Raw genomic sequence first — 72,089 nt, 5'->3', positions numbered from 1 at the left:
AGAACTAGCAAAAGAAAACTTATCCAGATCCTTGCAAACCCCTGTGTTTCAATGTAAATGCACCATTTCCACTGGAAATTTAGGCTAAACAGACCAAATGATGCCAGGACATCACTAAGGGCATGCAGTGCTTCCTTCAAACCCTGCTGAAGGGGAAGAGCCTTTGACAGTGCACAGGGCAAGAACAGCTGCGGCAAACTTCTGCAGCTTAAGGACTGCAAGCTATGTCATCTGGGGCTGCAAACTAGCATCAATAAGAATTCTTAATTTGCTTCTAAGCACATACAAAGGTATCTCAGCTCAGTAAATCAAGATTACAGACTCATGCACTAGCTTACTCCTTTTTGCGTATGGTTGGTTTTTGTTTTTTTTGAGGGAGGGAAGGCTGGGGGAAATGTTCAAGATTTCCCACAGGCTATTAATACTATTAATATACTTAGGCATTAATTTTTCTTCACTGGTTGAAAAGGTAACAAAAAAAAAAAAAAAAGTATTTTCCCTACTTAAAACCCAAAAACATGAAGACAGACCTATGCAGCCCGTAGCATATTATTCACACCGTACAATCAGGGAATTTTTCCACCACCAATGTTTATCAAGAGTGCTATATAAAAAGTTTGATTAGCACAGCTCAGAGCTGTCAGGGTTCCTGCACCAAGGGCAGATTTCCTTGGACTGGAAATCACAGCACTAAACACCCCCACTAAGGGAGTGGAGGGGGGCCCATGTAATTGCACTTCTTGCCAGTCAGCAGAAACAACAGCCATCAGCCTCTCCTGCCCAAATACAAAACCTGGCAGAAGGGCACTAGACATTCACACTCATCAGCTGGCCTTCTGTTTCAAATGGCACATGCTTGTAAACAAACAAAAATTGTACATTTGAGTTTTCAGATTGTGCCAAGAAGAAAAAGGAGACTTTTTAATGTGTTGGCTAAAATCTTAACATGCAAGCCTTTGGTCAAACTTTAATTGCTCAAATTACTAAAATGCCTGGCAAAAAGTACAGCAAACACTATCTGATGGCTAACAGAAACTTTAGACTGCAAATTAAAAATGACTTTGCTATAGCATTATCATAGGAGACCTGAGAAAAAAATGAAAAATTTGATAATTCCAAAGGGTAGACAGGAAAATGCATAGCTTTCTCACATTGCCTACATGTTCGCAATGAAAACCACACAAAATTTGCCTGAGTTCAGGTTTCATTACAAACATGAAACTTAGCTCAAGGGAAAAATTGCTAATGTTTGCATAACTATTCAGTCAACTGGGGCCCAGCCTAACGCAGAGCTTTGTGATCTAGAGAGCCACGAGAAATGCGCAGTTTCACATCAAAACCAGGTGAAATGGGGAAAAAAATCGACAGTTTCATTTTGAATTGTAAAGATATTTCAAATGAAACTTCAGTGAGAAATACCATAACAATGTAGATTGCACAAACACAAGTGGACTCCAAGGACAATGCGCTGTAAAATTATTCAATTTTAAATCCATTTAATCTTGTTCTGATTAGCATTGCCAGAGTAAAATCTGGTTCTCACCGTCATAGTACACCTGAAAGATGGGGGACACTCTTCGTTTAGTGTTATAGGTGGAAAAAAAGAGAGGCATGGGTGGGGTTACCCATGAGCAATAAAGCTTGACTATGAACTCAGTTTCCCCATCTCAACATCTTTCCTCTCACTCAGATTTGCTTCTGCATGCAAAGCCAGGCACACACGTGCCTGCTCCAAGTGGTCCATTAACTCCAAAGCCAACTGCAGTATTTCCAGTCTCACTTTCCTCATATTCTGATCATATCATTCGGACAGGCTCCAACTGCACTGACACGTTTGGATTTCCTTCCATCTTTCTATCAGTGTCTGGTGCCTTCTATTTTCATTCAGGACTGTCAAAAGCAGTTTGCATCCACATTCTGCTTCTCTCTTACTAAGCCATTTTATGCTTTCACTTCACTGCAGTTGAATTCAGCTTGCTGGGGATCTTCAGTGATGGAAATACTAACAGGCAGAGTGGCCTATGAAATACCTTGCAATCCCACAGCTGCCCAAAACATATATGGTACTGTTCTGAGCCTGTCCCTTTACATCACGTCACTAAGTGGCTGTTGGAAAACACCCTCCCACACCCTGCATGACCAGAGGCTCTCCCTTAAGTGAAGAGAATAATGATAATAGCAAAACTTTATTACATATATATTATGTCAAAATTGAATTTTACTTTGAGATAAGTAGCAAAAGTATGACTTATTTTATCTCAGTATGCATAATTACACTCAGATGCATAAACTGTCATCACTGCTGAGGAGGAGGAAAAAGAGGGGAAAAATAGGAGGGGATTTTGGGGTGTGCAAAGGGAAAGGATTGATTTTCTGTTTTCTTCTGGTTTTACAGTGGGCTAGATATCTCAAGATCAATATTCTGATGTGACCAAAAAAAAAAAGAAAAAAATCCCCATTTTACAGTGAAGAAATTGCTTCTACCCTCCACCATATGAAGGTATGGGTGAAAACATTAACTGATACCATCCTTTGAGAATAATTTATTCCTGGAGCAGAATAGCCTCTGCCAGCAAAATTACACTCAAAAGTAAACAACAGTAGAAAACCCCAGCAACACAGACTACAAATAAAAACGTACTTAGCTGTATAACTTGCTGACTCTGCTTGGGGCACTCAACCTTTTAACATGGTTTTAACTGGGGGACCAAACAGATAGATCACTTGGCCCAGATTATAAAATACACATGCATTGCTTCTGGTGGTATTGCAAGACCTGCACCATGGAGGAACAGGAACATTACTTTTCAGAAACATTTTGGAAAACCACAACGATAGTCACCTTCCAGCTCAGGAGGTACCACCGGCTCACACCAGGACCTCCACACTGCATAGAGTTAAATCCAAGCTGCATCTGCCAAGCAATTTAGCAGGTCCGGCATGACCAGCCAGAGCACCACACTACTCCAGCTTCACATTTACCATTTCCAACACCATCTCCACTAACTCAAGCATCTTCTCACAACCCTCTTCTGCATCTTGTAGATGTGCTTCACACTCAGAAGTAAAAATTTGTTCTGAAACAAGACAGATCCTGGAGCCACTTGGGCCTTGCAACTTTAAACAATGCCTAAATTCCATGTAAAATCAGAGCCAGGGTCACCGCCTGTCCTGATCCGTTCCTCTATTGTATCTCCCCCGCAACAGCTGGTAGATGTGCGCTGAGCAGCTCGGCTCTTGGCACCCTTGATGATTCTTTCCTTCTGCATAGAAGGCTAATTCAGCCTTCTTTATTCTGTGCTGGATATTAGGTGAGTCAAACCACCCAAACAACTGGGCCATTATTACTCATATAACAGAGATTCTGGTTCTGAAATTAAACCATATCTCAGAGAGACCTACAGTAATCCAATTTAGATCACACTCTGAATTAAAGGCACATGGTTTTGTCAATTGCTTTCAAGTAAAGGGGCACCATCAACTGCAATTGCTTTTCTAAACAGCTTCAAGAAGTCTGCAGAGTGTTTCCTTAAACTTCAAGCATCTCAAAAACCCTGCTTTCTTTTCTTTTTCTACATTTATAACATGTCAGAGAGACCGTCAAAAATAAATAAGTCTTCCTTGAGATGATGGATGCTTGGCAATGAAACCTGATGTTTCTCAAGGCTAACTGACGAACAAACTAACTTAGCAGACTGTTTGAGGGTTATAAGACAGAGGCAAATGTAAAGAGTCCAAAGGGAGCCAAAACCTCAACACAGAGCACATCTGAGCCTGGTCCCACCAGCAGAGGTGAGCAAGTGGGCAGCGTCTGCAGGTAACTGACCGGCCATTTCAAAAGGCTTCACCAAAGTCATCTTAGGAGAGCCTGGCTGTCTTTTTTCCTCTTTTATTTTTTTATTTTTAATAGGGAATAGGGAAGTAAATCACAAGTGCTATTGGCCAACCAGAGTCACATATGTTTTATGTATATAAAAGATCATAAGAAACAAAACACAGAGGGACATTTTGCATTATTGTAATTTCAGTTGATAGACTCCAGAAGTACAGGATGTATGATACGTCAAAAAAGAGATGAATAGGCAGGCTTAAAATATGCACTTGGTGTGATCTTCATAATATGTGCTCTCACTCTGAGCACTACAGGCCATCGGCCAAGATTTATACAACTCTTCTGGCAGCAAACAGATAAGAAAAAAAAAAAAAAAAAAAAAAAAAAAAAAAAGGCCACACTGAAATCCACCATCTTCTTTAAGGAATTCCTTCAAGGTACTTTGGAAACAGCTCTAAGTGACCTCCCTGCCACAGCTAAGTCACCGAGTTCACCTCATAAAACATCCTGCCTTTATCCTCTCCCTCCTTCCTTACCACAATATCAAGCAAATCTATTTTTAAAGCAGAGGGAAGTGTCAAGAGAGACTGTCAAGGGTGGCATGCCACAGAGCTGACCTACCACCATTTTGCATACATTTAATAAAACAATTATCTTCAAGGCCCTTTGTTTTCTCAAAATAGAAGACTGCAGCCAGCAAGAGATCATTAATAAGAAACAGGGCAATGAATAAAAGGGTGAAAATGCATAGTTATTGGTGAGAAAGCAGATCTTGCTGCTGTCAAAAGGGAAAAAGAATCCTTATGCTCAAAGTTGGGGGGCTTCTTTTTATTATTATTTACGTGAATTCTAAGTGAGAAATTAACGTTTGTTATTATTTTGAACAGCCCACTGGCAGCATTTCAAAGCTGCTGATAAATATATCAAAACCCATTTGAATAAAGTAATGCAGATTTAAATTTAGCCTTTTGTTGTTTTGATCCTGCCAATTTTTTTTGTTCTGTCTTTCCATGTAAGAGCACCATCATTCAGGTCTGCATCTGTGGCCCTACTCATTTATCTAGGGAACAAAAATTCCATTTTTGGAGAACAGGCAACAGAAAGCATTGCAGCACTGGTCTTTCAAAGACTCACACAGGCAACTCCATTGAAATAAAAAAAATCAGTACTGCATTGATTGTGTCCATGAGTAAAATGCAGAGGGACAGACTGTGACCTCACATTCAAGAACTGATTTGAAGGAAAAGTACAAGAAAGATCTTACCAAAGCAAGCCCTCTCCACACTGCTCTAACAGGGCAAGGGCCCAAATTATAGGAAGGTTCATAACCTGTCACAGTGGTGATTCCTTTCATTAGGATTCGCAGCAGAAAGCACAAGAACTGGTGTGAACCCCTGGTAGGGGTAGAAGTCAGGGTCATTCGGCCACCTGCCATTAAAGCAGTCCTGTACGCATCTGGGTGGCATCCATTTCAAAACCGGTTTCCACATGGCATTTTTATAACTGTAATTTTCACACCTTTTCTAAGTGCATACAATTCAGAAACACCCCACAAGTATTTTCCCACATATAGCCCACAGGTTATGTTAAAGAGCAAACTGCATTTCACAGAATCAAAATCATCTAGGTTGGAAAAGACCTTCCAGTCTTTATGAAGTCCAGCCATCAACATGACCTACTGAATCCCATCACTAAACCGTGTTCCTTAGCTTCACAACCACATATCTTAAATACCTACAGGCATGGGGGCTCGACCACTTACTTTGGCAGCCCATTCCAAACCTCAAACACTCTCTCCATGAAGAAATTCTTCCTAATGTCCAATCCAAACCTCCCCAGTGCAACTTGATACTATTTCCTCCTGCCTCAGTATTCTTGGTGTAAAGGTATTTGGGCAGAAGAAATCAGATGCAGGACTTGTTTGCAATTCTAAAGACCTGAGATTCAAAGGAGGTGTAAAAAGGCCACATTATGTTTTATATTATGTAAGAGCAAATTCAGTCCATGTTTAATTGGAGCAGCTGGGTAGCTGCAACCACACCACATGGCAAACACCACCACCACCTTCAGCTGTAACACAAGATGACAAATGCATTAAATCCGTACTTTCAAACAAAATTAATTATGGAGGAGGCAGAGATTTACCAAAATTATTTTAATACTGTCATATTATCAGCATACACCATGACATGGCATACCTTTTGCAACATAAAAATGACCGAGCACCATCATTATGGTACTTTCATGACCTAACACATGGTAGGAAATGTAGGCTTTCCACTCCAACAAAATATCTGAATATAAGCAGCTGTGCAGTTTCTTAATCTTTAGTTTAGCTTTGGGCAACATTTGGAAAAATAAAAGGATCACAGCTATAAACCTGAATGTCACAACAAATTGTTCATTATGTTCATGGTAAGCAGCAATCTGGCAAATCTGACAGACCAGCCTGATAACTACAGTAAAGCAAGAAATGAAATCTTCAAATTATTTGCAGAACTGACTGCATGAAACTTGTCTTGTACAATGTCTGTATACATTTATGTGCACGTGCATACATCATTATACATATATCTCACATCACTAATCTACAAGTTTATCAACTTTATTCTCAGCCACAAGAATCTAGCAAGTGGTGACGCATTTTAGAGAAACCACCAACAGTACAGAGAAAAGTAACTTAAGTTTATTTAAAGTGAAAATCTTGCTCAGGCTTTTCAATTATGTTTCTCCTAATTTGGAGATAATTATTCCCAGCAAGAGAGGTATTTATTTTTTGCACTCTCCCTTTAATAAACAGAAAAGTCTAGATGACAGATTGCACTGAATTATCTGTATGTATACTGATTTTTTTTTTCCATGCCCTGATCCTGCAGTGTGAACCATGCCTCAGAATTGTCCCAGCTTGCAGAATTCTGGGGTGAAATTTGCAGCACGGCTGTAGTGACACTGTGCTACCCTGTCCTACAACAAGAGTGGGGATGGCTTTGGTACTGGCCATGTCCTGCATAGCACCACAAGCAACATCCACTCACAACTGTTATTACTGAAAGATAACAAAACTGAAAAGCAAAAAAAAAAAAAAAAGAAAAAAAAAGGCAAACTTAAAAGTAACAGCTAAATCCTTCATCATGACAGGCACATAGATGTTAGTCACCTATATCTATATTATGAAAAGACTTTAAGGAATTTATGTTGGCCTATTTCTTCACGTCACATACTGCCTCTGTTCTTCTCTTTCTCCTGTAGCAATCAGAATAGCTTTCCAAACTACAAGTAGATAAACTGGTAAGTACTGGACCCAAAACAGATATGGATAAATCTAAGCATAGGAACAATCCCATCCCACAGAGGTCAATAGAACTACCTAGAATCCAGTTTGGCACAAACAAGATTTACCCATCTTCACAGCAACTAGAAGTTTCATAAGGTCTTGAGGGAAATGCTTCATTTTCACATAATATATCCCTAATTCTTTCCTTTTGTAAGAAGGGAGGAGGAAGGTTGAGACAGAGAGTGGGAGAAGGGCAGAGGGGAAGAGGGATTGTGTGTATGTGAAAAGATTTTTTTTTGCTTTGTTCCTCTAAATATCTATTTACTTCCATGATGCTCGGTTGAAGTTTAAGAGGTATCCATGATCTGGATTTGGTTTTGTGGTTGGTTTGTTTTTTTCAAAATAATTACTAATTACTCCTGATTATTGGCATCTACAGACAAGTAAATAAGTATAATAAATAAAATATTAATATAACCGTGCTTTATTAATAATGCTTTAGATACAAGCCCAATTCCTTACTTTGCAAGAAAATCTCATGCAACAAGACTTGCCAACTCTGATCTGCAACTTGGTAGCAGCTTTTGAAAACCACATTGTGCGTAAGCTATTTGCAGCAAGGTCAGGTACATCTTAAAATCTGCTGATCTCTATTTAGATTTCAAGAGCGTTTTGCATCAAATATACCTGCAGAACAGCTAGGATGCATATATTTTGAAAAAGTTACTACCCTTTTGCCCTTTTCCAATTCAATACTAGATGTGTATATCTGCTCTGGTATCATTAGTAATATGTTCCCAGCAATATTTCCCCATATCAAAGTGGGGTACACAAACTCACATAATTTCTGGTGCATCTGCCAAAGTCTCAGAATGACACAGATCTCTAAAGCAGAAAACGTGTGCTGTCTTTAAGAACTTGCTCAGCTGTATTTATTATTGCTGGATTTCACCCCCCTTTTGTGTTTCATTATGAAATACAAAATGCCCATATAGGTCTAATCATGCAGTCCATCAAGTAAGCAAGATTCAGAGGAAGGCAATAAAGGTTGATATTAGAAAATGACAATAGCATAAGAACCACAGGGAACTTCCCCCTGAGCTTCAGGGCCTTTTGGCAACTATACTAAGACTGAAGATGAAGAACTGGCTCACAAATATTTGAAGAGTAGAGTTTCACCAATCCTTACTCAGGCTTAACAGCCATAAGCTCTTCCACTCATTTCAGGAGCATCTATAAAACTCCACCATAAAACAATGCTGTTTGAAAAGAGGTGTCCGAGTCTCATTCACAGAGATTTCATCCACATGCTTGAGAAACATAAGATTTTTTACATGATGGAGGCAATAAGGAAAGGAGAAAAAAAAAAAAAAGGATTGGAAAGATCAACAGATCATGGGTCAATGGAAGAGGCAACTCACTGAAGCTTCAGCAAGCATGACAAAGGTGGCCACATCCTATGGAATTCAAGCGGGAACTCTGTGTAGGGGATATGTTGCATGACCAGTGGCAGGACCTTCCTGATGCAGCCAGCTTTAGGAGAGATGCAAGCAGAGCCATTACCACTCTGCCCATGCAAGGACTCCACTACAGCTGAGCACGCTCCACAGAAGCTTTGAGCCCTGTTATCTGCCACTTTCCAAACACTTCTGAGTCACTAGTGATGGTATAGATCTTACATCTTTCCTCATATAAGAAATTTGCTGCTCCCTGGGCCAGGTGCACGAGATCATCCCTGAGGCAGAGACACTTACTGTTCTCTATGAGAATTTTGTTCTATAGCAAATCTTACATCTATTCCAGAAAAAAGAAGCCTTATTACAAAGCCTAATTCTTCTGCAGGTTAAACTTTTAAAGTTGCTTATAATAACTAGAAGAATCTAACCCTTTGACATTCATCTCAGCATTAGTGGTCAGATGAATTAACTAATTAATCAAATCATCAGCTAATGACTTTGGTGGGGAGGAAGGTGCAGCACTGGTTTGCAACTACTTGCAAGGATCGTTTTACCTCACTAGTGTTACACACCATGTGCTTTTGCCCAGTGCCAGGTGGGAGACAACATGAGGTTTCAGACTGCATTGAGCACACAGCCTGTTTTATGGCACTAACAGTGCACTCTGAAACATACATTTGTGGGAAAAAATAAAAATAAAAAAAAAATCCCAATTTGCAACAGACAGGAGTAAACAGTCTCCAACTCAGTAGTCAAGAGACTATCTGAAGAGATGAGGAAAGCCACATCATGGTTTCCTGCAGCTGTCATTGCAAGAATAGACTAGCCTCATAAAGTCATGGTAATTCTCTTTTTCTTTTGAGGTTGAGTGATAGCAGCTTTCTCATATATTTTCAGACTCTTGCACCAGGGATATCAGGCATCTTTGCTATTTCAACAGCATCAACACAAAAAAATCCCTATGCAGCTCCTGTTCTGCCAGCTCTAAGAGATCTACTTGTTTGTTCATCCAAACTCATTGAACTAGCTAAATTTTGGCACTGCTTTAGAAAATGCCTTATAATTATTAAGCAGCTACAACATAAATGAGCAAAAGTTTTGCATAAGTCTACTTGCATTCTGGAAAAAAAAAAAAAAAAAAGAAAAAAAAAAAGAAAAAAATAAAGACTGAAATTCTGGTTTCTAGGGTGAGGCAAGGGAAGCCAGCAACACACAGCTTGTGAACTACAAATACATGCTCATCTGCCAGCTATTCTCTTGTGGTTCTGTACCATTTTCTTTTCCTAAAGGACCTCAAATATACGAAAGGGGGGAAGAGACAACATATCTGAAGAGTAAAATATCCTTCATTTTTCCAATAAATTTGCAGATGTTTGAAAGAGCTCAAAAATGAAAAGTTTGGTGTCTCTAAAAACAGTAAGGAAGAGTCCCTGAAGGAGCAACCATATTCCAGCAAACTGTTTCTTATATCGTATACACCACCACATTCACCATCTTTCAATACCGATCCTTTTCCTTCTGGCACTTAATCACCTCATGAGACAGACTATGGAGGAGAAGCATACTCACAATTTGGTATGGCAAATCTACCTTTATCCTGAATACAAAGCATTGCCCAAAAAGGCAATAGAAATTTACCGCAGGTGCCATAACTAGGGAACTTTACTCTGCATAAATGAAATATGTGGAAAATATAGCAGAACCTGGAGACATGCTTTGGTCTGTGACAGATTCAGATGCTTTACTTGAAATCCATTTGAATACATCATAGAGGATTCTCCATTTCTTCCCACCTTGATACTTTATGTCTTTTCATTTTAAGATGGGAACAGCACATACGCATGGTATTCTTCCATGCCTAACCAAACCATCACCTCCACACAGCTTTTTCTAGGAGAGTATTGCAGGGCCAATCAGCCTTAGCATCTCATACTCCAGATTCAAAAATAAATAACACACAACAGATTGCATCCCATTTTCATTCAGATCAGCGTCAGGCCTCCACATAGAGGTTATCCCATATGGCTGCCAAAAACATGTGTTTAGCAAGGATATAACGTATACAAAATGTAAGCACAATTCTTCAAATTGAATCACTCTGCCACTGTTCAAGAATCAAGTATTAGGGACAACTAGGAGCCTCACTATTTAACACTCTTCATCCCAAAGTTAAATACGATTACAGCTGGCTTGATATGTTATTAGCTTTATGAAGTGGTAACAAACAAAGTAAACAAGTATTTGAGAATACAGATTTTTTTTTTCCCTTAGGTTAACTCCAAAACTAATATATTTTTATAAGCAAATTTTGTAGTAATAAACTCATTTTTGCTCTACTTGGTCTTGAAAGAAAGCATTCTATTAACACTTTGCCTCTGTTTCTCTGTATGCAATGTCACTGCTCTTCTCAACTGAAAACAGTGTCAATAGGTATCACTTCTGGACACCTCCAGTGAATCAGCATATCTGAGAGGCATCAGCTGTAACTTGTGTAAAGTAGCAGCTTATATCTCAGTCAAAATGCACGTGAAGCAGTACTTTTCCAGGAGTTCAGCTGCACAATAACGTCACTCCTCAAACTTTGGGCAACTGTTACAGAATAATAGAAAAAGTGACCCATAAAAGTCTTCAAGTTTGGAAGTGTTTAAGGCCAGATTGGATAGGGGTTTGAGCAAGGTCTAGTGGGAGGTCCCTGCCCATGGCATGGGGTTAGAATTAGATGGCCGTTAAGGTCCCTTTCAATCCAAACCATTCTATGACTCTATGATTTAAAAGGTCATGCAGGTTACTCCACTGCCCCCAAGGCAAGTGGAGCTCTATCCATGCTTTTCCTGCTCAATGTTTGTCTAATCTGTTAGGATTTCTGTCACTGGAGGTCCTTTCCAGCTTCCCCTGGCAATTTGTACCAGTTCTTTATGATCATTCCATCTTTAACAGTAGAAAAACTGATCTGAGCTTTTCTTTTGCTAGCTCATACCCATTAACATCCTGTTCTAACAACCAGGGACATGGTTATCAGATTGATTCTTTCCTCTTCACAGCTGCTTGGTACGTACTTGAAAACTATGATTTCCTCTCTCATTCTTCTCTTATGTACGTAAAGAAAGCCTAATTATTTCAGTCTTTCCATGCAAGTTGTTGAGTTTGTTTTTTGTTTGCTTGCTTTTCATCCCCTTAAACCTCTATTTTAGTTCTTCTCCCCAGCAGACCCATTTCTGCATCCAGAACTGGAACCCAGGAGGAATGTGAAATCAGAATGCTCATTTTTTGCAGCTTGCAAAGCTATTTTACATCCCTCTATAGCATTTGCTTTTTTTCCTTCTTGCAATAACATGACACTATTGGTCCCTGTTCAGCCGCTGAGCCATGACAGCACCAGGCTCTTTTCTGCTGAACAGCTACCTACATCATTCTGTCCTGCGTCTGTACTGCTTCCTACCCAAATCCTCCCGTCTCTACACTTACTCCTACTGAACTGTATCCCATTTCTTCGAAGTATTTCTTTGATTAATCAAGATTTCTTCTCATTCTAGTCGTTCCTCAGCACATTCAATTTTGAGTGTTATCTACCAGCTTAAAGTTCATCATCCACTTTTTGTACGTTTTCAACAAAACCAAGCTCGAGAGGGACCCTGTGTGGGTCTCTCTGATGAGGACGATATTTTGACAAAATTATTTATAAGGTCCTCCTTTCAACTAGTTTGTCTCTGTCTGGAAGGATCCCATCTCTGTTTCCCTCACTTCCTGTAAGGACAACATCTAATCAAGAGTCATAATTCTAGCAAATTCAAGGTATGAATATCTTTAAGTTATATAGAGCCTTTGAACTGTATTTCCTTCTGATAGCCACCACACAAGGAAAGAGAAATACTTTTAAAAATGATTTTTTTCTCTCTCTCTTTTTTTTTTTTTTTTAAACACCAGAAGCAGCACAAAGTTGAGCTTGTGGTTACATCTTCAGCAACAATACAGCAAAAGTCATCTTAGGCCCTCTCAGCTCAGGGCTGCTTATTCACACCTTACTGCTTAGCACTAACAGCATGCACCACATTTGTGTGGCAAACAGGATCTGAAAACCAAACCACCCAGACACCTGCACAAACACAGGGTGGAGGTATGCATTATGGTTCCTGCTGCCAAAAAGTAATTCCTGAATTACACCAGTGTTTTAATACCAGCCTGAAAGTCAAAGCTAAACTTCTGAGACAGATTTCCTAGTGATCTAATTCTGTTGTGGATGTCAAACAGAAATCATGAGATGCTTAAGCTGTAGACAGGTATTCATTTTGTCAAGAGCTGAGAAAGCTAAAAATGGAAGCATCTTGCAGTGCTCAGCACCATCAGCATGCTGCCAGTTACTGACCTAAAGATATGCCAGCTTGAAAGACTCACATGAGCAGAGCTGCAAGCAAAGGCAGCCAACTTATTATCTGCCAGGGAAGAACTACACACAACACAGTTTCTAGGTGGTGGACCATGCTTAACTAGTAGGGACACTAGTGTCTTCACCCAACATACCTATATTCAGGAAAGGTCAACCTGTTTACAATCCTGACTTTTCATGTGTCTGGCCTCAAACCAATGTAAGATCTCCATATTTTTCTTCTATTTTAAAAGACCGTTTGAATCCAAAATTCACAAAGCACAAGGTCCTGTTCCTTGGGGTAATATGTGTTGGACCACTGCAAAGTGAGATCACTACGTTTGCTACATATGCTTCAGAACATATATGTCCTGCCACATATCTTATTTATAGTGTGGATTACCTGGGTGCACATAGGACCCAATCCAAAACGGCATCTTTACACACACTTAACATAAGCACATTCCCTTTCAAGCCACCAGACAACTCTCACACTTGAATTTTAAGTCAGCACATGAAAGAAGTTGATAGCACTTGTTTCTTGTTAAGATGGCTGTCTCCCTATCACTGGATTAAGTGGTAGATCTTTATCCTGTTGCATCTAACAGCAGTGACAGAAACAGTTATTTGTTTTCTGCTATTCTGGACATGACAGCAACTATTTTTTAATCAAGTTCCCATTCATAATCAGGCCTCCCAAGTAAGTTCAGTGTTCTATATTTGATTTTAATAGTCCCTTGTGTAAGCAAGCCAAGGCTATTATTACTTTTATTTGTGTGTGTGAAAAAGGCAAAGACTCATGGAACAGCTTACATTCCTAGAGCCTGCTGCCTTTGGGCAAGAGTGCTCCTGATCATTGACACTGGCAACAATAGACAGTACTGTATAAAAAGCATGTATGCACACAGCACAACAGACTAGCTAGCCATCTTAGGACAAGAAAAATGTAGCTCACTCTTATGACCTCAGCAATAGTTGCCTGTGCCAGTTTAAATCTCCAGCAGAGGAATTTAAATGAACGTTGATAACTGGCCAAATAGACTCTACCTTCAGTAATAGGAAGAATTCTTATTATTATTGCAGGTTCTGTCTATAATAAAGATGGAAGGTCATTTTAGTAAGATACAGAAAATCATTATAGCCTCAGTCCAAAAGTAATAGCCAATGGGCAGCATGCTGTTGACTCCTTTCACTTCGTTACTTCATCACTTCACTTCACCCATGACCTGGAGGAATAATTTCTCCAGCAACATAGCAGCAGTTTAGCTTTCATGCTCATTAATGTCTGGTGCCTCTTACAATTATAGTTCTCAGCTAATATAAAAGCCATAAAACATCTTAATGTCTGTGAAATTCTACGTCTACCATGACCATGTGGTACTGAATTCCCAATTTGTTAGATTTGCTAAATGAAATGATACAACACATTTGGCTTTGAAAACAAATTTATGAAGATACAATATTCCATTTCCATTAAAAATACAGAGGAAAAGCCATCCTGTATTGGCAGAAAATTACATGGACAATGCAATTAAAGAGCTCTTAACGTACAAAGTTCATACACAAACTTCCCAAAGCTCATCATGCTCACAGCTTCCATGAATTGGAGCCAGGTGCACAGCTTACACCTCCAATGAAATGTAAAGTTAGGGACCACCTGAATCTGCAGGGTCAAGTCAAAGACATAATTAGAACTAATAGGTCTTTCACACTTCTGGCTTTTAGGACTTTACCAGCTGTTAGACACACATTGTAGGAAATGAGGCTTAGACATGACCATCACCAAACTGTCCATTCCCCTCTGTGTACCCCTTCCCTGCCAGCTTTGAATTGACTGGTCAATTTCAAGTCTAAAAGCTGGACAGAAACCTCAAAAATCAAGTTTGAGGGGGTTAGTCTAAGGTTTTGCTGCCCTCCACTAAAGAAAAGTCAGGCAGAAACCTGCAGAAGCAGCAGTTCCACCTGTCATCTGGGCAGTCAATACAAACACCCTTCCAAACTACCATGGCACTGTAGTCCCTTGCTTAGCTGGGGTGTCTAGCAGTACCTAGGTAGGACAGAAGAGTAAAAGGTGTTGAAAGGTCACAAATAGCAAACATTGGTTCTTCTAACCCTACTGCTCACCAAACTATATTAGCAAGGTTATTTATATATTAGCAAGGTTATTTAAAAATATGATCAGAACCACCTTAAAAATGTTATGGACTGAATAACTCTCTAAAATTCAACAATTCAAAACACTTTTTTTTTTTTAAAAAAAAAAAAAAAAAAGGAAATCTCTACTTAAAATTAGGTCTGGAAGATTTTTGCCTTTATTGTATTTTGAAAGACTTCCCCTAGTTTCAAACAGAAATAATTCAAGGAAGTCTTACATAAGAGATCTGATTAGGTGATTCCAGCAGTCCTCTGTCTTCATAACCCATTAATCTGTTTCCAGACAGCAGAAATATCAAGAAATGGAGTCACAAGAATTTATTCAAGGATTCATATCAAAGAAAAACTATTTCTATGTGAGCCAAAGCACAGGCAGACAAATTGTGAATATTAACCAGTTGTGAGATCTAAAAAAAAAAAAAAAAAATCAGAGTGGACATGAATTTACATGCTAAGAGGATCGAAATATAGGCCTCTGAGTTTTTGGAAATTGTCTTGCTTACTTTTACTTCAAATCAGACTATTCCCTTATTCCAGTATACCTATCCCCTTCCATTGAATTTTATGTTCACTTACAGCCTGCTCTCCTGTGCAGGTACTAAGTGGATCCATGGTGATCTATATGCTAGTGTTCACACACCATCTGTTATTTCAAAGGAGGAATAAATACTTTCTTCCCCCATGAACTCCGAAGTCTGCCCAGAATCAGTAGTTAGATTTTAACTCTGTATGTCTATCGTTGCGTTTAGAGGCATAAAGGCAGAAGTAGTGTGTAGAACTTGCCACCCCTTCCTGATAATGATGCAATGATTCAGTATATCCACTGTCATGTTACATGGAAGGAAAAGACATTGCAAATGAGTACAGATGTTACTAGTGCATGGAAAAACATGAGACAGGGATAAACCTTGCCCTTAGCATACCTACTTGAGGAAAGAACAAAGGCTGCTCTGAATACAGAACTGAAGATAACATTTCAGCTGAAGGGGTAGAAATTCTTCTTGGCAGCAATTTCCTATATCCCTAATATAGATTCAAGGCTACAAACCTCAATTTTTTATCCCCTAAAAATTCTTCTTTGTCAAGCAATCTGACCACTTCAGAACAGAAAAGAGGCTAAAGAGCAGGATATTTTTAGTGTTCCTGAAGGAGCTTCTTCCAAGTGTCATTACCGAGCTACGTGAAATCATCTCTCTGGATGCTCATTCCAAAATCTAGGACAAAGTGAATGACTTCAGCCATAGCCCACCCCAGAGAAATACTGCATTCCCCACTCCAGCATAATGCTTTCAATTCAAAATAGTTTGTTCCTCAGCCAAGGGACACAGCAACATAATTTACTATTTCCCTTTTGAATATCCAGTACAGAATAAATCTGATCTGCTGGCGAAGTGTTTTGAAAGTCTAGCCTGAAAGCATATCATCTGTTTCCTGGAGCTTCCTTCCAAAGATTCAGCAGCTAATTTTACATCATTACACCCTTGAAGTCTTTCAAAAAGCAGGTGGGTGGGAGGGAATTAAATGGCATACAAAGCACGAACAAAAATAAATAAATAAATAAATAAATAAAATAAAGATTGAGTCAGTTATATTCATTACCCTTTGTTGCACAGCACCCAAAGGGGAGATAAGATTGCTAGGTTAAAAATATTACAATCATTCTTTTCTTATATTTATGTAACGTCTCACCTTAATTTCTCACAGCACTTTGTGTGTTTCAGACCAAATCTCTACTTATCAGTTTGAAGGAAACAAACTGAATAGTATTTTGTAGCAATAACATGACTCATCTTCTCCATCATCCTCTTCATTTCACTCAAGGGAGCAGTTTTTCTGCCTACCTGATATTTTACAGTCACTGCTACATGGCAAACTGCACACAAGTGCAAGTAATGTTTGGGTTAGTATTGCCTATCTGTGGTCTTCCTCAGCTCCTCCCAGCTGGAGACATAGATTACATGCACTAGCATCAAACAGAAAAGCAAGGTTTGGTGGTTTTTTTGTTTGTTTGCTTTTTTTCCAAATGCTGTGCATACAGCATAACTGGACAGCTTGCCCTATTGAGTGCTCTGTCATTACCAGTAATTTCCTTGAGACGGACACAGACAAATCCCTCCAGAATTAACAGCAACGGGAACTCACTGTGGGACTTGTATGCAATAGTAGGAGGTTGATCTACCTCTGAACCTCACTCCCTTCATCTTTGGATCCTAATGTGATGGTCATTGGTCCCCAAGACTTGGGACTCTGCAAGGGGGCAGGAAAGCGGCAGAACCCATTTAGCACTGCCCTCAGTTTCTCAGGATTATTCATGTATACGATAATGCCAACTCAGTCTTTACTGATGCTGCTTTTCCACAACAGGGCTCTGGTCTCCCAGTGAAATTTATACAAGTAGGATATTTAGTACACCTTTTCGGATGTGCATCTAAACTTTAGGTTTACCTGTAGTTTTCTGTACTGTGAATGTTTAAAATGGTTTACAGAAGGGGACTAACTTTCAAGACAATTAAGTGTGCAGACCTAGACAGGAATAGTAGTGCAAAGAAGGAAAGATCTCATATAAGTAACAAAAACAGCTGTGATGAGGGCACTCTAACAATGGCTGGTCAAATACACTTCCCTTTTATTCAGTATGACTCAGCTACCCATGTCTGACATTCACAGCAGAGAGGTCTCACGTCGCTAAAATTCAGACAGGAAAAGAGAACAAAAGCAAATATTCTATTCAGAGTCATACTGAAGATTTTGCCAGAAATCTGTATTTGACTACTTTTCTCCTATGAGGGAATGGGGAAGAGACAAGAGACTACCTACTGGCATAAACCAACAGAAGAGTGTGCAGTGCTTAACAAATCCCTTCATTTACTGTAAATGATGTATAAAATAATGTGAATCTTCTCATCCGTTCATTATATCCATCTCTAATATTACCCTCCCTTCCATTTCCATTTACCCTTTAAGCTCTCTGCAGTTTTCTATTTGTTCCTTATTTCCTTTAATTCTCTATTCCTCCTTGATTTCTTTTACTTCTCACATTTTAACAGGGTTGAGAAAGCAGTGACCCAGTTTCTTCCTTCTTGTGCTTTCAGTACATCCCATATATTTGATGACTAGTACAGGAACAAGGAAGCCTGAGCCAATATTACCTTCCACCTACAAAAATTACCTGAAGGTGCAATAAAATCAAGGAGCTAACATTTGCATTCTCCCCTGTTCCTCCACTTTTTTTTTAAACTATGCACCTGCTTTCAATAGTTTTTGCTTATAGAACACATGAGAGAGTCCTGGGTGGTGCACTACATTTACTGCAGTGCCGTTATTTTGTTATTCGTAATAAAACCTGGAATGTGCCCATGGGAGAAGGAAGGGGCCCTTCTCAGCCAAGTTAGTACAGCTCTTCACTGAATAATCCATACTTCATGTTCAGACAGTTTAACCTGAGGTCCTCTTTGTCCTGTAATTATCTGATCCTTTAAGTGGCAATAAAGCTGACACCTACTAAAAGGTCCTTTTCTATACATATATCACTGCTTGAGCAAAATATGCAGTACCAGCAAAAAAGACTTTTCAGCCACCATCTTTTACTCTCAGTTTACCCAACATAGTTCCTTTTTTTTTTTTTTTTTTATTGTTAGCTTCCATCAGTCCGTAGAGCACGTCGGAAGAAAATAGTGTCAAAGATGGCAATTCAGACAAAAGCAAGGCAGGAAATCACCAAAGTTAGCCAAGAGGAAGATGATATGTAAATTCAATTCACAGCCCTGGAACAGCTCCAGCTAGTAGGAAACTACACCTGCATTTTATCACAGACCAGAGCTGACCATACTATAACCACTGTCCAAAGATGGAGCTATCTTCATTCTACTACAAAGGGTTAGCAGTGGAAAATATGATCAAAACTGTTAAAATACTTAAAGGGGAGCAGGGATACCAGACAGAACTCTCTAAAATATTTAGACAAGATATCTTAATTCTAGTCAGCAGGGATGGATTGAGTTTTCCATAGGTAGCTTCAGCAACTCCAAGAGCCCAAAGGAGAGCAAACAGTGCAAACACATGAAAGTGAGAAATAAGAGAAGATCCAGGACTAGAAAAGTTCCTGGTGTTCTCCCATGCTGTTACTATGACCTGATTGTTATCCGTATTTCATGTAGGCGATCAAACAACTTGGATATCTAGTATGCTCATTTCCCAAGTTTTAATCTGAAAAGGTTTCCAGCAACCCTGAAAGTAGCATAATCCTACATGTCAGACCAGTTCCTAATGTTTTACTTTTGTGTGACTCAAATGTCTGCTCAGACCACCAGCAGGCACCATAAGCCTAAAAAGTGCAGTGAGGTAGTAAACATTGGTACAATTTTTCCAAAAAGGAACTAAGTAATATTAATCTAATTTCCTCTGGTGACAGAGACACATCTGTAAGAAGAGGACAGTGAATGTGTGTACACACACAGGCACTGGCTTTTGTCAAATATTACTTCAGACCATTAATATTCCCATAAACACATAAGGGAAACAATTATAAGACAGACACAAAGACTTTTGAAAGAAAACCACTAGTACTAGAAATGTGAATGAGACTAAGTTACAGAGGGAGAATGCTCACCCAAACCACTACCCATCCACCACCAATCAGCCCAGGATAACCCCACAGAAACAGTTGCCCTGTCATAGAATAAGCCATGCAGGTGTAGAACAGTATGTCCTGTATATGTTGTCAGAGCTTTATTCTCCCAATACCTCCAAGTAGAGTGGAAAGGTTGTGAGTTTCTACATTTGGGCGTTTGCAAGAAGCACAAGACAGGTTGTTCCAGTCCTGCCATATCCCTCTGCATGCTGAGCATTTGGCCAAAGCATCTCCTTGGGTGATGGTTTCTCCTAGGCTTATTTGTAGATTCTGTTTAAAAGTTTATTGGACTAAGGGCTATGTCAGTTGCACTTTTAAATGTCTAGGGTAACTTTTGTAATTGGATAAAAGCCTTGTTTTAAGAATAGTTACTCAACCCGTTTTATTGGTGCAAAAGTTATACTGCAGTCAGGTGCTCTTTTTACTTTATTTCAAAAAGCCACTAAAAGCTTGCACGGTCATTCCCGAATTGGCATTTTAAATCATGTTTTGCTGCTCCACATCCTCAAAATTACATATATCAGAAATAAGTCAAAAGAGAAAAGCTCTTTTTTAAACCAAAAATTATATTTAAGCTCCAGCTATCCTAGTAAAGCTGCAGATTTTGCTTGATTGCTATGCAGTATTGTGCGTTAGTTATTGTGGCAATTCATGATCTATGGATACACATTAGCACCTGTTACCTGTCAGAGCTTCTGCCGATCCCACTAAAATCCAGGACTATCTCCAGTTCCCTCAGCTTTGTAAGAGAGAAGAAAAATCTACGAGGAGCTGGGGAGCTGAGGAAGCTAGGACTTTTTAGCCTGGAGAATAGGAGGCTCAGGGGTGACCTTATTGCACTCTACAGGTACCTGAAGGGAGGCTGTAGCGAGGTGGGGGTTGGTCTATTCTCCCACATGCCTGGTGACAGGATGAGGGGGAATGGGCTAAAATTGCACCAGGGGATGTTTAGGTTGGGTATTAGGAAAAAATTCTTTACTGAAAGAGTTGTTAGTCACTGGAATAGGCTGTCCAGGGAAGTGGTTGAGTCACCATCCCTGAAGGTCTTTAAAAGACTTTTAGATGTAGAGCTTAGGGATATGGTTTAGTGGAGGACTTGATAGCATTAGGTCAGAGGTTGGACTCTTGGAGGTCTCTTCCAACCTAGACTATTCTGTGATTCTGTGGTCTTGTGTGTGCTGCGTGTAACAAAGTTCATGGCCAAGCCCAGCATTCATTAAACAGGAAATTCATATGGGCCAAATCTCAAAGCTGTTATTCAGCCCTATACTGTACCAAAAGTCTTTTTGATTTCAGCAATCTTATGAACTAAAACAAGAATCTTCTCTCACAAAATCCAAGGTTCAGCTCAATGACTTAAGATTACTTTTCTTCCTTAAGTGAGGGCTACTCCAGGATTTGACCTCTTATCATCAAGAATAGGATGTTTAGCTACTTGGGACTAGCATGCTCAACAAGAAAAAAAGTTAAAACACAATCTTTGGTCTTCTCTATTTCATGATAAAGTCTCAAGCAAATTGGTGCAGCACACCATTGAGTGCAAAACAGAGAACTACACTAGGAGAAAAAAAGATACATGTGACTAAGAATTTACCTTGGGGAAAAAAAAAAATACCCGCCTATGCTGCATAATTTATCATCAGCTTAAATAACTCATACATCAACTAATAACTCCGCTGTTCACTATTGCTCAGTCTGTTATGTCTAATACCTTCTCAAATAGTCACGTTTATATCAATTATACAGCTTACTCACCAGTCTGGATGTTAGAGGAGTAAGAGAAGTGATTTTCAAAGCAAACTTATCTGGAGGTAGATGGAAGCTTTCAGGCAAATTCTAGGTCCAACATTTTGCAATAGATTTAATACTCCTGACTTACTCTTCAAGCACCAATAGTGATCCATGAGATATTATAGTAGAGACATCACACTGATGGTACAACCAAATTCTTACTGAAGGGATATGAAAAACAAATTATTGTTTCCAAGTCACAGCAAATGTTTCAGACTTCAGAAAGAACATAGATGAGTCAACACTGACCACACTAAAATCCAAAATCCTAACTACATCAAAAACCTTGAATCAGTCTTGCAGATTCTTCACATCTCCAGAAATAAAGCCAATCATTAGACACTCATATTTACTATGCTTAGTAATCAAGGGACAGTGCCTTTTCTTTAATAAGTGGTTAGAGAAAAGCTCCTAGAGATTACAACTAGAGCTAGCCTCTGTTCTATTTTACACTGTACACAGTCCTCTGCAGACCATGGTCCTGCAAGGGGTGCAGTGCAGACAAGACATGCACAGGCACAGAAGAATCTAGAATAAGTTGTAATAAAGTAGTACTCAGAGATTGATCACTGAGCTTATAAAGAATATTATCAAAAATATTATCACTGACTCTCAATAGTCAATAGTGATTTTCCTTCTTTCCGCCTTCCTGGTTCGATACTACATAGAATTTAAAGAGCATTGATTGTTGTACAAGAACAAGCAGGCTTGTATTTAGCCATTAATCTCTGAAGATCTCCAAAGTATTAAGAGGAAACTGGATATTAGCAATTGCTTTCAGTGCAGCAGACCCAATCCCTGCTCAGTTCAGATACTTGCAGTGACGCCCAGGTTAAACATGCCCAGAGAGTAGGGTGGGGGTATAAGTAACAATCTGTTTAACCCTCCCACCCATCCCACCCCTCCCCAGAAAGGGAGAAATTGGGAAATCAAGTAACAATTACACACAGATGGAATTTTTACTCTGAGCTTTGAATGAATACAATGAACCAAGTGGATCTGGCCCAGCTGCTTGCTATGTGCACGTACTCATATAGCCCTTATCAACCACTTCCATTTGCAGGTAGTAGGAGCAGGAGCACAGACACCCAGAGGTGTGAACACAGTACACAAACTGGAAAAAAGGTACTGACGTCCATCATTCAGGAAAGATGAAAGAGTACTTCTGAGGTTTTGTTTTTCTGCAATCTGTCTACATTTGATACCACAAAGGCTTTGCATTCCAATTTCAGGTCCTTCTTCTCTGGTCCTTTTCTGCTCCAGATCTCCTTTATTCCACTCCATTCCTACCATCATTGTAGCTCTAAAATGCAAACAATTCCTAATCTTGTTTTCTTGTGCTACATTCCTCCATCATGGTATACTCACCTTCTCAATTCTTGGTGAAGCTCTGATATATCAGAGCAGCAGCTGTTCTTTAAACAGAAGACACCAAGGACTCTACTTCTAATCACAGGGTTCAAAGAACCCATTTTTTGCTTCCAATCCTCTAATGTTATGAAACAGGGTCTATGCTACAAGTTTAACAGAACTTCTCTGCAGTTTTCTTTCTTTCAAAATCCCTTTCAAATACACCCATACAAATAAAGCAGTAACAGAATGAGTTTTCTCTAAAATGGCATTTAACTACTGACACATTGCAGTGACTGACCAGACTTTATACACAAGCATAATTATATTTTCCATTTAGCTTGAGTTTACCTGATTCTAGACTTCTTTTAGTTTTTATACCAAAGACACCTTCCAGCTCAGAGGTCAAATTCAAATAGATGTTGATCTGCCTGACATGGAAGTATAACGTGAGAGAATAACATTTATTACAATTCCATCAGGAAAGTGTTTTTTTTTTTTTTTTTTTTTTTTTTTTGTAGAGGAAAAGAAGTATACAAAAACTCAGAAACATGAAGTCTAGCTTTTTTGCTTTCTCTCAGTTCCTCTAAACTGCTACATTGTCACCTTTGCAGAGGAATTTCACTTCCTTATCTATATGATCGGAATCTATATTTCAGAAATTCTATTATGTTGTAGCTGACAGTTCCATAAAGTCATAGCATCATTTCTTCATTTCTTCTGGGAAAGCTGTCCATCCTCCGCTGCCACACAAACACCACATGCATGCATACCCCAAGAGCACTGAAATATTTTGATCACTATTTTTCATACAACTCATGGGCTTTTCAGACTATGTTACAAGAAACATCTTGGAGGCTTGAAGCAATATTACCAAGGAAATTAGGATTTCCAGCAAGGTATTTTTCACAATATTTTTGCAGAAAAATAAGAATTGGTGAAACTTAGGGGGACGCCAGTACACACATGTTGTAGCAAAGTGTTTAATTGATTGGCAACATCAGATTAGAAGCTATGGATTAAGTTTTCATATCTGAATTGCAACCACACACCTAATTTACCTCAGTTTGAATAGGACCAGCATTCTGCCTATTCAGGGAATTAAGTCCAGTGCATCTGCACAGAAGACAAAAAAATCCAATAGACCCTGAAAATCAATAGAGATTTGACCCAGAAGCTGACAGCCTTAGACCCAAACATGTCTGCAAGAAAACACGAACCAGACCCCTGAAAATGTAATGCCACTCAAAGAAAGAATGTAGCCTTCCTAAATCCCATCTTTTACTGTGGTTAGTCTCCTTTGCTTCAGAGAAAGACCAGAGGACCCTAAAAAAGTCATTATAACTTATCATGGGTAAGTTTTCCTTTTCATGACCCCATAGATGACAAGTGAAATCCCCAAAGCATGGCATTATTAACCATAGTTTTCTTTCTCCCTCTCTAATAAGCACCAGCAGGAGACATCTTTGCATCGGATGCGATAGGAAGCTGAGGTTCAAAGTCAGACCACTCAGGAACAGATGTTTCCTAGTGGAAAGCTATGCATGAGGATTGAGATTCTCAAAAGGAGCCAAATGATTGTTGGGTGCCTTCCCGTGATCAATTGTAACACTGTAATCATCATTAGTAATGCTACAAACCCAGACACTTAATTGTACAAGGTTGAGTTAAAGCTGTCTTTGTTCTGGGATCCTGAAGTCTGAGCTCCATCATTACAGGAATACTTGTGAGAAACTGAAGAGTAATTTCTCAGGTGGAAAGCACCCTGCCACTACGTTCCAGTCTGATAAGTAATGGTAAGAAGTCAATACTGCTTCAAAAAATGTTTCTCCAAGCACATCCTGCCCGAGTTTTAAATATATTTTAAACCATAGTGAAATATTATTTGAAGTGATGTTCTGTTTTGGAGATCCTGTGGGCAAAAAAGCAGTGGCATAGTGATGAAATTTTTAATTAAAAATTTAGTATATGACCTATTTTATAACACTTATTTCTAGACTCACAGATTCATTCCATATTCAAAGAGTGGATGCAAAGTTTTGGAATAACACTTTACAAGTAAAAGTTGAATCCCTACATGAAGTACAAAAATTGAAATCAGCGTTGACCGCAGATTTGAGATCAGCCCTCAATAACCCAACAGCTGCAGACTGTGGTTATCATCATGTCCTATGGAGTATTTTTGCAGATGCTTCATTGCATCAAACTGGAAAATCTGATTTTTTGTTAATTGTACTTTCTATTGTAGAGAAGGTTACGGAGACAGTCATTTCCTATTATAATTTTACAACAGCAAAACAGCAGTTCAAAAACTGGCAGTTCCTACATGTCAAACATCAGTGATTACTTGGAAAAATCATCTGCATTTTTAAGGCTCCTTCACACAATTTGATCAGCACAACAGACACTTAAATCTGTCCTAAAGCTGGTGATGCCTCCAGCATTTCCCTAACAGAGGGCAGGGCAATTTTAGCTGTGTCAGGCCACGACAGCTGCCAGGCAGTCTAGTCCAGGCAGGGAACAAAGTCAGGCAGTACAGTAATGCTCTCTCATCAACAATCCCAGCTATTTCAGGATCAGGATAACCTGGCAGCTCCTGCAACTGAATGGGGTAGGAAACAGGCAGAAAGGCAGAGGGGAAAAGCAAGCAATTCCACCGAGCAGTGCTGCAATACGCCCAGCCAAATGCCTTTTCTTCGGGCAAGTTAATATTGAGACTGCACACTCTGTGTCAGCAGCAACAAGCTTTAACTTGTCACCTCTGTCCCCCCGCTGAAGCAGAAATATTTTTAAAAGGCTCGGTGCATTTGTTGATTTTGTGCAGGTGGGGATACTGTGGAAATTCCACCTGGATTCAGATGAAAGCCACTTCTTAAAGCAAACTTAAGGGCTCTGATATTGCTGAAAGCCTCAGCAACACGGTAATGCCTTTCTCAAATAATGTGGCTGTTTGACTTCCAGGTATTCAAATGAAGGTTTTCTGTCAGTGGCCTCAATTACAGCCAGACAGCCAAACCATACATCAAGACCAGGCTTCAGGTCCTGACTTTCCCACCACTCTTTCCCAATCACTCTGCCCTCTCCCTCCCAGAGAAGCTGCAACACTAACTCCTCATTACTCTTCAGAGACATGCAGGTAAGTCCAGATGCTCCTGAGTAGCTGCAGCCAGTCACATTCTGCAGTAGCCCATAAAGCCATCCTGCCATAAATTAACAAATACCTCTATAACTTTAAGGGCAGAAGTAACTACTCCCCCCATCCCAAGTAGACACACACCCTTTTTAGAACAGAGACATTTGAAGCCTCAGACTGGAAGACCTATATTCCTTTGCTATGCAGAAGCTTGATCAGAAATAAGAATTTATTTTGCAAGGGCAGAAACAAACAACAGATTCCAAGCAAGAGACTTAACTGTATAAGTGTTCTAGAAAGATTTGAAAAAAGTTAATTCACAACCATAAAAATATAACACACTACTAAATAATAAAGACATTTCAAAGGATGGGAAGGAACAAGTTTTCCCCAGTGGGGGCGGAGGGGGAGGGAAAGACTTAGAATAGTTCACTTGGAAGGGACCTTCAAAGATCATTTAGCCCCAGCTGCCTGACCACTTCAGGGCTAAACAAAGTTAAAGCATATTATCAAGGGTATTATCCAAACACCTCTGGAACACTGATAGGCTGACATGCATTTCTATGTTCCTATGAAATACAACAAACTCTAGAAAAACTCATTTCTCAAAGAAATACTTCAAATTAATAGCTTTTCACTACTAGCTCCAACAATTCTTTACACAATAACATCTCGGAGCTTTAGATGAAGATCTGTGAAGATCACTGTACAACAGAAAACTGAGCTGGTCCTAAAATTACTCTCAAGTTTCCATCCAAGTTTTGCATTTTATTTTTTTTTTAAACCAGAAGTCTTCCAATAACTTCACATCTTACAGCATGCAACTATTTGCTCACTTCAGGAAATAAGACATGACAGAGCATCATCATTAACTCATTCTGTTTTGCACTAAAGTTTTTCTTATGAACTTGTTCTTCAGAAGGCAAAGTTTTTCATAAATATTGGTAACTTCAAACTTTTCCATTATGCCAAAAATTCTCATGATTTACCAAAACAAGTTCAAGATAAATAGCTGCAAAACAGTCCAGCAATAGACAGCTATTTTTGGTAAATTAAAAGCTTCAAAAATGCCTGCTTTTATTTTAAAAAAAATTAAAAGACGACTACTAAAAAAGCTCTCTTTGTAGTCCTGGAAAGCAAAGAAAGTTTGATTTCACAAAGTATTTTATACATTTTTTCCCAACCCATTTTGATCATATCCTGATGTTTTACACATATAAGAAAAAGTTCTAAGAGGCAGCAGCCCCTCATGGTTTGTGTGTCAAAATCGTCCCAACAGAAGAAAAACTGAAATTCTGGAGCCATTTTCCTACTTACAGTATCCGTGTCTTAAAATAAACAATATACAATAGATAATAACCTGCATCTACTCTTCCACCACAGATACTTCTGAGGTCACCATTCTCTCCATTAACTGACTTTGGCTAAACAAGATGAGGCTTTTGGGGAACATGCTAAATTCAGGTTGTTGCAATTCCATTGCCGCTTCTTCTTAGTTTTTCTGAACCAAGGACTCTGTACACACTGAACATTTTGCTGTCTGCAGCAATTAAATAGCTCTGTCCTTCTGCTATACTTAGACACAAAGTATTCTCCATCTCCTACAGGTGTAACAGAGTTGTGTTCATTTGATCAGAAGCCTTAGTGCACCCGTTCACACTGATAATATTTAAAACACTGGGTCAGAAACTATCTCAGCTAACAGCTAGGAACCCTGGAGGACAAGGCAAAAACCAAGCACTGTGTACAAAACCTCTTATTTGAGTCACAATCACAGGATGGTTTGGATTGGAAGGGACCTTAAAGATCATCTAGTTCCAACCCACCCTGACATGGTGAGGAGGGGATACCATTAGCGTTTGAACTAACCTGTTACTGAATTTCTTTCACTTTTCTTTTCAGTTGCTAAATGCCTTCTGAAAACCAAAGCTCTCTGAATCATTCAGCAGTGTTGCATCTACCAGCACTTCAGTGTGGTGGAGGTCAGCAGCACCATGTTCCCAGAGAACAGTGAGCACCAGACAAAGCATCCATCTAAAACCACTGGGGACCACTTTATTCTTCAGGAATTTTTCATTTTAATATTCTTTAAGGGCACTGGTGATAAAGCTAAGAGGTCACTGCAGGAACAAAAGTCCATCATCAAGCTCAAGCTCTTAAGATGGCTGTATCCAACCCCTACAGCTTAGGTAGGGTTTTCAACTTCAAAATTAAGGAAAGAGGTTGTTACTTTTCTTACTTTACTTTACTTTTCTCATTATTAAAGCATAAGAGCTAGCCAATTTTTCAGCAGGCAGAGAGGAAGCAATTTCACTGTAGTCCTTTAATGTCCATCTTAGTTCAAAACCATCTTACTGGTTCCTGAGAAACCACCCCTGTGCAAGACCGGGACTAGCAGAGAACCAGGCTCTAGCATTTTAGATCTAAAACTGAATTGTAAAGCTCAAATCTGAAAGTTATGTTTGGATCTACACTCAATTCAGTTTTCTTCTGTTACTTTTTAAAGCTATAAAAATGTGCTCTAATATGTACCATAAGCAAACAAGTTGTGAGCCAGACTAATTATATGACTCGTGCCCTTTGCTTAGAGCAGTTTTAACTCATCTCTAAATTCCAGTCATCTGTTTCTAATTCAAGTACATTTCAATTTCCTCACTCAATATGAGGAGCAGCAGCACCAGTGCTCACCAGGGGCCCTCGCCAAGTGCAAATAAGAGTCAAGAAAAATCCTGGTGCTCTGCAAAGCAAGCTGGCCCGGCAGTCCCCAGCACAGGCATTCAGCAGCAGTCAGACCTCACAAAGTACAGGGCAAGTCACCCACATTAGCGTTGTTGCTGATGAGTATAATTTTTAATATTAAATATCAATTATTTTTGAACAGAAGTTACCCAAAAAATTAAATCAGGCAATCAGTTTTCCCCTCTGTTACCACTTGATATAGAAAGCATGCTAAATGATACTTAGCATCTCCATCGTTTGTTGCTCTGCTTTGATGCATCTTTTCCAGCAGCAGCTGTTTTTGAATCCTGTCAGTTGCTGTACCTAAATGTCTATGCGTGAAGCCTGCAGAGGTGAACACCAACACAGGAGGTTATGGGACTGGAAGGGGAGAGAAGCACAGCTGTGTGCCTATCAATCTATATTACTCTAGCTCACATTGTACAACACTTTCTTTTGTTTCAGGATAAGAGGATAAAGTGCAATGACCTCCAAAGGGGTTGTGCATTTGTTTTCCTCTGAGGTGGGGGGGGGGGGGAATCTGTATTTCTATTGTTTATTTTGAAGATGAAGCTGTGCCTAACAATATTTCCCACTTCAAATGTATGTAATCTATAGTAGGGCTTTTGAATTTTCTCCTGGAAGAATCGATTCACAAAAATCATGAAGTAGGTGAAGGAAAATCCAGCTCTCATACACTTACTCTGCAGACTGAGCTGAGAGAAAGACTGTCCCACATGTGAGCCTTTCCTGGTAGGATATGTAGCTGCAAGAACAAAAACTGCAAACAAACATTCTCATTGCAGTGGGAAGCATTCAACAGAATGGACAGCAGGAAAACTACTAGTCTATTCCAATTTTCTTTATTAAAGGTTTCATTTATAAAGGTTTCACTTAAAAAAAAATCCCCCAGTTGTATTATTTTAATAACAGTTCATTAGGGGAAGTTTTGATTCATTTTGCATTTACTCTCAGGAATCTGTTATTCGTTATTTTGCATTCAAGTGTAAATTAAGAGGAAATAATTAACTGCATCAAGACTTTTCTGAATTGGAGTCCCCCTAAGATTTTCTTCATGAGATTTCAGTCAAAGCACTGGTTAGGAATAGAAACAACATCTGCAGCAGAAAAGGGCAAAGGCGGCAGCACTTCTTTGCATACTTGAACAGTTCTGTGATTTCCAGATAACCCTGCATGAATCAGCCATAGCTTTGTCAATTAAAATTTGAATTTTTAAAATATTGTTAAGCTATTGCTGTAGGAAAATGGAGTCAAAATGAGCCAAGTCCAGCACTCTCATTTATTAGTATCATACGACCTAGCTAGCCAATTTCTCATTCAACTATTAACATATAAGTCTCAAGCATTATTTCTCAGCACACATCTCACAGAAGTATTGAAATCCTGAAGAATCCATTAACAAATTTCTTTTGTTAGATTATCACAAATAGCATGCTGCATACCTAAAAACAGCTTCACATGAAATTGGAGCCATGTGCAAAACCTGCAGAGTCCAAAATGAAGGGGGACACTCAGCTTCTGAGTGGTAGCAGATGTAAAGCCCTTGCTGTATGGCTTCCAAGCAAAGCATTAAAAGGGATCTTAATTCACATTTGCTGGCAGATCTAGGTGCGCACTAACTGAACACCCCCCCACCCCCCCTCCAAGTTGACTGCTCCCTCCCATCCCCTCCCCACTACAGCATCCCCACTGACAGCAGGCACAGCTGAGTAGGATACATGCACTCTCTCAAATCACCATTTACTTCCGGCACAGAAATGTAAATAAATTGGTAGAAATACCATTAGAGATACTTATTTGACATTCTGCACACAGCCAGAATAACACACAGTTAATAGCATTCAAGAAATCTTCCCATTCAGGCAGTATTCAGAAGGAGAGAGAGCCTCACCCTGACTGCTGCCCAAGCTCCCACATAAGAGATCCACAAAACAAGACACGTTTCTTCAAAAGGCTGAACAATGCTCACACACATGGATTTGTAAGAGTACAGGTAATGTTGCCATCTAGTGACTCCTGCCATAGCAATATTGGCAAATTTTTGACTGGGCTTTATCAAGTATCCTTAACAGTTATACAGCTTTCTCTGGTCTGGGGGCCATAGCGAGTGAATTGGGGGGGGGGGGGGGGGTGCAAACTTTTCCATAACATACCAGATTACAATAGGGACTATGAAATTATTTTTTAAAAAAATCAAATCATTTTAGGGTCTCTCTTCCATCCAGCTTCTAGAAAAGCAGTTGCAACCCTTCCTAAGTCTGCTTGTGATCAAGGAGACAACCCATGAAAAACTAGAGCTCAATAGATTTAATCTGTAAAAATCTGTAAATTCATTTATTTTCCTGGCACCAATCTCCTTTCCTGGCACCTTGCAGCACTATTTAGACTGCTACAAAACAATATTTTGTAAAATTCAGTTTGCAAGGTATAAATGGATAAAAAGAGCATAAGGTAGTCCTCTTGTAGTGTGCAGGCAGAGCAACCCTGGCAGCTGTGCTACATCTCCAACCCATTAGCCAAGCTTTAAGACTTATTACAAGTCATTCACCTCAGAATGACAGAAGTCTCAATTTATCAACAAACCTGTTGCAAACACAGCAACTAGAGACTGTGCCATTCCTGATGTAATTGTGGCAGAGCTGTGATCAGATCTGAAGCGTCCAGTAATCGATGTTTTTGTCTGTACACCATAGAAGACATTTCCTTTCTCTGGGGAGTTTGGTGCAGAGGTGATACAAGGGAGCTTTTCTGTTCATTTTTTGTTGTTGTTGCTGTTCAGATTTTGTGGGGGTTTTGTTTTGCTTTACACCAGGGGAGTGGTAGCAATTTCTCTTCAACAGACCCATACTAGAGGCTCCTGGGCAAAACAAAAAAAGGACAACATCAGGAAAGAATTTAGTATGAAAGCATAACCACCACACACTGGAATAGGTAGAGTGCTACAAATAGAAGCATAAAGACAAGCTGTAAAATAGGTGGCTGGGCTACAAATAAGTGAGAGGAGAGCAGAAACAGAAGAGGACAAAATTAAAGAGCTTTAACGTAGCAAAAAAAAATAGTAAGGCAGGGAAGGGACTCTAAGAGAAAGAATGTGCAGTCTTGGACAGCAAGAGGAAAAGTGCAATTCTGAGTATCTAGGAGACAAGCAAGGCAAGGATCCAAGTGCAAAGAGCAGTTAAAATTAGTTCAGAATAAAGAAACACCTTTGACACTTATGGAATTTGTTAATGTCTCACTATTAGGAGGCAAAATTAGAGGACTTCAACAATGCTGCTTCATTCTGTGTCTCGCACTGACAGCAGACACTCACAGGTCTGTTTCATGGCTTAGTCAATAGTGAGTGCACTGCAGACAGCTTCTGCTAGGTATGATTTTAATATAAAGTTGCTTGGAACAGTCTCAGTGCAGTACTTTCATATCATTCTTGCACATGGATAACTTTAACATCAGCTGCATAACTCGGAAAATTGAGAAACCCTAACTACGCCTACATTTCAGCTGGACTAGCAGAAAAACTCAATGCCTTGGGAAATTGGTCTGGTCTTTTGTGTCACCCCACATTGCCACTGGCCCCCAGCTTCCTCATGCATTCCAAGATTTATTCTGTTATTCTCAGTGAAGTTTGTTCTACAGTTTGTGATCACACCAGTGCACTCACTCATATGCACACAAGCCTTGGAAGGTCAGAAGTCACAGATGTTTTGCTAAATACACAGAACCCATGACTTGCATGAGATCTGTGTCTTACTCATAATGCAGAGAAACATATACAATTCTGCATATGGAATGCATCACACTTAACTCATTTAAAACATGATTCACATTTCTCATCCCACAGCTCATCCCACCTATATAGTGACTGCTATTGCTATGTTAACATCCAGCTTTTTTTAAAAAAAGCTTATCACTACAAAGTACTATACCCCATAGATGAAGCCTTGAAGGCATGACCAATGAAGAACGTACAATTTCAGAATAGAAAAGACTGAACAATGCAGAACATTCATCTAACACTTGTATCATACATATAGCAGGCATGCATAGATCTCATTTATGAACTACCACCCATATTGATGTTTATATAGTACAGAATCAAACAAAGAATTGCTGCCTCAGAAGACTTACAGCTTAATTCTCCTACCAATCCTTAGGTCAACTCAGCCATAGCAGGCAACAATGACACATTCTGAAAGCAGAAATGGGCTCCTGTAAAGACAAGAGAGTTTTAAAATGCACTAAACCTACCCTCAGGGAAAGTTAAGGATGCCCTATGAATGCTCTAACTTAGCCCTGAGGTTTGTAGTAGCATTTCATACCCCACCCTTCCAGTTACAGCTTGTGGAGCACAGAGCTGTCACATCACACTTCATCTGAGATTCTCTCTACACAGGGGGAATGCCTACATATCACGTTATGCCACCTTTTGTGGTGTTTTGTGAAGAGATAGCAGCACCAAAGGTCTTTCTGCACTTAGACTTATTTGTAACTATGATTATCTAAGCTGGAAGTTGATTTTCAGAACTGGAATTCATAGTTTGTTTCAGCAACTAAGCCCTGAGCCCTGGAGAAGTAGTACAGTGTTCCTACCTCCCTTTTTGCTTCCCTTTATGCAGCGCATAGTCTGTACTAATATACCAACTTTTTATGCTAAATCATCACATTAGTGGCACCAAAAATCCATCAATACTGAGGAAGACTGGCATATTCAACTTTTGTAAGAGTTTTTTTGTGCTTTGTGTTTTTTCTCTTCCTTGGTGACAATCTAGATGGAGTGAGATAAGTCAAATGGGGAGGAATAGATGACACTGCCAAAGAGAAAAGCAAACTGAGCAGAGATGAAGAGGCAGACTTGGAGAAAAAACACAGCTGATAGAAAAGTAAAGGAAGGAGAACATTAAGTAGCTCAAAGATTAGATTAAGATTCATTCCAATCCAGATAAAAACCTGCAGCCTCCAACATTTTGCTTAATTAATATGTGGCTTTGCTCCTCAGAGTCTGGCAAGGTGACTGTCTTTAGAGGTACCACACGTCACTCATCCCACCACTGAGGGTGTGACTCAGACCACCTTTCCTGCCCCCCAGCTAAGTACTATGCTCTGACTGGGCAGATAAGAGGGATTAGAAAATTTCAGCTGTAGTTTCTTCCTTCCACTGTGAGAAAGCATTTACAGAGTGTGTCCAGGAACCCACCAGGCACAATACAAGGCTACGGATCTGAGCTGCAGAAACATTGCAGCAGGAAGGCAGAGGAAACATGCAGCTTGAGAGCAACTTCCTCTACCCCAGAAAGCAACGTGCACAAGGTGACACGCAGTACCTGCAGCATGTTAACTCTCCTTACATCATGCCTAGAGTGATCCTCACATCCAGACAAGACTTTAATGACCTCTTCTACCTGACAGCTCTGAAGAGCACATGGCTGATATTTCCTTTGCTATGGAGGAGAGGAGCACAGCTGCATCTGCAAGAAATCAGGCTGCAAAGTTTGCTCTCCAGATATAATTAGACCAGTTTTAGTTAAAATTTAGTTAGGTATATTGCGAGAGACCCCTCTTCAGAAAGATCAGTGGAGAAACTCAAGGGCTTCCCTCTTGATTATGAGGTGACTATGAAGAGGTATTTGGCTTTCTGAGTTGCTCTAGCAGACATGAAAACTAGTAGTAACTGATCAGAATGACTAAAGAAACTTCAGGTTTCAAAACATACTTAGCATTGAAGTACATTAGGACAGGAAAATAAAGGAGGAGAAATTTACTGGAAAGAAAGAAAAAAGGTCCCAACACTGCACAAAAATAGCAAGGCCTCCATTAGAAGAAATTTAAGTTTTAAATGAACTCATGTAAACATGCATTCATTAAAGGAGCAAAGGCTTTTACAAGCACTAGAAACACCACCACAAATTGAAGAGGGGAAAAACACGTAATAACAGGAAACGTTTTTTGCTTCTTCGATCTGTGACCATACAGGATAGCCTCGAAAGAAGTGAGCTAAGATACTTAAAACTGCACTACATGAACAAGGGGAAAAAAAAAGCTGTACAAATTTGTGCCTAGGGACGGTTTTTGCAAGTCTTCCACTCCTGGATGCAAGCACAGAAGGATGGGTTTTTACAAAAGCAAGGAAAAGCTGGCTTACAACCCCCACAGACACCCCTGTCTGCTCAATGAAGAGAGGAGGTCAGGCAATTCAGATGCCCATGTGCATGCCTTGCAGAGACCAGGCCCATCACCATAACCAACACATTTTCTGTTCAAGCTTTTTTCTTCCTTTCAGTTCCTATAACTTTCATAAGGGTGACTTGTATTCTTTTACCTAACACTCAGGCAAGCTGTGTGCATATTATACAGTCAATACATCCATAAACCCAACACACCAAATGTTAGAGCAGCTTGCAAAAAAACTCATTCAGGCGAGCCCTAATTAAAAAGAAAAGAAACCTTTGCAAACAGTGTGTCTGTGAGAGGTGAAAGGTCCCCACGCTGCTCGGTGAGGAAACACCAGGGCCACCTTTAAACTTTAGAGCTTTATTAGTGCCTTTGTCAGCAGCATGTATCTGTGTGTGTTGTGTTTTAATCGAGGCCCTGAATTTGTCTGTGACAGACTCAAAACAGGAAATTAACACCCTGCAGTGTGGCGGCAAAGCCTCAGAGGAAGCAGCAGTGGGGTACATGAGGCCGAGGATGAACAAAGACCCATAAACATAACGTCACCCATAAAAGTCACACTTTAAGGCACAGGAAGGATACTAAACAACACTTGGCTGCACTACATGCTTGCAGTAAAAAAAAAAAAAAAAAAAAAAAAAAAGCCTCAGGTTGAGAGGCAGAGCATTTACAAGGCAGTTATTTTTCTGAGTATTTGCTACGGTTTTGTATTTTGAGCAACAGAGTTCAAAGTTAGGCATAGGAAATACCCCACAAGCTCTCAAATGTTCGGTTTCCACTTGACACGTGGCTCAGGGCTAAGATACTGCTTTTTATCTACCTCCCTGTTTATTTGGGTTATTTCCTATTCAGAAGGGGTTCAACTTGTCTGCAGGCAGCTGGATGGATTTCTAATGTTACCATGGTATTGCTGACCTTTAACACGGGGCTGTTAACGTGACCTTTGCTTCTTTCCATTTCTACAAGGATGTTTCAGTGTAAATAGTTTGGAAGCCAAATAGCACCAGGAGATTCTTCCTCTCAGAGATGGGAATGCAGCAAGCCCAGCGCTGAGGGGAACAGAGACAGTGCTGAGGGCAGGCAGCTGACAGCCAAGGAAAACCAAAGAAGTATCTGGAACAGGTTCCTACAGCTGAAAGATAGCTGGCAACTGACTTTCACAGCACGTAACTCTACCTGCAAACAGCCCCATCTCCCAAGGAAATGGCACAGGAGACTGTCCACAGCCTCAGAGGCCCAAAGACGGGCTTTGCGGGGCACAACATCTGATAGCTGTTTGAGTGGGGTAACAGAGCCCCAGGATGAAGAAATATTGGCAATATTGCTTAAGATCACTATTGTAACTCCCAGGATTTTGAAAGTCTGAAATGTTGTCACAAACAGGGAAGAAGTTAACTTTTTAAGAAAACCATGTATTTTATAGCATATCAATTAAAACAATACCAGACAACAGCTAATTTATGTTTTTTAAAAACAGGAGAAAACCCACGGCTGTAGCCTTTATCTAATATATTCTTTGCCTCAAGCAACTGTTAATACAGTTATATAAATTCTCATTCTATTAAATGAAAGGCAAATCCAGTTTCATGGGGCAATAGGAATTGCTGTTGTAAATTAGACCAGTGTGCAGCCTATTGAAGTGAGAGGAACTTTAAAAGATTCCTGCCAGACTCCTCAGGCATGAAGTGATATTTTGAACACTGTAACAGTGGCTAGGAGCTTCAGGAAAAGGTGTGCATTATTGAGAAAAGTTTTGGTCACAGTGGGAATTTCCTCTAATCCTGCACAGACTTAAAATTAAGTTTTCAAGAGAGACCAAATAATACCCTAAATTCCATTAAAATTTGATGGGATTTATGTGCCTAACTTCCCAATTCTTTCTGAAAATCTAGCTTTTATGTTTGGCTTATGCTGTAGAGAATGAGGGAGATATTTCTTGTACAACTCTAACAGCTCAGATTGTACACAAGTAATCCAAACCACCTGTGGATTGCTGGAGTGAAAAATTTATGGTTGTCCCTACACACACACACAGCTTCCTTTTTTAAAGCAGTTTTTTTTTTGTTTTTTGTTTTTAATATATTTAGGCTTCAGGTAGACTATGAGAAGCACAACTCTTGGGTGAGCATCTGAGCAGCCACAAAGCTACTCTAGCTTTTAGGTTTGGTGGCTGGTCCTGTCAGGCTGCTCGATGAGCAGCTGCAGCTTGCTGTTCACAGAGAAAGACAGATATGCAGAGCAAGCATCAGCTGCAGAGTCCCCAGAGTCACCAGCTAGGGAAAACAGTCAGCTTGGAGCTCTTGGAGCTACCAGGGGCAGCACAGAGGTGCTAGATCAGCTTTGGGTATGGCTCTGGTAATGAGGTGGCCCAGAATTTCCACCCACTACTAAAACAAAATATTCCACAGAAAAACTGCTTCATGTGGATCATCTGGAAGTGACCTAAGATGATAAAAAAAGGATACAGCTGAATTATTAATTTAAATCAATATCATTTTAGGAATGTACAATTTGTGAATTCCTCCTTAAAAAAATACAAAAAAGATTAAAACACTAGAGCATCTTGAACATGCAAGGTCTAGGCGATACTCTGCTCTGGCTGATACTGATGCAAAAAGACAGTGAGAGGAAAGTACCGAAGTAAATATAAAAGCGTTCCACTACCAAACAGGAAACAAAGAAGCACCAAGAAGCTATACTGTTCATTGGGGATCTGTTCAAATGAGATGGTATTGAAGAGATTCAACCCAATCTAGCGCACTGCAAATATGAATTTAAAGACATGTAAGATTGAAATAGAACCTAAAATTAGTACAGGGTGTTTTGTCTCTTCGCTCCATATTTCCGTCCTACGTAGTGAGATCATATCACTGCTAGAGCCAAATGCTCTCTCGTCGCTGTTGCTATGAAAGGCTAACAGAAGCTGCCAAGACCTCTAGTGAGGCATATTAAATGAAAATCTATATAAATTTTCCTACCGCTCTTTCTATCACTGTGGTGTGTTTTACAGTGTTAGCATTCTGATATGGTAATTACATACCTGGCAAAGAGTAAAGATTGTGCCTGATCTCACAATAAACAGCTGATAATGGAGAACGTACAGTGCTAGGAATATTCTGAGTAGAAAACGTGAGATGGGAATTGACTGCTATGAATTTTTAAGGGGCTTATGTAAAAATTAAAAATGGAAGAGACTCAGTTACCTCTTACTGTTGAAAATAATCCAAATAAATGCCCCCACATCCAAACAACTGAGCAATCCTAGAGTAAAATCTAGTGTCAAAAGGCTAATTAAGCCACCTTAATTTTAACAGGTGTAGAAACTTAAGAAAAAGCTGTTTTCAGCAAATTAAAATGGTTTGCAGTTTTATGTTGTTTCAAAGCCCAGCAACAATCATCTTTGGATAAAAGTAGAAAATACATCCCAAGAACTGAAAAAAAAAAATCAGCAATTTTTGTTTTTAAAGTATTCTATGAGAAATCTATTTTCAGCCAGCTAGCACTTGTTGATAGACAGCCCTACAGCTGCTCCGGCAGCCTTCTTATTCCTGAAGTAGGCACAGAGACAAGAGTTAAGATACATCCACTCTTAACAGCTACACAATTGCCACTGGCACCTGGAATTCTACCATTCCTTCAGTTTCTCTGGCCTAAATTTATGTAACATACAAAGTTGCTCAGATAAACTGGAAATACAGTAGATCTGGCAACACTATCCAAACCGTGCCTTCCATTCACCTCTCATAAGGAGGCAGGACACAAGAAAACTAGATACAGCCCAAGGAAGCAAGCGTAGCCAAGATCAATGCAACTGAACTGGACTGCATTTTTGGCTCAGATTATTTTTGCTGGCTCTAACAGACCCAGCGATCCTGCTCCTGAAATCTTTGCAAGTTCACCCAGCTTTTACTTTAGAGAGCAAACTGATGCATAAGCCCAGGAGATAAACTGCATAAACCTCAGGACAACTTTCCTTCTTCAGAGGAAAGGCATAGCAATGCAATGGGCAATCCCTAGGCGTCTGTTCAGCTTCCCCCCTTTGCTGGCATGTTAGACAGAAGTGAAAAGGGATAAGAAGAGAGAAATAAAACATTAAGCAAATGAAGATTAGATAGGTAGAAACTAAAACATATTTAGTGTTTGTTTTTTTTTTCCCCCACTTAGTTTACAGATTTTGCTTACACCCATTTCACTCCCTTTGGTACATTTTCATCTTCGAGACAAGGCCAACATATACAAGCCATCTAAAAGACAGGAAAAGGATAAGAGTTAAAGCATTTCACTAAGATCACTCACTGTCAGGAGCAAAGCTGCAACTAGAATACAGGTTTCCACTGTCCTGGTCTTGACTGATGTTCCTGGGATGCTTTGTGTCCCAGAGGAGTCTTCTTGACCTCCTTAGCCTTACCACCAGAACAGCCTTTCCTACATATAGGGCAATGTGAAACCTCTGCATTGAGAAGAAAAATCAGGTTCACATTTGCTAAAATCAGAGGAACATTTTGTAACAAACATTAAAAGAACTAGGTTTAGTACTAGTTTCATCTCTTGACAAGTCTGTTCACAAGATAACAATCTTCTAAAGTTTACTCCCAAGGATTATCTTTGGTCTATCAGACAAAACTCAGTTGAGCTAATCTAGAACAAGCAGTTCATTCCTAGATTATGCACTGAAACAAAGTAGTACCTAGGTTCAACAGCTCATGAATTCAACTTAAGTAATCATGCTTGTGTAGCATGAAACTGAATAAGCTGTTTAAACAGACTTACTCCTAGATCTAGAAGACATTTAGGGAAGCATTGCTTCTGAATGGATTACATAACACATTATAAACCTTTTTCTTAACAAGCATCTTTGCCAAATAGCACCTCATTGTAGTTCTCCAACCTTACAATAAAAATACGAAGAACCTGTCTGGCCACTAACAGCATTCACATAAGGGGATTTTCAGTCTAGTTATATATAAGCATCCTCTAAGAGGTTTAAACCACAAACTTTTACTGCAATATAAAAAGGGACTGTGCAGGACTTTCTAAAAACATTTGTGCAGAGGTATGAATAGCTGCCTTGGGGAAACTCCCCTGTATTAATAGAAATAGCTGTTATTGCCCATGCTGTGCAATGGCTCAGAGGGAATAATTACAAGTATTCTTGTAACTTGCTCTGCTTGAATGTAGTGGTTTTCAGAAAGGCATCTCAATAAGTGGGAATGTAAAAAAGCAAGCTAGCAAGCTGATTAAAAAAAAAGTAGTGCTTACCAGTATGAACACTGAAAGCAAGTACCAGTAAGGTAACACACAGCAGCACAAACACTTCTGCCCAAGAGGCCACAGATTTGCTACCCCTCCATTCCACATGATAAAATTACCCCTTCACTTAGGATTTGTAACTGAACTAAGACCATCTCAGTTTAACAGACCGCAGTCTAATTAGCAAAGTATCAGCCCAGACCCTACAACGTCTATCAAACTTAGATACAGGATAACAAGAAAACATGGCTGCCAATGTAAACTTATTGATTGTGAGGTTTACGCATGGCATTTCTCAACTGTGACCAATTACAGCAAGACCATAACAGTAAGCTTGTACTCCCCAAATACTTCAGCTGTAGCATCTTCTCTTGTCCTTTCATCCCAAAAGACTTCAGCTTGAATGTCTTTTGTCCTTTTCTTTGTTCCAGAATAAGGGGAAGGGTCATGAATGACTGACAGCCAACCCATTTTTATAATCTGTCTCTGAAGAATCATATCCACAGGTCTAAGAATGGCAATTTAACAGTGATTAGTGAGGAATGCTTCAAATAGCTGTTGGTTATGTTTAAAGTTACTATTACCAATTTTCCTCCAGCATTTCCTGGAAACACATTCCTAACTTTCTAGGAATCTAGTTAAGTTAACCAACACCAAAGGAAACAGCATGAGGAGAAAAAAGCCTGAAACAGAAGATATTATAAAATATAATCTATTCTCTTTATTTCTGAAAACGTCATTCACAATAAAAGTTAATTCTGAACTCTGAGAGATCATGTGCCATGAAATCTCTTGACAGTAGAGCTTTGCAGTTTTCAGAACTTCAGATATAAGACAGGCTCTCTGGGGAAAAGAAATCCAACTAGTTTTGACATTTGAATTGTTGTTTACTGTTACTGTCTGCTTGAATCTTGCACATGAGTGAAAAACATTCCATTGCACGAATGCCACCAAAAACTTTAGTGACCTGCCAGGAAATCTCCACTTTCTTCATCTTGAAGTTGTCCAAGGAACAACCTTTAAAGTCAACAGTAGTTTGTTGGTTACTCAACCAAAGGCCAATAAGAGACATGGATCGTCATTTCATGAGAAAAAATTAAGGAGCCTGAATACAGCTTTCAGAATAAAGCAGCCTCTGAACAGTACAAACCTCAGAATTTGCTAATTATTTTTTGGGGAAAGAAAAAGCTAGGCTTAGAAGGCAACTACTTTCAAGAACTTATGAGGGCCAAGCTGTCAATCACAGCACACAAACATACAGACCTCTGTCCACCCATCCCATCAGTAACCGAAAGAAGGAAATGGGCATGCACTGTTCTTTTTAGTTCTTTGGTTTTCTTTGCTGTTTCTAGTTTTACTTATCTTGGAAGATCAGACAGCTTTACAACAGTGGACATAGTCCTACCTTTAGTTGTAACCCAGAGACTACTCTTAATAATAAATTTAAAGCAAATTTATAATTTTGTAAGACTAACAAGATGAAGTTTTTCCATGTCATGTGTTTGACTAAATAGTGGGGGGAAGTGTGAAGAAAGAAAAATGCATTCAATGGTTCAGCTGTTTCTAAGAATGACACACTAAAAATAAATCTGTTTTGCAAAAATCAAATTCTATCGACCTTTTCTTTAAGAATCCCTAAAGACCTAGACCTTGGAACAGAAATGTTAAATTTTACAAGAGAAACTTTTGCATCAAGGATTGGCCTTTGTGATTCATGGGTACATCTACCTAAATTTTGCCAGGTTGAGCTTTTCCAAATGAAAAATAAAGTCTCCACTCACCTAGAGATATTTTAGTGGTTAACATTCCCTTGTACCTCTTTGTTTAGAAAACTATACTCACAAGTTCAAGTTTTGTGTATACCATTCAAAACAGGAAATTTTAACATGCATGATACATTTACAACTTCTGCCACAGAATATCTGAATTCATTCCAGCTTGAGAAGAAACAGATGAACCCAGATTTTTTTATTATTTCTTAGCATAATAGCTCTTAGTTCCCCTTGGTTGGAAAACAAAGCACGGACCTTGTCTGTTGTTGGTAAACCAGTGAATCTCTGAGGAATTTTAATATGCCTGAAGAATATTCCTTTGAAATTAAAATAGGGGTGTCTGGGGGAGGACAGCAGAGCATGACCAAAGCACTAGGATGTTCTGGTCTGGAGAAAGGATGTTTTGGGGGTTTTAGTGTAGCAGAGCAGTCCACTGGCAAAGACTGGGAGGGACTGAGCACAGTCTAAAGACCAGCAGAAAAGAAAGGAAAAGGAAGGTGGTCATGAAAACAAGACACTGGGGACTATAACTGAGCCAAGACACATCGGCTGTAGAGCTAGGGAAGGAACAGGCAGCACTGGATCTCGCTAGGCAGCGCACTTAGTAAAAGGACACGCTCATCTGAGCAAGAAATCCAGGAAGGAACCTGTGATCTGAGAGCAGAAAGATGAGAAACAAGCAGATAAGTTGAACAAGGAGCCCAGCAGCCAGGCCAACCAACGCGTCGGTGGCCACAGGGACTGACAAAATTAAGAGCAAGTTAAGAATAAGCTAGTTTAAAGACAAAAGAAATCTTGTGCAAAAGAGTTTGGGCTTACTGTATGAAGCCTACTCTCCTCCACAGCCTGAATTGGGTCCCTGAATACAGACATTCCTCCTTGTTTCCACATCCATCAATATCGGTGGAGCTGACTAGCATGGTTTAGATTTCAGTCCACCCTTGTACTTGTCTGCATGGAGTAACAACCTGCTCTGACTACCAGTTAGTCCAAGGTAGCTCCAAAGTCCTGCTGGTGAGTCATCCAAATTATCTGCTTTAAAGGGTATTAACATTGCCAAAAATATGGTTAAGTTCAGGAAAGCCCCTCTGCTACAAATCTCACATACAGAACAAAGATGGCACCCAACCCCCCCTTTCAGTTCATGCTGATAACACACCAATGGCTACACAGCAATACACCTAACAACACAGAAAATTTCTGTAGAGAATCTCTGCATCAATCTGCCTTTAGAACTGACCGAATACTGTATATGAAACAACAATCGACTTAGGTCTAAGAATGAGCTCATAACATCTTTGCAGAGAAGGGTAGCAATTCATCCTACATGCTTCCCCCTCATTTTTCAGAGGATGAACACTACCCTTTGCAATCAGTCAAGCCCCTACCTTTACTTCATTATTTCCCAACAATTTTGCACAGATGGCATCTGAATACATACAATCTACATACAATACACACAAACAGACAGTTTTCCACTGTCTGAAAGTCAATGACAGTTACACAAGAAGCAGAAACAAACTCTTTGGCCACTTGGGCTGACATTCTGCATAAACTGAGAAGAATTTTAGCAAGCAAATACTGCTCCAAGTCCAAAATATCCAGCTAAACTATGTGTATGTTTCAGAAAGGCAACCGGCATGGAAGCAAAGCTTGCAATTGATGACAAATCCCCTGCATCATTATATAAATTGCTTTTAAACTGAACCATATTTTCATTACAAATTTTCATTAGGAATTGTAGCACAAACTCATCCAGCTCCTGATTTTTCTTCCTAAAGTTCACCAATAGTAATTAATACAAAGCCAGAGTTAGTGAAAACTAGAAAAAGTTAATTATGTACTGTATGTTATTTAAAGCATTTTATTTTCTATTAACAACAGCAAACAGTTCTGTAGGAGCAATTTACATCTGACCCAACAGTCTTTTGGTAAGTACTGCAGGCTTGATACTACTTTTAACTGCTTGCAAAATGCAGATTATAAAGTGAGATTTTTTTTTTTATTTTTTATTTTTGGAATAGACTTTCTGCTTTGCTTCCTTATCACTTAGATAAGGATTTTGAGTGTTTAAGAATTTTTTTAACTGCTTTCACATTACAGCACCACAGCAGGAGAATAAACACTTGCATATACTTTAAAATAATCATTGGTATGAAGAAAATTGGCATCTGTTGCACTCAGAACTCCTACTTGAAGTCAGTCAGCCTTGCTCAGCAAAGAGGCTGAGCTTAAGGCTGGCCTACAGTTATAAACATTGGAAGCCCACCATATTTACAGAGTTGTTCAAAGGAAAAACTATTTCTTCCCTCCTGATAGTTGAGTGGAGAAGCTGCTATATAGAGACGTGCTAAGCAAAAGGGATGAAAACAAAGGTCTGTTTACACTCTAAGCTCAACTCAGAAAACACTAGAAAAACAGGAAGGCATATTCTGAACCTGGTACCCATTTGGTTTCCGTACGTGGTTTCACACTTTTGATGTAATGGACTGATGTTAGAATGCAGCGTGCTTGCGCCTTGCTATTCACAGCACAGTCACACTTGGAAAGCTGTAGACCACACTGTAAAGGCACACATCGCTTCTTGCAGTCTGACAAAACGGCAATAAAAATTGGAACTACACCAGTTGGTGGCAACCATGTAATATGAATGTTATAACATAGCAAAAGTAAACAGTTGGCCCAGGCTCTTAATTCTCCCCCCCAAAGCTGAGGAAGTGGTGGAGGTGCCTGTTCCCCCCTAGTTCATCCACTTAACAAATGACAGTGCTGAAATTATTAGCAGCCTGGGGTACAATCTTGCTTTTATTTCTCCTTTTTTTTTTTTACAGTGAACGGCACAAAAAATTCTCACCCCCTTTGGGATTTCTACAAGTAGGTGATAATTGCTTTAGAACTTATCATTAAAACAGGGATGTAATTAAGACATATTCCATTAAGCAAAACAATTTTTCCATCAGCTTCAGTGGAAGCAGGCTCAGGTCTATTAGAGTGAAGCAGATTGAAGACGACACCAGGGCATACGTCCTCGTGTTTAACTTCCTGTTCCAATTTCCATTCAGCTGAGCTTTTGAGACATCCTCACTTTGTTAAACAAGGGACAGATCACAAATTTGCAGCTGTGTGCTTTGAGACTACAAAGTGACTGTTAGCAAGCTCAGCTATTGTCCATCCAAAAACGTTTGACAACAGCAGGCTGTCATACTCAAAAATCTGCTTGGATGGGGACTTTGAAACCATTGTGAAAGATTCGTCAAGATTATAAGCCTTTTCCATGCCATTTTGCAGTGCTGCAGTATTCCTATCTGGCAAGGAGATAAAATACTTTGCATTTATATAGAAATGAATACACATAGTTAGCATGGTACACAACTGCATAGTGAAGAATCAGAGCTTTCACAGTGTAGGAATAAAGTTAATCAATCGTGCTGATACAGCAATTCATTTTAAGGAAGAGGAGCAATTCCACTGCAGTCAAAGACCTGATGTTTAAAACTCAGCACTCAAAAACCTTATCCAAAGTCCAATGCACTTCTTGAAATTTTTACAATTACAGCTTCAGATCAGCAGCTCAGATAGAATTTGGCCTTCAGCATGTCATGAAGTTTCCTGTCAAAGCTCAGGAACTGTTTTTCTCAGATTAATCCCTGTGCAGTTGTCTCATCACCTCCACAACCAGACAAAATAAAAAAGTGCTCTAATACACAAGTAATCATGATGCAAGAGCACACACCAAAAAAAGCATACAGTCAAGGGAGTAAGGAAGTTTACAGAGCCAACATGTTTTTCAAGAGAAAAATAATAGCCAAAAGGGAGACTGAGCAGCAGGGGACGAAACAGATTGCACAGTATGAAGAAAAACAGGTGGTAAAATGAAATTCAGTCCCAATTATGTCTGGTTCTGAATAACATAGATGAAAATTCTAGACACAGCAGTACATTTTGTGCTTGCAGTCAGGTATGCCAAAAGAACATTTGTTTGTCCACATGTGTTAAGCCAGACAATGTAATAAGAGATTAAATAATGATCTTCACCCTCATCTTTTAACAGCGCCTGAAACCTAGACCTTTTCTGTGTTGTTTGGAACAACTAGAAGTTTTCTGCATTTCCCCTTCAAATACTCAATCTGTAAATCTATGGAATAAAAGTGTCTCAGCATCATTTTCCTGCCCAAATTCATACACGGAGGCCAAACATAGCTTGCTACTCCTCTAATCCAGCCAAAGGAACTCTTTGAAACAGTGTGGGTTAAAACCCACACTCATTTTTATTCTGTGACACAAGCGTCTATAGAAAGGCTTCAGCATCATTGCCTAAGTCTGACTGACACTTTTATTACCCAAATCACTAGGAAGATTTTCCAGTGTACTGCTTCTGCTGGAGCTTGACTTTTGGGCAATAGACCAATTACCCATCAGGAAGTGAAAAAGAAGCACCACACATTATCTGTGTACATTAGCAGTCCTGTCACAAGTACAAGCAGTGATTTTATGGATATCAAGGGACCATAAACAACCACAAAAAAAAAAATTCAAAAATACCTCGTAACATAATATATGTAACCCCTACATTAGCCAGATCCTGCAGTAAAACGTTCTGTTCTGAAATGGTTACCTTAGTGTGAGCACAACTCAAAGTACTGTACGACAGATTATTGCAACATAGCACTTAAGCATCATATCGACTTGTATTACTTCCAGTCATTCCAGGACAGATCATTCTAACTAAGACAGACTGCAGTAGGATAAGAAAGTATACTGCATTCATCATAAAACTGTCATTGCAGAGATGTGACGTTCTATGGAAGAGCTGAGGCAACCTCAGCAGATACTTCTGAGTCTTTCTTTTTTATATATATATATAATTAGGTCACTGCTTTGAAACCCCAACTTGTAGGATTGGAGAGTTCAGTACTCACTGAAGAGTTCTGTACCTAACAACTTGAGAAAGCAGGTCGATTTATGCAATTTTGCTTTCAATAAGCGACAGCTAAGGATACTAGATAGATTAAAGAACTATAGCATAAACATCTGCTCAAAAATGCCAGTTCTCAAAAAGATTATAACTGAAAAACTTGAGTTCACCTCAGTTTTAAAGCCCTGAAGACAACTGCACCTATCCTATAGTTTCCCTCACTTTTCCTTTCATCCTGTCAAGAAGCACCATGAGTGTTTCCCACCTGCACATATTCCACAGATCCACCTCTTGCTGTATCACTTGCAATCAATGCATTAATCTTCTACCTTCAGCTGCTTCAGTCCCTCTTCACAAATAATTTCTCCACTCCTTCCAAGAGTGGAAGCATGGGGATACCCCCAGAACATCTTCCAACTCTAAAAGGCTTTCTTCTCCTTTTATTTACATTATTCTTCCTTGCAATTTCGTTTTATCTTTTTCCTCACAAAATCTCTGTTCTCCAGTTCTGCCCTGCTGATATAAACGGAAGAGCCACCATGGTTGGAGCTGCAGCGGTCGCCCAGCAAGGAGAGGCTGAGAAATCACAGTTTGCTCTGTCTGCAAGTGAGGTGGTTTCAAGGAAGGTCAACAGCAGTCCCCCCAGTACCTCTGGGGAGGTTACTGAGAGGCTGGAGCAAGGCTGTGCACAGCAGTGTGTGCTGAGATGATGAAAGACAATAGGCATAAATTGAAACAAGAGAAGTTCAGACTGGATGCAAGGAGAAACCTCCCTCATAAGGACAGTGAAGCAGGCTGCCCAAAGCGTCTGTGTGGACAAAGACGTCCACAAAGGTTTTGAAAACCTGTCTGGATAAAGTTTGGTCCAAATTCACAGCTATTCTTCCTCCCCGAGACCATGCATAGTGACATATGAAGGTACTGCCTGTAATAGTTGCTTGATAATACTAAAACAGTGCAAGGAATCTCTGACCTCTTTAACCTCAGCAGCAGCATGTTCATCAGTGGAAAAAAGTCATCATCATTTATCACGTATTAACATCAATTACTGATGCACTAGGCAGTGTTTAGACATTCTTCCTTGTCCAGGTTCCTGACAGTTATCCAAAAGCAAAGCCATCACCTGGCTAGGTTTTGCAAGCCAAAGTCTCATAATAAAGTCTTCTCAGCCTGCCAGATCCATGTCATCAAAGACAGGCCAGGTCTCTAAATCTTACGCCAAGCCAGGTGCCCACGGTGATCAACATTCTTCCAAAGACAGCCTGACCTTGGCAGCCACACAGGTGCAGTTATCAATCAAGGTTTACAAACACAAAACCAGCCCAGCATCATTGTCCTGGACAGACAGATTAGACTCCCTGGTACTGGCTGGGGGTGCTGACTGCTTCGCCCCCTAGCACCCACCACTGGCCAGTCCAGAGCTGGAGCTGCCACTGGACTCAGAGAGGAACAGACACACAAAAATAGATGCCCGAAGTCCTAGCTGCTGAAGGACCAACAAGGTGACAGATTGTACAGCTGGAGGAAAATCTGGAGAAGGGAAGCAGATCAAGTTGCAATTAGAATTTAAATAGCACAGCTAGTAAGAGATGTCCTCTATCACACATCTGTCTTGATTTCTCATTTGGAAGAAATTGGGTTCCTGAAATACTGTTCAAGAGTTTGTACAGAAATTTAAAATATGTTGTCTCTGTGTCTCAGGAAGAAGAAAATAAAATTGAAAAAAAAAAAATCTAACAGCTTTGTATTGACCTGATTTGTTTCAAGGCAGGTTTCCTATGGCCTAAGCTTACTTAGGTGACTCCAACATTTATATTTAAAATGGATAGCTAGGTAGGGCAAATAGATCTGCTAAACATCCCATCTTTTTGTTAAGGCAATAAATAAGAAACCAGGATAAGTGACTTAGCAAAAGTTTTTTTCTTGCATACACAGGACATTCCCGTAAGGAAACCACAATGCTTCCTGGACAGCATTTTAATGGAAAAAGCAACAATGAGCTGAAACCTTGTAAGACACCTGTATGGAAAGGAGACAAAGTTTATGAACACAAAATGCACAGAAACTGCACAAGCCACATTGGCAAGACAAAACCATAGGACATCAGGCTTTGTTAGTCCTAGTGCTCACAGGACTACATACTTGAATGTACTCCCACTGCATGAAACAAGTGGAGACTTGGTCGAGTACTGACACAAAAGCCAAAACACAGCATCCAAAGCATTTACAGGCAGTTAGAGCATGTCCATATAACTAATCAGAACAAAGGATAAGACGACTTTCAGTTCTCTGGTGGTTTTGGAAAAACATATTTTGTGTTGGCAGAATGCTAAGACTGTACACAAATAGAGATGTCATTAAAAGACCAGGATTTTTCATTACAAATTAAAATCCCACATTACAAAAAGGGACATTTCAAGCAAAAATGTTAAGTTTTGACAAAGAGATCTACAAACATTTTAAGAAAAATTAACAGAATTGATACAGATCTTTCTTTTGATGTTGTCAACAATAAAGGTTGTTACTGAAAATTGTCAAAGCAATATTTTTTTGGTAAAATCTATCTATAAATCTGAAGTACAAGTCTATAGGGTTTGGGGGGAGGAAGGTGTTTTGTTTTGTTTTGTTTTTTTAGTTTTGCTTTAATTTTAGCTACGTTCTATACTTGGGCATGTGTGTTTCAAGGCTTCAAAATTCTCATAGTATTATAAAAACACTTGCATTTTTTTGTCATGCCAATTTGAAGCATTCACATACAACAGCAAAATTACTCTGATCTCCCATTTTACTGATAGATTTCACTTGCCTCAGTTTTCCTAAGTGGATTTCCCAGATCTACAGGCAGAAATTCTTATAGAGTCAGGAACAGGAGTTAACTCTCCTGGTTTCCTGTTCAGAGACTTAATGAAGAGGCCCATCCTGTCTCTTTTGCACACATACATTGTATAATTCCTTTGGGGACCAAGAGGAGAGGAGCTGTGCGTGCACACAGACTCATAAGCATCGTAATGAACTACTCTATGTGATAATGCAGAACATTTCTCTGTAGGAACCCTGCCAAAAAGAAACAATTGGCAGAAGATGTACATTAGTATGTGTTCACCAAAATATTCACATCAAAACATTCCACATCTCTCAACTGTTCTCAGAGAGCTTTGCAGCCACTGAATTAAGGTATAGTGAGAACAGCATCATGATTCAAAACATAGTATTTATAGAGCAAATCATGATCTTTCCACAAATGCTCCAATAATTTCTCACCCAACAGTCTGCATAATGGTCAAGTATCTTAAAATAAAATCAATGTACAAAACAGAGAAGGACCTATATCATGTCACAAAGTATTTATTGCAAATAGATATTTGTCTCTCATTACAACTAGACTTCCCCAAGATATCTGGGCTAATCTGTTCAGTACAATACTTTTAAAGTTTTGTAGGTCCTTAAAAATCAGATAGCAAACTAGAGGGCCTGTCTATGGAGGTTAGTCACCCAATGGAGATAAAAAACTGCACCATTACATACTAAAACCCTTAAGAAATCTGCCTCTTCACCTATGGGCTGGATTGTAAGAAGAGGCTAATTAAACTTTGTAAATTGCATGGGTGCTGAGGGAATTAATTAAGGTTTATAAAAAGTGCTCTGAAAATGTATTGCTAAGCTGCTATTTGAGTTCTAAGTATTCAGCAGGTCTAGGTTTGCTCAGAAATTCTTGAACTCTCAAGGAACCTGATCTGAGTTTCGACTTTAAGAAAACTTTAAACCAGTTGAGATTTGCCTGGTCTCAGTTTTCACTGAATATTTAGCATAACTGATAATGATCCCTTCAGATTTATGTTCCATTTCCTCGAGTTTTTTTTTTGTTTGTTTGTTTACTTTGTAATTTGTTTACTTTGTAATTTACATTGCCTGGGCAATGTAAACATGAGACACTCTGCTTTCACAAGAGAGGTGTGCCTGTAGCAAGTTCCTCTAGATATGTTACACATTTATATTTTTGTGCATTTGTATAAACTAGCGACACTTGTATTTAGAAGACACAAGCGTATGAGCTCCCTTCTTATGGTTTGGCAATTCTCCCTCCCTTTGATCCTCTCAAGGAATGCTTGGGCAAGATTTATAAACACTTTAGTAGCAACTCACTACTAAATCCTAGGCATAGCTAAGCTGGCCTTTCCAACACAGCTAAGAACTACTCCACTGAGATAAGAGCAGAGTAGCTGTAGCTACCACAGAACCAAAACAATAGGTCCTATTAATAACACAGACACAGCAAGTTCTCATTGCTACAGAAGACCAGGTAGAGATACCTTCAGCAGCAGCTCCCCTGCTGGAGTTCTTTCCCTGGACATTTTGGTCAGTTGTGGAGAGGCCAACCTAGCTTTGGTGCGTGCTGACTTGGAGGAACAGCACCTTTTTGTAGATGATTCTCCCAAAGTCCCTGCAAGACAGTTTCATCTATTACCATGTTCCCCACTCTAAATTCAGAAAACGTATACTCAACAAGATGAAGGATACGCTTGCAGAGAAAGCGAGGCACAAAACAACAATATTGGTACCCCTAGTAGTATTAGGGTGCATCACGGTAACAGCATGACATTATATCACAGATTTCATCTGCATCTTTTTAAGATATGACCTTATGACCATGATAACTCAAACACAAACTAGAAGAGAAAATGGATCTGGATTTCAAAAATCCCTCACACTCACCATCAGACTATTCTTTCTCTTCAGGATCCTCAAATAAAGAGGATAAAGAACATTCTTCGAGTGGAATTTAACATGGATTCACTTTTGGCTGTTTCTTCAGTGGCTTCCAAGATACTATTTTCATACACATAGCTTGGAAAAAAAAAAAAAAAAAAAAGAGTCCTTTCAGCAGACATGCCTCTCAGATGTGCTAGTCCCCCTGTAAAGAACAAATACTACCATATAAAGATAGACCAAACCAAGCAAATAGCTGATCTTTCCTAGCAGTGTAAATCAGGAGCAGCTATCCAATGGAAATTGACTTACATAAGGCCTTGACCGATACAGAAAGGAACTTTCTTCTCTAGTGTATCTAGAAATAACATCTACAGAAATACATATTTTGTTGTCTGAAACAGAAAAATAATTGAGATGCAGTTCTGCTGTGAGTGCAGAGCCTTTCACATCCTCATTTCATCTGTCTTCCATAAAGGACTTTCATCCTGAAAAGTCTTGCAGAGCTTTTCTGGGTTCACAGAACTGAACCTAGTTCTGGAGACCCAAAGCCAGCAGCAGCTTCCCATTGAGTCACTGCTTTGGACTTTGTCACGGAGCCGAGGATGAACAACTACATACCCACAGCATTACAAATGTGTTGCTGACTATCCTATTACAGCTAGGATGTGCATTTTGTAGCCTATGCCCCCCACCCCAATCTAAATCTAGCTCTGTTTGGAAGAGACATTCAGCTGAGCGCTTAAAGTATCTAAGTAAAGTGCAAAGCACAGAACAGGACCTTGTCTCTTAACACATCCATCTAAGACTCACACAGAGCACAAGCTAACACAATGTTCAGCAATACTTATATGACATTAATTACTGAACAGTTAAGTCACAAAGCAATGTGTCTCCGTACATGCTCACAATTATGCACTGCAGTCTGAAAAAGAGAACCAGAAGTAAGAAAAAAAAATACATAACAATATTGATCCAAATGCTAGAAATCTAGCCACTATCCAAAAAAAACATTCAAGTACAAAGAGATCAGTAGGGATCCCTTTTTTACATGGCCTCTCTAAGTAATTTTGCATCTCTCCTTGCCAGGTTCAGATCAGCAGGCCACATTTACATCTAGTGTCATAAAGAACTTACAGACCAGGGACTTGATAACCAAATAAACTCTAAATTGCATCATATTTTGAAGTGAGACCAAATGCAAACACATGCCAATATTTTCATTCCATATGCCAAGTGGTTTTGCTAATATTTTTCTAGCTATTATAAATATCCAATAAATAAGACAAAAAGGCACAATATTCTGCACAGTAATTAAATATAAACAAACAAATATATAAATATATATAGATATATATATATATAAAACAGGGCTTCACCCTGATGGATTACGCAGGTATCTTCAACACTAATTTTTCTACCTACTAAAACAAGGCAATATTCCTCAATCTGCACCTCCTTGGCCAAGCCCTCACCTGCTAGCAGAGGCCATCTTCTAAAGAGCCATAAACCACAACCTCACACCACACTTTCAGTCAAACACCACTCTCCTTTTCCAACACTTAGTTCCTACCCTCATTTTTGTGAAAAGTACTTCTTTATTTCTTCCTTATAAGGTCAGGTCTCCTTGCAAGTCTCCACACAATAGCACCTTCCTGAAAACTTCACCCATGTGACAATTCCCCTCCTCCTTATATGACCTTCCCAAGTGTTTTTATTCCCTACAGCTGTTCTCCTTCCTGCACCCTATTGTCTGCCTTCTACCCTTTCCCTGCCTTGTGTGTGTGTTCTTCCTAACCCCCTGCCAATCAAGTCAGTTTGCCCATGGGCAGAATTAATTCTTTTTCCTTAGATATTTATTTGGTGGTGTGACTTATTCCTTCTCTCATCCCTGACACCACTAGAGTCCCCAAAGACATTAGAAATTGCTGTTGAAAAAGTTAATAGGAATGGCCTGATTTGTACTTCATCCAAAACTAGGTTGATGTAACATGGTTGTTATCATCTGCCACCAAACAGAGGGAAAACTAAACTGCCTCTGAAGCAGCTGAACTTAGGGAGGAAATATTAAGCATTATTAATGAAAACAAGCTGTGAACTGCTACAGCTTAGCTATTACTTTGCAGTGCATTAGCCATTCCTGCAACAATTTCAAAATTTCTGGAGGAATAGGCAGCCATAAAGGAAAATATTCCTTAGGGACAAGGGTCTTTTGCCTCTACTTCTCCATTGAATGTAGGGGCATAGCTCAAGATTCAACCCTAAAGCTGTCCCATTCTCCACTAAGTTTGATCATTCACCCCTTTTAACAAAATCATTAACCTTTATGGTGTGGGTTTTTGTTTTGGTTTGGTTTGGTTTTGGTACTAAAAGCTATGAAAAATCAAATCTGCTGGTCACTTTAAAATCTTTATCCTGAGATGTGAAATGACCGGTTTGGGTCTCTAATCCTGCAGCCTCTGAAAAACAGAGGTCTTGACTTTGAGCTCCCTCATAGCCACACCAGCTGTAGCTGAGATGATTCATAGATTTTTCCAACCATTAAGACAATTCAGTCTGTTTGAGCAACACAACACTGAAAGCACAACACTGAAAGTCTTACATGGTAGTTTATGCTGCACAATAGATCACAAACCACACTGTAATTTTACTATTTCTAGAAAGAAATATATATATATATATATATTAACTGAATAAAACTGAAGGAAAGAAATTAAAGTTGTAAGGCATAGGTGCATGTAGTGTAGAACTGTCTTTAAATGGGATTGCCCTTGACAATGGCTGAATTCCAGAACAGGGTTCCTTACAGAGTGTTTTCAAAAGTCATCTGACTCTGAATTACCATCTTCTCCTAATCTCAGATCCTAGTCTGCAAGCAGTCACACTGGGGAAGGACGAGCAGTTTAGTTTTATGCACTCCCTAGAGCATGTAATCTTGGTAGGGTGGCCGTGTTGCAGCAAGCAGGCTGCTCTATTATATATCACGACTGCTCCCCGTCTGTGCAAGTCCTGCCACAGGGAAAAAAGTCAAGCAAGAGAGAAAGGATGTAGAGCTTTCAGCAGAGGGAGGTATTGACACAGCATATAACTCCAGGGGTGGGGAGCTGAGACGGACTGTTTCAGTGCTCAGCTAGTTAGAAGCTGTATATCCCTCCTCTGGCAGTATTTAAAGAAGAAAAAACATAGCCTGCACTTAAACAGCTTTGCTGATGATGTTGTTTTCCCATTTGCAGATGTTTTGTCAGTGAAAAAAAAAAAAAAAAAAAAAAAAAAAAAAAAACACTGAAACTAGAGTGTGGGGGGAAAGGAAATAGAGACATAAATTTAAAGAGAGAAGCCTTTGGTCACCAAAAATAGCCACAGCAGATAGTGTAACTAAAACCTGTGCCTTTGCTGTCAGTGCAGCACACAGGGCAAAGTTACATAATATTTTCCACATTTATTTCAAGCAGGGAAGCCTGCCAGCTTGATAGATTTCTAGAAAGGGTGGGAGAGAGAGAGTGGTTTGATTCACAGACTGCTGTATTTACAGCTCACCCCACGGCCACTGCCTTCCCCTCTTTGGGCGTTTACCTTCACAGTTTGCCAGAGAGCAGTGTGAGCATAACCCTGATATAGAAAGTAAGTCACTGTTCAGACTGCCTAAAGGGCTACAGCTGCGTAAGTTAGTTTTGCTTTTCTTGTTTTGACGGTGCTAACGTGCACTGATTTGCTGAAAGCACAGGCATTGTTGAAGTCCAGAAGTTAGCAACGGGAAAAGTGCCGAGACGAAACGATGGGGAGAGGAGGGCTTCGAGTTCTGGCTCTTCCTTGCTCTCGGTCCGAGGAGTCGGTCCCAGCTACGGGGCACAGAAGTGGCATCTTCAGAAAGAAAAGGTTTCTGCAAAACTGTTGAAACAAAAGTTACTCCATGATCTGTTCAGGTTAGAAGTGGGCGTGAGTATCTGAAATGGATCTGAATTTTCTCAAAAGGCAGGGCTACTCCAGTCAAGTGCCTGGATGAAACCAGCTACCTACTTTTCTGTGAGGATTTGCTAGGAAAGGTATAATTATGTGAAAAACATTCCTCAAGGACAGTCAAATGACTAAATGAACAGTCCTGTGCTATGTGTGACAAGACAATCCATAAAGTTAAGCATTGGCTTGCATACTTCCTGCATTTATTCTACATTTTCTGTACATGTGGCAGATCCTCCATTGGGACTTCTCAAATACCTCATTAAGATTTTACTGTTGCTGGCAAGAACTAACATTGCACTTCCCCATCAAAGCTAGAAAGTAGAGGTGACTAGAAAAATGACAAACAAAAATGCTATTTCCTATGTCCAGCTTGCATGAAGAGAAAATGGGAGTGAAAGAAAGGGAAAAAATAGATAACTGATATCACTGCAGTAAAACCAGTATGTTGTCCATAAAACAGGGTACAAAAAGAAAAAGAAAATAAATAAATAAATAAATAAAAGTTAAGACTCTCCTTCCCTCTTCCATTTGTAATACATGCACAGCACCATGAATGACTGTAGGGATGTTTGAATGGGAATGAATGGAAAATTGGCCAATTCTCACAAAACTGAAATGTACAGATACAGCATAAAAGCTACTAATACATTTATTTAGATACATGTCAGTATCATTAAATCAAACTATTCCTCCAAAGCAAGTTGCTCTGATCATGATTTTAATCAAACAAAATAAAAGGATGCCAGCCAAATACCATAACTTTAACCTGTAAAGAGATGTTCCCAAACCAGTGCAGAGATAAAACAAAAGCACACCTCATGAAACAATGCAGTGATGTCAAATGAGGTGTAATATTTCCTCTCACTAGAAACATTGTCTGCCTTGAGAGTAATGCCTTGGAGCCTGAAATCACCCTCCAAAATAAACTCTCCCCTTTCAATGTTGGTCTCACCAATAGTTTACAACTGGAGTTCATTAGCTTTGCTGCTACGTTATAATAAACTCCACCCAAGATGAAGAGTTGGGTAGAACATCTTTAAAGAAGAATTGTGCTTCTTATGACCATGTTTAGAAGGAATCCCTCAATTGCTTTTCTATCTTGGATGACATTTTATCATTTCCACATTTTTTCCAGTCTGAACTTGGAGAGTCTTCATGTTGGCAAAATCTATAAATTTACCCAGGGAGAACTCAGTATCCTCTTCTTTCCCCCTGGAAAGGAGCAGCCTAATTTTAATAAATGAAGCAAATAGTATTGAACTTACAGGATTAATTGTGAGCTAAAAAAAAAAAAAAAAAAAAAAAAAAATAAGACATCCTGGTGTTTGGAAAAGGGTAACCTATTCACAAGAAGATAAAACAATAAATTATCTCTAGCACAATAAGCAATGAGATTATGTAGCATCATCCAACTGTAACTGTTTTTCCACAGTGTTACATTGCCATTGATTGAGTTTGAATATTTAAAGATTGAATAATGAAGAGTGGCAAGAAGAAAAAATAGAAGGGAAGGCAGAAGTTTGCTAGGGGGGAAGAACACAAAAATCAAAAAAAAAAAAATGGAAAAATGGAAAAAAGGATGTTTGAGGAGAGCTGACTCAGACCTCAAAGAACAGAGAGTGACTAGGACAATAGACTGGGACACAAAGATGCTGGGTCAGTTCCAAGCTCAGCCACAAACTCTGCAGCAAGTTGTATAATTTATTTGAAGCCTCAACAAGCTACTGGTGAATGGGGACAGAAACCTTCCTGCCTCAGAGAAGGACAGGTTTTCATTGTGAGTCACAAGGTGTGTGTTGTCCACTGTGCTATCAGGGACACCAGGCACAGAACCCATTTGGCTCCAAACAACTAGCTGAAGTGCAACATGCAGTATCTGCACCAAAATCAGCCAGCTCTCCTCCTGCACTCCTGCACCACCCCAACACAAAATTATTGTCAGGCAGGAGCATGCACTGCAATTTAAGTGCAAAGTTTGGAGTCACTGCACTGTAGCTTCCTAAATACCCACAGTGAGGTCTGCCAGAGTCCTCATTCTGCACCTCAGCTGCAGAACCCCACCAAGTCATGGTTCTCTTTCTGGGACTTGAACTATCTGCTGTGTGATATATTACACCACATAGTAGCAAAGCCACACCATGAAATATTCAGCTCAAAGGAGCTTAGAAGTAGAATGTATTATCTCTCAAAGAGAAAAGAATTTATCACTCCAGATCCTGAGGCACTAATAAATATGTTGCACACTGTAAATACACACTCTGCTTTTGTAAGTAACACAAAAAAAAAAAAAAAAAAAAAAAAAAATTAGTTTTCCTGTTGCTCCTACAGTCCTTCAGAGTTGATATTCCTCACTCTTTAGACAATGAACATCGAAAGCAGTAGCTAGGCAGTAGGACGGAGGAGCGCACCACAGTTCCCAGGGCAGGGCATGCCCTTTCACCACATCCTGACTGCATCCTCGGATGGGACCAGTCTGCGCACAGCCTTCACGCCCATTGTCGCTCCTACCTGGCTGTCCCCAGAACAAAGGTGTGTGGTGAGAATTGTGGGGCCAGCAGACAGGCCCTGGGCTGGACACGGGAAGCCAGGACCAGCTGAGCCACAGCCAGTGTGCTTCCCTGCAGTCCCTCCATTGTCACGCACTGCGTGCTGGATCACTGACTATGGCCGTGGGTTTTGACATGGCTGGATAATGTCATTTGCTTTTACTACAGTTATTAGCATGGGGCTTTCTACTGTAGCTACAGAAATATTTTGTGAGCCCAAAAAGCCATTACAAACATTAATTAAATTCTAAACTTGAGGTAACTACTTAAATGTTCACAGGCAGACTTTCTTTTGATCGATAATTAGCCTGGGTCATCCCAATGCTGTGGGAAAACTCCTTTAGATATTCCTCACTGAGGGGAGGGAAACTGAGGCTGCCTTCCCATTATATATTTATTTTTATTACAAGGCAACATTGCAGCAATTATTTACACAGAGCTATAAGTGAGTATGGCACTTAAAATACTATAAAGCAGAGTAGCTCCAAAAATTCTTAATTTATGGCACAATGCTGCAAGGTGACAAGGGCCCCAAATTTCCGCTGAAACTATTGTGTAATAGGAATTCTCATCACCTTGTAGGAAAGGAAGGATATGCATACTCACTTAAATACGCTGTGCTATACACCAAGAGGAGGTAATTTCACCTAGGCCAGTCACCAGACTAGTTCACAAAGTCATATGAAAGGATGTAACCCAGGAGGCAATAGGATTTTTTTGGGACAGATGAGGGCAATTTTACCACAGATATAACCAAGATGCCAGCAGCTTTGTTATCTCCAAGTTTAGCAGAGGGTTGTTATCACAGCTCTGTCACTATGTAGGTGTCTGCAGAGAAGATCTCTGCCATGCAGTCACAGCACAGAGATCCTTGAGGTCCCCAAAGTTGCTCTGGAAGTGGGATCTGTCCATGTGCCATGACCAAAGTCCTGTGGATGCCTCGACCAAAAGACAGAGGTCATTAACTCAGGTCTGTTTTGACCTTGTACCTTATCAGCTCTATTAACACAAGTCCTGGGAATTACACTCCTTTATGAAAACATACTCTCCTAGGCTCCGCCTAAGAGGCCACTACAGGGGTAGTAATGAGAAGAAAGTTCTAAACACATCAAAAACAGGGTACATAACATTTTTAGAGTATGGTCATAATGAACTCAGAGCAGTATCTGACCTCTAAGTTCCAACCATTTTAAATACGGTACAAGTAAGGACATTTCTCATCCTTCCTCTTACCACAGAACAACAAAAAGTATTTTCCTGTTGATAAGAAACAAGCTGTCTAGCAGCAATGAAAGACATTTTGTTTTCTTATTCCAAATTCAACATATTAAAGTATCTTAAATCTATTTTCCTACTTTAGTCCAACTCCCTCGGTAACAACCTAACTGCAGATTTCATTAACAATTTACATGTAGATTTATACAATTTGGATTTCATTTTTAAAATATAACAAGCAGTAAATATTTAAAATTTTTCTTTCATTTTTAAAATTATTTTAAATAAAATAAGATTAAAAAACCTACAACAGAAATTACATGCAAATAAAACTAAAATTTATATCCATATCAGTAGTCACAGCCTCAAAACAAATTTAACCTTCTTTTAAACTGTAATATGGAAAGTGGTAGACAGCCATTACCACAGATGTCATAAAATATATTATAAAGACATTTCTGCATACCTCATAAATCAGCAAATTCTATTTATGCTCTAAAAATCAAAGTCTCATTTCAAAGCTTCTTTCAATATACATAGTATAAGAAATAAATTTAACTTTATATAATAAGTAAAAACAGAATCCCAAGACCTTCTGTGTCCTCCCAGAAGTTACCAGTAATCTCCAGTTCTTCTTCTATCATTTCTATAAAATGTGCCCACTTTCCAAGCCTGCCTTATTTCAGAACACCATAGGTTATGGGTTTTGGTTATCTAGGGAAGGACTCAGCTACCTGGACTCCACCTGGACCCAAACCATCCCTCCAGAAGAACAAGGTTTTGTATTGCACCTACTAGCCTTCCAGTCAAAACATTTCTGTTTTCCAATCATTTTAATGAGGTACACCATTAGTTCAGAATGTAAGAAACCAAGGAAGTTCTTTCCACTGAAAGACTTTGTCCCACCAATCCTTTAATGCTTCATGACCAGATAATTCTCTCTTCTGTTCTGGGTCTTTTGTTACTCATTGCTTCCACAGGTATTAGCTGTAAGAGTCTCAATGATACAGCCACGTTAGTTATTTATGTTGGAGTAATGACTGAAACTTTTATGAACACTATGATAACATCATATGGTAAATACCCTACATATTTTCTATTATTGTTTAACTGTAAGTAGAGATGAGTTTTAGCTTCTCATTTTCAATATTTTCTCTTCCACCGTGTTTTTGTGGATTTAGATTCCACCAGCAGAAGACAGTAGAAAAAATGTCTTTTATGAAACCAAGGATGGTATCACTTGAGAAGACACAGAACTCATAACCAAGTTACTACTGCAGCAATATCATAATAACAAAATGTAGGTACTGTGAGCCTGTGGAAAACTGTACCTATCTGAACTTAAATTCCTAAGTAAATGTGCTTTGACATCTACCACTATGCTAAGGGTTAAGGGTTAAAGTTTGGTTCCTAGAGCAATGTAAAAGCTGGATGCCATTGGTGTAAGCAGATCTTCTTCAGAACTGGTCATAATACACAATTAGAGCCGTCCAGGACAAGGCAAAGACTGGCCTTTATGTGGTTTCAAGCATTCCTAAATTCACAGGAATTACATTGCTTTCCACTGCCCAGTGCCTCTTAAATATGGCCTTTCTTCTTCTGGGCATAAAGGAGCAGATCTTCTCCAAAAGGGCACATGGCACTGGCACCATCTCACAGAGCAGTGTGGACACCCTATGGAAAAGATGCTCTGTGTATGTAGCTCCTCAACACACATAGAGCATTTCAAGAAAGGGATAAGGCAGCCACAAAGCATAGCAACTCCATTTTGTCCTTAATCTGTCACAGTCCAGCCTTAGCTTGATTTATAATCTTACATGCTTTCCTTAGTTAGGGTTCTCTGTAATATGCCAAAAAAAAACAGAAGAGATAAATGTGGTAGGGAAAACAACTGACAATGGCATAGAAGTATGTGCAAGTTAAGACGTAAAGCTTGCTTCAGGTTTGCACCTTCCTGCTAAGTATTACACTCCCTTCTCCTGGCACAAGCCAGAGGATTTCATACATTTGAAGTATATCAAATTGCCTTTTCATCTGTAATCAATTTTCATTTTTCACAAAAGTTTCCCCCAGATTTACAGCTACATGTGCAAAATGAGCTCAGTGCTACCCACTGCCTGTGGGGACGCTGTGAAGTACACACTGCCCCGTAGCACCGTGAACTCTGTGGCCTCAGGGTTCAGCTATAGCATCACCGTTGTTACAACAGTTCGGTCCAGTTTCTCAAATATTTACATTGCCCAAAAAACTAACCAAAAGAAAACTGGGCCATTAGTTCAAGTCTCTTCATTTATGGCAGCTAAATCCTATTCCTAAACCAAAACACATTCTCAGGATGGCCCATGCACTCCAGAGAGCATCTTGCTAAAAGCTGTACAATAGTATGGGTAGCCACATCTATTGTCCCTGAGATAAAACTGCTCACACCTTTCCTTTTTCCACAAAGGGAACAGAAATATCCATCCCTCTCTGTATTCCACTTGGTACAAGACATATTGTTCTTTGCCTGATCATGGAGGTGGGGATTTTCTAAATTGCACAGAGAAAAAAAGAAAAAAACAGTGTGGCAAAGTAATGAAATCCTCATCATTTTTAATTACTGCAGAAGGTGGGGAGTGAAGTCCTGCAGAAAGCACAACTCCTGAATGCAAAGGAGACAGAAAAGGAGTAAAAACACATTTGCTAGAGAAGTACCAATGCCTGCACCATGACATGAGAGAACTACTTCTTGGTGCACTGGATTGTCCCTCTCAGGAAACGGTCCCTTCTGACTAAAGAGCTGCACAAAAGGAATGCACTTTCAGTTTGCATGCACCAGCTTTGGAGACAGCGACGCAGCAACGAAAGGCTGGCTGTGCAGTGTGCTCTAAGTGTGCCACAGAGATCAAGCCTCAGGTGCTACTGGAACATGTTGTGCTCTTCAGCCTCGCTTCACCTGCTGCCATTGGCTGACTCTAGGTATCAGATGGAAATATCACACCACAGCTCGCCCAAAACTGCACCCACTCTTTCACGGCAACAGACATTTATGGCTTACTGTTTGCGTCATTTATGCCCCCTAACAACAGCAGCCTGCAAATCTGCCTGCATTTGCAAAGTAACCAAACTGCCTTATCTAGAAGTGCTTGCTTTCTTGTGGCTCTTTTAAAACAATCTTTGTTCTGGCATCTTTTAAAAAAAAAGGTGCTTGATTTCACAGGCATGATAATATTCTTTTAAGAGACAATTTGTTCATAAAATCCTCCTTTTAAAAAAATCATATTTTTAAAACTTTTTTTTAAGACGTTTTGTTCTACTGACAACAGTAGGACAGAGTTATACTCAGCATATATGGCAGTTTGATGGGTTGAGATCATTTGGACAGCTTGTTTTGCCAGTATTTGCTAAAAGTACTGGAAAATTAAAACAGAAGCCTGTAATTTCATTCCAGAGTCTAGACATCTTTAGGCACTAGTTTGCACAGGTTCTTCTGCACATTTTATTACACAGATTTTTGCCTCTTTGCTCTCATTTGCATTCCCAAAGGACACCGGTTCAAAACCTTTCTCAACCAGAGAGGAGCTGGAATCCTCTCCTGGGAGAGAGCCCTACAAGTGCAATTTGTAAAGCCTGGCTTCATAAAACCCACATAAATTAGGTAAGCCCTCCATAACCTGACAGCTGGAACATGCACCTGCTAGAGAGGGAACTTGTCCTCCTGTTTGTATATTGGTAGGATTTATGCTCACTGTGGAAGGGACTGGGACAGAGATCTTGCTTCTCCCTACTGTTAAGCAATAGCATATAAGAGTAAGTTGCCAGATGAAGGTGGCATAGGCAGCATGCAGAAATCACCTCCAGAGATAGCTCCAGGGCCACCTTTACATGGCTTTCTCTGGGGAGGATGCCTCTGAGAAGGAGAGCTCCATGCTGATATTGTCTACACACCAGATTTTCACAGCTGAATGAGAAGATACTGACAATGTACTTAGGAAGTTTTTGCCTTTACTATCACAGATACTCAGATACAGACTTTGAAAATCTGCCTATAATAGTGAGAACAGAATCCTGAAAATGCACTCCAAATCCTATTGATGCACACATTTCCATGGCAGATAAGGCAGACACCTGATTGACGGTGGGGAAGAGATCTTAGCTGGATCGGTTTGTTCCAGACAGCTCAAGAATGTCATTCAGTTCCTAACCAGCTTTTGTACAGTACCATTCTACACAGGCTGCACAAATCAAATAAATAAGGGACATGCAGTGTTAGAAATGTTTTGAGTTCTAAATAAGAAAATATCAAAGCCATGCAGAATCAATTACTATCATAGATTCAACTACAGACAAACTGCATTTTCTGTGGAAAGTTATATGCTTCTAAACCTTAAATATTTCTCTTGTAACAGTTTTATTTAAAGAACTGTATTTTGGGTACGCCTGATTTACTGAAATATTTTGTGTCGCAGTTCCTATTAGCAATTGCTTCAATCTCCCTTTTCACTGGTAAAATATGCAATCTTTCCTAATCCTTCAGATTTGTGAGATAACAACCTTATTTCTACTACTGGGCAGATGTTCCTCCAGGCACTGGAATTCAATAAACCAGATGGACTGAGAAAAAAACAGTTGCTGACCGAGACCACACCAAGTTTGCAATGTTAGAAAGAGCCCCAGGGGGACGTGGTTGTAAGCAGAGCACAGGAGGGGCAGGCAAAGATGTGAAATAGGCTACCACGTCACTGGGTGACACAGACATAACTATTCTGGGTGTAAGCCATTTCCAGCACTGGTGGGACCTGAGGATAGCTAGCTTGCTGGTTGCTGGAGCACCAGATCGCCTGCACCACCGCGCTCTGGAAAGCTTCGGCTGACTGTCTGCCCCGGCCATGGCTCTGCCTTCGCACCGCCGCTGTCCCCACTTCTCTGCAGGGGGTTGTGCAAGGCCCAGGGATGTGGGTCAGAGCTGTGGCGCCTCAGCAGTTCAGGGAAAGCCAGCCCTGAGGTGGCACGCTCATTCCCAAGCTCGGAGAAGTCTTTCCCTTCTCTCTTGGGCAAGAGTGGAAAACCAGGCAGGTTCCTCGTGCCGCTGCCTCCCCACCCAGCAGCCTCCCACACTGCGGACACACTGGTCGGATGCCTCTGCACTGTTTTGTGATGGGTTCATTCACAATACAAACTGTACAGCTAAAAATACACCATGCCATAAAAGGCTTGTGTGTAGGCCTTTCTCCTGGAAGAGAACATATTTTGAAGATGGTTTGGCTGATAAACATTTGGCAATTTTATCTGTAGCTCTAAGCAAACCACAGTTTGCTCAAACCTACAGAGCTGCAAGGTGGCAGTCCTGTGGAAGTTGCTCTCAGCAACAGGAATAACCCTTGAAATACGTGGAACAAAAAGCAGGCACAACTTTAAAAACCTTTTACCCAAGGCATGAGTGTGTATAAAAAATGGCAGTCCACAAATATCCCATAAATTTGAGAGATGAAGCTGTGATGTGCAGCAGGAAACACTTTGCAGCACTTTATAGTTTGCTTCTAGACTTTCTAAAAGCACTGTGTATCAGGAGGCTACATTTTTATTTCCCTACCAATGCCTTCATCTAACAGCTTTCTCCAGGTCTCTGGTAATAAATTTGAAGAAAAAATATGGTATTGGGATCAGGTACAGGACCTGTAAGTTTATTACATTTATATTATACCTTCATCCTTGTAAATCCCTTCTTTAATTCCCCTTTGTGCTTTGAAACTGGACTTGCAGCATTCGAGAGCTTTGGAGTGACCTCCAGGAAAGTTCACTCGTGCTCGCCACAAAGTGAAACTCGTGGTATATGAGGAGTCGAACTGCAAGCACTATCTCCACCCCAGAAGTTCAGCCACTCTTCTGGATACTGGGCTCTGGCCATTGTTGAGAAGCTGCAGACAGGAAGGCAGACCCCAGCAGCCTCACTGTGATCACTTGCCAAGCAATGGATAAACTAAATCATCTGTAGTGTGCCTGAAAGACAAACCGACTGCTGGGGAATTTGCATTTCTTTCCCTTTCTCTCATGCTGCAGCAAAAGTTCCCAAACGCTCAGGCTTTGTATGCAAATAGCCCCGGCTGTTCTCTGGCTGCAGAGCTGAAGCAGCAAGCACAGGCCAGGACGGCAGTCAGGGCTGCATAACTGGAGCTCATTGCCCCTTTTATCAAACACAGTTCAGGCATGCTGATGGTTAGATACACATCAGACTTTCAAACTGTGGTTTATAGAGCTGGTAAAACTCACTAAAACAGCACACACAAATTTCCTTCTCTTCTCTCAAATCAAGAGCCCCTGACAAGAATCGGTGTTAATCCCAGGTTGCGAGATGGTTTTTATCCGCCGCGGAGACAGTTTGTACTGCAGCCCAGCTCGGTGCGAGCCTCAGGGACCTCTTATGTAACCTACCTCTTTCACTCACCGCTGGCGTTTTGCTTAGGCTTGCAATGTGTGCTGAGAACCACGTCAGACTGGGACCCACAGGAGATATCGAAGCAAAAAAAATATGGATTACAGTTTCTTGTTTCTTCTTATATATATATATATATATAAAGGAAAAATGATGCATGCTAGGTGGGAAACCTGAAAATTGTGTGTCCATACATACCTCTGCAACAACAGCACGGTATCTACATCTTACCAGAGAAAACAATCTTATTTACTTCCTATGGACCCAACAACTGCTAGAGACCCTCTAACACAGCTAATTCTGTCTCTACTTACAACACAAAATACAGTACAGAATTAGAACTGATCAAGCTGAGAGGGGAGCTACAGTATCTCCTAGAATTTGGAAATATTTGTCTCTGTAGGTATATCCAGAACCAACAACAGAATGAATTAGACTCTGGTCCAAGTATAAACAAGGATAAGTGTACAGGAAAATCCATTCGGTTTCTTGGTTCTGGAGCTACCAGCATCACTTTCTCATCCCAGTGGTCTGGAGGCAATCATGCAGAACACACTCATCACCTGAAAAAGATTCCTGCACATTATTTTCCTTTTGTTTGTGCCCACAGGTCAGCATTGCTCGCAGCCCAGGAAAAAATATATATATCCTGCAGCTGCAAACCTCTCAGGATCATTGTTAGAGCCCATGCAAAGGTAGTGGCTGCACGTTGCTAAATTAGGAGTAGCTGTATTCTCTTGTGCCAACAGCACGGGGGGAGGGAACGGGGAGACTCTCCAGAGCAGCTGAGTTTGGACATAGCAGTGAATACAGAGCCTTCAGTGCTGACTCATTTTTTCCATTTTTAAAATAAAAACACTAGCAAAGATATTTTTAAGTGGTTACTGTGCTTTTCTGCTGCAAGCAAAGCCTTTTCATAAGTTTTAACTATCCTCACCCCCTTCAGCAGTAACAGACTTTAGTAATCATTTCTCTTATATTAAATCCTCTTAGCCATAAAGAGCAAGATAGTTTTAAATGGAGCACTTTCTAGTCCATAACCTATTGGTTTCTAAGGGAAAACTATTGTCCAGAGAAAGTGTAGGAGCCTGGGAGCCAGGATCCCTTGGCTCTATCTTTCACGTTTCTGCTGACATGTCATATTACGGAAAAACGAAACAGAGGCCTGGTTGCGAAATTAGGGTCTGAGCTGTACAAGCAGATTTCTGGCTCATTGAAGTTGACAGGGGCTCAGAAGTTCAGCCACATGGATCAAGATCCTTCAAACATGCCCTCTCCAGAGCAGGTTTACTTATGCCACATATGCCTCCTTCTAGCATCATCAACAGCAGCACTTGCAAAAATCTGGAGTCAAATTTCATTCTAAATTCATTCCAGAACTTTAATTCAGCAACATTTAATTCATTAAATTGAATTTAAATTCATTTCCAAAACAAAACAACAAAAATACTGCAGTGCTACCAGAAAGAAGGACAAGCACATGACAGGATACCACCATTAGACTTGGGCTGGTAACTCATAGAGTACCCTCCAGTTAAACTAGGAGGATTTCATAAACTGGCAACAATGCTCAAAAAGTCACAGGTCAAGCCCTTGGGAACACAGCAAGCCTGAAAATTAAGCAACAATGAACCACATCGGTGATGTACAATCTCAGACAAAGTGGAACCTAGAGAGTCCAAGAGAGGGTGAGTGGCATCTTTTTGACATTTGGGGCAAACAGCAATTTTTCACATGCTCCACTGCTCACAAGTGGTGCCTAATTTGGCAACTAAAGAAGGCTCCAGTTTTTTGAAAGTGTTCAGTACCCACAAACTTCAGGCCAGACACCTAGGACTCAGTCTTTTTTAAAAGGTACACTAAAAGATTTTGAAAGTTTGTCACATCCCCTAAGATAAAAGTAGGAGCACAATTCTTGTGAACGTGCCTTCAGTTCTGTGCTTGTGGGCTCAAAAATAGCATTTTCCCTTGAAAATAACTGCAAGCACAAAGCAACAGGCTTAAGAAGAAGAAAAAAAAATCAGGTTCTATTTAAAGTTCAGCTTAGGAAGTCCCCACATGGAAATCCCCACTGTTTTATGTGCCGTGATAACAATTTAGGTAAAATTCTCTTCCACGTACTTTTTAATTAGACAGTATCAAGAAGCCTCACAGATTAGAATAAGTGTTCCTCCTAGGGTCTTGAAATTACCAGACCTATCCAGCTGATTTTGAGAGCTTTCCCTTGCTCTCTTTCCCTCTCTTCACTTGTGTATTTGTCTCAGTATTCTTCTGCATCATATTTTTCAGTAATTTGAGAAATTCTCAGCTATTGTTTTTAAATAATATCCATTTCATGGAGGGGAAGTCTATTTTTCCTATTCCTCTCTTCCCTTCCACCCCCCGTCCCTCCAATTGTGCATTCCTCTGCACAAACAGATCCTGGAGTATGTTACACAGCATTCCGTCTCCCTCTGTTTCCCCCACAGTTCCCACAAGAATATTGTATTCCTGTTTCCCATCCTGTCCCAGACTGTCTCTGTGGTCGCCATGTACTGTTTAACAGTTGCCACATTCCACCTAAAAAGTGGAAGAATTTCTCCAAACACTCAGCAAGTGATTTCAGTTTGCTCAATACTTCCAGACCTTCCCTCCCATGGGACTGGTTTACAAATGCACTAAATGTAGCTTTGTGGTCCTTAGAATGATTGAGGTACAGAAAATGTATACTTTCTTAAGCTCGCTCACCAATTATGTGGCCAAAGGTTCAAGTCCCCCTGGGTGTCATCTGGCAGAAACTCAGGCACAATTGTACAAGTGAAAACAAAAATCCAGGTTTGAGATTAGTTTCCATCAGGAGAGAAAAGAAAGGGTTAAACAAATTGAAAGTGCATAAATTCAGACCATCAGACTCATAAAGCCTGCAGTTTCCCAAAGGATTTAACGCTATCCCAGAAGTCAAGATTTCCACCCTTGAAGTAAACACAGAACAACAACAAGGACTCGGTTCCCATAAAAACAGTGCATACCCTACCCCCATATCACATAGGTTTTCCAGCTGAAGGTAGCTAGCAAGAGCAGGAAGTAGGTTAAAGGAAATAAAAAGACTGGATCACCTTCTCCAATGCATTACATCTTGTACAGGGTGAATATGAAACAATACTAAATCCAACCATGGCATCTTGTAATTATTATGCCCTGCACTGTACTCAGGTGTATTCAGTAGAAAAGAGGAACACATATCATGAATTTTTGCCTGAATTGTTTGCAGACACAGTGGGGAAGAGAGGAAGGTGAGTTCCTCATAGGGAATCTATGCAGGGCAACAATAGCAGTCCTAAAGCTCCAGAAAGATCAAGTATTTGTCCCCTAAAGCTGTCTTAGCTAGAGACAGCTTTTATTCTTCATTACACAGCAGTGGAACAAAAACTGAAATTTGAACTTGGGGCTACACCACATGGAAATGCTCCCTGAGACTGCGAGCCTGGAGTCTTGTTCTGGTGGAATTCTATGGTGCAACATTCGATTACAAAATTTTGTTACACAGCTCTTGAACTTTTATTTTTTGGTGAGGAAATAGGTACCCATTTTAGATCGATTTCCCTCCTTGGCACGCATCTTTTGCCTTTTTCTGCTTAGCATCTCAGCTCCTTAGAGAATGCACACACACTACAGGAGCACAATCTACTCATATTATGAGGGCACTTAAACATCATCTTCTCCATATGTTCATACTTATTTCTGACCTTTTAAGAAATCTTGCTTGGGCTAAACTAACCAGAAGAAAAGCCATTGATTGAGACAGCAGGGGCCAGAAAGGGCCACAGGAAAGACCAGGAGGGGAAAAGGAGATAGAACACAAGAGAGAAATGCCGAAAAAGCTGTGTCAAGAGCCTACTAGGAAAAGACACATGCTCCAATCCATCTTGTCTAACACTGAACACCTCACTGGAGGGTGGGGGGGGGCTAAGTTAGAAGCATCATTGACATTCTCATGATGCCTCCTGGCCATGTTTTTTTCAGTTTAAGGACAGGCCACAGTTACAACACGAGAGTCTAACCAGATGTATTGTGGAACAGGATAGTGAGATACCAGGTAAGTTCCCTGAGACATCAACAGCGGGTGTTGAAGTATTTACCTAAGAAAAAAAAATGTCAAAATGTGTCAAAAAAGTGGTAGGGGGATGCAGAAAAGAGCATTTTTCAATCAGCTCTGTTGGTATTGTAGATGAACATATTCATTCTATGGGTGTTTTAAAGGTATCAGTTTCTAGTTTGCATAAGCCCTTCCTTTTCTAATTTCTAGTGACATTATCATTTAAATCTGTTCTGGTTTCTAGCATCTTCCTGGAGGTACGTAAAGACAAAAATGGCAAGACAATTCCTGAAGGTCATGCTGTTATTGACTTCAAGATAACCAGGACATTTTTTATATTTTATTTCTCCAGGGTCCACATTTCTGAGCTCTCAATAGAAAAGTATAATGTACCTCTGTTTTGCACACAAAGAACAAGCCTCTCTGGGGCATTACTGAGTTGCCACACAAAGACCAAGTACAGAGCACTGAAGTAAAATGGAATATTTTGTCATATTCTAAATGTCATATTTCAGAGACATAATGGTTCCTAAAACAGCAATATTAGACCCATTGGTATGATCTCTTGGATGATGTTGGACCCAACTGTTCTCTTCATGACTGACTTTGCTGTCTGTAAATGATAACATTGATATTGCCTGACCTTGTAAAAACACTGAGATCACAGATAAAAAGTATTATATACCTGACATGTCCTACCAGAAAAAAAGCGTCATGTAACAATTGATAATGCCAGTCCCAGTAGGAAAAAAAAAAAAAAAAAAAAAAAAAAAAAAAAGGTAAAAACCTGATGCTTAGGTAAAAACCAAAAATGCTTAGCTGAGAAAGGGATGGAAAGTCCATACTCCTTAATCCTTCTGTGTTATACACAGAGAAACACATCTTTCAGTTTGGATTTTTTTGCCTTAAAAGTTGGTTTTTGAGCTTGTGTCAGTTGGCCTTTCTCTTTTACTCCACCACAATACTTGCAACCCTCTGTGTTATTCCTTCAAGGATTCTCTTGACTACATCTTCTGTTAACATAAGGCACACAAAAGGCACACAATGATCCTGCTAAAGTAAGCATGCTTGGATTTGGTACCACTTAAGATTTTATTTTATTTTTTGGTAGAACATTCCAGTTATTTGAGTATGTTTGGGCATGCCTCTCTCAGCTATAGCAGTTTAACCAACCAAATGCTTCCAGTCAATAGCTGTACCTACTCCACAGGGAGACTGGGAGGTTCAGATGATTCTCTCTGAAGGACTGTAGTCTCTCTGGATAAAAACACCACTCACAGCTAAACATTTTGATTGTAGGTAACATCTGGCTGCTGGGTAAGCAACTGTGATATTGGTCCATTTACTGGACTATGGTTTTGTGGGTGGAGCAGATGGGCTATGGTGCTGCACAGAGGTTGAAAACTGCTAATGCAACAAAGATTTTATAGTTAATAGAAATGTCACAGAAAATATTGAAACAGGCATAAGGGAAATTAGTCTATATCACAATGAAATCACTCTGAGGCATTTCCCTAGCATGAAAGCCTTCTGTAAATACACTAAAACTTGCTTTTCCTTTTCCCAGCAACAGTAGACCCATCTCACAGCTTGCAGAATAACCTTTCTCCTGACTTTTACCACATCCCATATGCCAGTCTGATCTGACAGAACAGTACATAACACACGACTAATGGTTAAGGAGAAATTCATCAGGAATGAAATGCAGTTATACACCGCTCTGTCTTCTGTGCCTTTCTTCCCCATTCTCTTTTTAATACCAAATGTCTGCAGATTTTTTATGAGAAGATTGGGGTCATATATTTCATTAAAATTATCAGAATTTCAAACAAAAAAATCACAGTGTTCATAAAATGTGGTCATGGGTACAACTCAGGCTGCTTGTTGTGGCACTGAAACAAGCCAAAAGTAAAAGGATATAATGTATGTTAATACATATGAGGTCTCTTAACTGCTCTGTACAGCCAAAGAAGGAAATTCCTACATGTGAAGGCAAATGTCAGCTGCTCAAAATGCCCTACCACCTTTGGACAAGGCAATAGATAGCACTCCCCACTACAGACCTTTCTTTTTTAGACCAGAAAAATGTGTTGTGTGTATGGGTATATGTATGGGTATATGCATTAAATATAGGCATGCAGATATCAGAACAGCCACTTCAACTTCTATCACAGACTACTGTGACACGGATAAATAGCCACACAGGTTCTTAAAAGTGCATCATATAGGTGCTAAAATCTCAGTAGCTGCTCTCATTTTTCAACATCAAAAATAGATTCAGACATTTTTAAGATCTATATTGATTTGAATGGCAGTAACTGATTCTGAATTACTACATTTATATTTAGA

General features: G+C 39.8%; 1 long non-coding RNA gene across 2 annotated transcripts; it reads right to left on the bottom strand.

Moving 5' to 3' along the window:
* Positions 1 to 21,557: 21,557 nt before the first annotated feature.
* On the bottom strand, positions 21,558 to 53,293 carry LOC118165293. 2 transcript variants are annotated; one of them, XR_004749967.1, is made up of 4 exons: positions 53,106 to 53,293; positions 34,042 to 34,185; positions 32,849 to 32,929; positions 21,558 to 22,804 (listed from the first exon to the last, which is right to left on the bottom strand). It is a non-coding gene; the product is annotated as an uncharacterized LOC118165293 (long non-coding RNA). The 2 variants fall into 2 exon arrangements; XR_004749968.1 differs by having other exon boundaries at positions 34,120 to 34,185.
* Between the last annotated feature and the right edge of the window lie 18,796 nt (positions 53,294 to 72,089).

Source organism: Oxyura jamaicensis, chromosome 3 (genome assembly GCF_011077185.1).
Source record: "Oxyura jamaicensis isolate SHBP4307 breed ruddy duck chromosome 3, BPBGC_Ojam_1.0, whole genome shotgun sequence".
NCBI lineage: Eukaryota > Metazoa > Chordata > Aves > Anseriformes > Anatidae > Oxyura > Oxyura jamaicensis.
This window is presented reverse-complemented; position numbering and strand designations above follow the sequence as displayed.